The sequence below is a fragment of the Euphorbia lathyris genome, chromosome 2 (assembly GCF_963576675.1).
Source record: "Euphorbia lathyris chromosome 2, ddEupLath1.1, whole genome shotgun sequence".
NCBI classification, from domain to species: domain Eukaryota; kingdom Viridiplantae; phylum Streptophyta; class Magnoliopsida; order Malpighiales; family Euphorbiaceae; genus Euphorbia; species Euphorbia lathyris.
In genome coordinates this window covers 121520153-121592241 of record NC_088911.1, presented here as the reverse complement: position 1 = coordinate 121592241, position 72089 = coordinate 121520153, and the positions used below count along the sequence as shown (strand labels likewise).

Below are 72089 nucleotides of genomic sequence, written 5' to 3'. Positions count from 1 at the left end.
ATCGAAGAGACAAAACACAGGCAGGGGAATATAGCGCGATGCAAATTGGGCCTATCAAACGTCCGTTTCCGACTGTCAGCAAGTATAATGAAGGGAAGGACCCCATGGAGCACTTACATTTTTATCTGTCGGCTATGGGCCCTCTAGGTTTCAAAGAGGAGGAGATTACGAGCTTGTTCTGCAACTCATTGGCGGGAGAGTCACTGGTGTGGTACATGTCTCTTCCAATGTACGTCAAAGCAGATTGGGCAAAAATGACTAAGAGATTCATCAAGAAATACGCCGCACGGGAATGTCCAGAGGAAATGCCTGTATTACCCGAAGAGGAGACACCTGAAACAGTAACAGTCATGTCTAAGTATAAGGGAGATGAGAACCCCATTGATCACATAAATCATTTCCGTGCCTACATGTTTGACGCGGGACTCTACCGAAGTGAGTTAGTCCAGCATTTTCCAAAGACACTCATAGGAGAAGCTTTGATGTGGCACCGAATGCTCTCGGCAAAGACAAAAGGGGACTGGGGATCCCTCATGGAGGCCTTTGTGCAGAGGTATGAGATGTACATTCCGTGGACAGGGTCGTTGAAAGATTTAGAAAGGATCAAGCAATTTCCCGAGGAAGCATTCGTGGATTATGCTAGAAGATGGAGGTTCAAGTATGCCTCGTGTCGGGTCACCTTGAGTGATTAGGAGCAACTCATGTGCATCTGGAAGGGTGCTATTCCACTCGTGGCTAGAAGAATGAATGGAGTGTTCCTCAAGGACTATGAAGAACTGATAGGCTGGGCTCGGTATGGATCGTCAGACCCTTCCTACATAAATCCGAATGTCCCTCACATAATGGATCTGACGGTCGTGGACATTTGGGGAAGTTCCTCCGACGAGGAAGGTATCAATCAGAGGGTTCCGATCAACATCTGGGATGAGTCTGATGATGAGTCGGAAGTGGCTGTTAGCACCGAAGGAAAGATTCTGCCAGGTTTTGAGATCTTCAATGATGTTACCGACTGGGGCAAAGGAAAGGTGAGCTGCTTCATTGAGGAGATCATGATGTTAGATTTGAACTTCGAGGAGCATGTCATCACTATTGAGGCCACTGTGGGAGCGGTGAATGAACCTGGTACCTCCAAAGCTTATGAGAAACCCGAGAACCCTGATGATGAAAATTGTATTACTGCTTTATTTGAATCCGATGATGTACTCGCCAACATTATCAATGAAATGAATTCTGATTTTGCTTACTTGCTTGATGTTGATCGTGATCATTCCATGCATTCTCATTCATATAACATGCCTACATTTGAAATCAATACAATAGAAATGTCAACTTTCAATCTTGGCACGGATGAAAATCCTAAACTTATACAAATTGCTCAAGAATTAACTATTGAAGAGAGGAAAGAATTTGAGAGAATAATTAAAAAATACGAAATAGTGTTTGCTTGGACATACGAAGACATGCCAGGAATTGATCAATCAATCGTAACTCACCGTATTCCAACATACCCCGACGCGAAGCCCGTGAAGCAGAAACTCCGACGCATGAGACCGGAATGGGCAGATAAGATCAGAGAAGAAGTGAAGAAGCAGTTAGAAGCAGGGTTCATCGAAGTAATCGACTATCCCCCTTGGGTCGCGAATGTAGTGCCCATCGCAAAGAAGGAAGGCAAAGTAAGAATGTGCGTCGATTATAGAGATCTTAACAAAGCGTGCCCCAAAGATGAATTCGCATTGCCTCATATTGACGTGTTAATCGACAGTGCAGCATCGAGTGTCTTACACACGAATGTGGACGGTTTCATGGGCTACATGCAAGTTCAGATGGCTGAGAAACACAAAGCGAAAACCTCGTTCACAACTGAGTGGGGAACATAGTGCTATAGGGTGATGTCGTTTGGTTTGAAAAATACCGGGGCAACTTACCAGCGAATGGCTACGGCACTGTTCCATGATATGATACACAAAGAGGTAGAAGTTTATGTGGATGACATGATGGTCAAGTCGGAGACGAGAGAGGGGCATTTCGCTGCACTTGAGAAGTTTTTGGCCCGAATTGCAGAATTCAAACTAAGGTTAAACCCGATGAAGTGCTTCTTCGGCATTTCGTCGGGGAAAATCTTAGGTTATGTAATCGGAAACAAGGGAATTGAGGTAGATCCCGATAAAGTGAAGGCCATACGAGAAATGCCGGCACCAAAGAATGAGAAAGAAGTGAGAGGGTTTCTGGGGCAGGTTCAGTATATCAGTCGGTTCATAGCAAGACTCACTGCAATCTGCGAGCCGATCTTTAAGTTGCTACGGAAAGATCAACCCACGATTTGGAATGATAAGTGTTAGCAAGCCTTGGAGAACATCCGGAACTATTTGTCTAATCCACCTGTTCTGAGACCGCCTAAACTGGGAAAACCGCTTCTCCTCTATGTAGCGATCGAAGAGCGATCTATAGGGGCAATGCTGGCCCAAGAAGGGGACACCGGTGTGGAGCACACAGTGTATTATCTAAGTAAGAAGTTCTTGGAATACGAGCTTAAGTATAACATGATCGAAAAGACGTGCGTGGCAGTAGTATGGCTAACAAAGAAACTACGACACTATTTTCAATCTTATAAAGTGATCATTATTTCCCGGATGGATCCCGTGAAGTATCTGTACCGAACTCCGTCTCTAACAGGGAAGCTAGCCCGATGGTTGTTGCTTTTGTCCGAATTTGATATCGAATATGTAACGAAGAAGGTGGTCAAGGGTAGAGCTGTAGCCGAATTCCTGGCCAACCAACCTCTGAACGCAGAAGAGGAAGAGATAAACTATGATTTCCCCGATGAGCACTTGAACGCAATAGAAGTTATACCGTGGAAAATGTTCTTCGATGGAGCAGTTAATTCGAATGGAGCCGGAGTAGGAGTGCTACTCATCTCACCAGAAGGAGAAAGGATTCCAATGGCAAAGAAGCTATCCTTCCCTCTCACCAATAATATGGCCGAATATGAAGCGTGCATCTATGGGTTGGAGTCGTTAGCAACACTGGGAGCATCATATGTTGAAATCTGGGGCGACTCAAAGCTGATCATCGAGCAGGCACAAGGAAACTGGGAAGTGAGGGAAGAAAGGTTACGTCCATACCTAGACCAGCTAGAAGGGTTGGCACAAAGATTCAATGAATGTGTTTTTATCATATTCCTCGAGCACAGAACCAGGCAGCGGATGCTCTGGCCACTTTGGTGTCAGTTTGGGACAACCCTCGGAACCTTGCCTCGAAGCCTTTGGTATTGAAGAGATCTCACAAACCATGCTACGAAGATGTAATGCTGTTAGGGGCAGATGAAAAGCCGTGGTATTTCGATATCGTAAACTTCATGAAGAGTGGAACATACCCGGAAGAATCAGAACTTAGGGATCAAGCTGTGATTAGAAGGTTAGCTCAGCAGTTCGTCATCCACAACGACTTGCTTTACAAAAGGCACACCGATGGGTTACAACTGAGGTGCTTGGATGCGGGAGAAGCCCGCGAGGCAATGGAGTCGGTACACTCGGGAATTTATGGGGCCCATATGGGAGGGGCGGTATTGGCAAAGAAAATCATAAGGCAAGGCTTCTATTGGCTCACCATGGAAAGAGATTGTAACGAATATGCGAAGAAATGCCATGATTGTCAAATCCACGGAGATTATAATCATTTACCAGCTATGGAACTGCACATGTTAGCACCCATTTGGCCGTTTGCAGCTTGGGGCATTGACATCATCGGCGAGGTGAGACCTAACGCGTCAAATGGACACAAATTCATCGCAGTTGCCATTAATTACTTCACCAAGTGGGTAGAGGCGGAGTCGTTCGGCAAGTTGGGGTCCAAGCAGATGAGGAAGTTTATCGAAAAACACTTAATCACCAGATTCGGAGTGCCTCATCACATAATCACAGATAATGGGGTCCAGTTTCAAGGGAAAGTGAGAAGTCTCTTCCGAGAATATGGTATTGAACATCACAGGTCTTCTCCGTATCGTCCACAGGCTAATGGCGCAGTAGAAACGGCTAATAAGAACCTTAAAAGGATTCTCATAAAGACAGTAGAATCACACCGGAATTGGCACGAGCAGCTTCCACTCGCGTTATGGGCTTATCACACGACGGTTAGAACATCAACTGGGGCAACGCCGTTCTCCTTAGTGTATGGGGCAGAAGCAGTCCTGCCAATTGAGATTGAAAAACGATCGGTGAGAATCGCAGTAGAAGCAGAGATTCCCGAGATGGAATGGGTGAAGAAGCGATATGAGCAGTTAGAATTGGTGGACGAGAAAAGGATGGAGGCCCTTTACCATGTACAGTTATATCAGCGAAGGATGGCCCGAGCCTTCAACAAAAAGGTCAAGGCCAGCCCTATCAAAGAAGGGGATATGGTGCTAAAATAGATCCGTGTGATGCACACTGACCCGAGAGGCAAGTTTAGGCCAAACTGGGAAGGGCCGTTCTTCGTGAAGAGGATACTAAGCAAAGGAGCGGTGAAGTTAACTACTATGGACAGCATGGAGTTCTCCGAACCTACCAATCTGGATAGGCTTAAGAAATACTTTTCGTAAAAAAAAAAGAAAGAAAAATTCCCGATAGGTTGAAAACCCGCAAAGGGCGGCCTATGCAACAATAAGGGACATCCCAATGGGTGAAAACCCGAAAGGGCACTCATTTGAAAATTCCGAGATAGTAAAAGGAGAGATGAAAAATCGACGGGATCTGAAAACCGAAAAAAGGCAGGTCCTGGTAACGGTAGTTATATCTTGAGCAATTACAAAAATAATGTATACGCGGCTAAGTATTTCTGTTGTTTGTAAATAAATAAAGGCATGAATATATTTGAAGAGAATGATTGGAATCGTTATAATCTACTGAATGCACAGTGATACGAATCATGAGTTATACATTTCTTACCTTTCTTTTCATAATAAAAAGCCTACATACTATCCACCCCTCTCCCTATACACAAGCTATACATCGGGGTAATTCTAAAAAAAGCTACGAAGCTGTACATAATAAGCCTAATAAGGAGGGAAATTCCAGTGAGCCTCAAAGTCCCTCAGATGTGACGCCCGCTCCACAGATAGGGTCTCCTCGACAACTCGAAGTCTCTCCTCGGTGGTAAGGCGCTCCGCGGTCTCCTCTCGCACTCTCTCCTCGGTGGCAAGGCGTCCCGTGGTCTCCTCCCGTACCCTCTCCTCGATAGCAAGACGCCCCTCGGTCTCTGCCCGCATCACCATGGACCAATGATCGTTCCTCTCCCTATAGACCTGGCCGACCCTGGCATCGGCCTCCCGCAACGACTTACTCCATCTCTGCTCATGTGCATGAAGATCACTCTGTAAAAAAAAAAAAGACAGATATAAAAAAAGAAATACAGACGAGAATAGAAGTCATACATACATATGTGCATACATTCCACTACACTAAAATGAAATAAAGATACATACCAGGTGGCTGGCGCAACGCAAGCTGAGTCGATCTCTGAAGTAACCAGATAGCCCCACATAGTCGGTGCATGTCTCCCTCGAAGTCTGGAGGGCGTCTGAGGGATCAAACGGTATCCTCGACGTGAAAGCAAGAGGAGCCATCTCGACACCGGCATAGGCCACTCCGGACTCGTCATAGCAAACTGTCGAGAAATCCCTCCCAAAGTCGGGGATAGGTACGCCTAAAGAGGGCCACTCTGGTCGAGCAGCGCCAGAGGACTCACCGGCACAATATGTCGGCTCGCTCGTAGACGTCTGAGCCCAGGCCCCATCGAAAAAATCTGACATATGGGCACTCCTCTAGGAACCCTCCTACAAGCAAAGGCACAATAAATACCACTAACTATCTCGTAAATAAAAATAAATAGGTCGAACCACTCACTGGAACCTCCTCCCGACCAAAGACTGCAGCAACAGCCTCCGCCGAAAACACGTCCGCCACGGGGTCCACCTACATCGCAACCTCAGGGGCATCCCTCGCGGTCAATAGTGTTGATAAATAGAGAGCGCGGCCCCCGGTATGGTCCCAGACATCTCTAGGCGCAAAGCGACGGGTCAAATCACGACGAATGACCGATAAGGGCATGGTCCGCACAGCAAACATGGACACGGGAATCTCGCCAGGTGTCCAGTTCGAGGCACTAACCCCGGTGATACCCCGATCGCCCAAGTACCACGCCCGCACGCAGGGGCCGGTGAGAACGCACTGCTGCCTCTGGACGCGGGTGACGTATGCGTAATCAGGACCAAAGTCGAGGTCATCCCACCCGAATCGAATCTGAAAACACAAAGAAAAAGTCAAGGCTGATCAAACGAAAATCTAGCGTAGTTTGAAGATGTTCACCTCTCCCAAAGTCCGTGAATCGATCCAGGCTAGGAATTGCGCCACAGTCCGCCTCTCCTCAGCTCCTAGACCAAACTCGCTCCACCGAGCCATAAGTGGGGGCCTAACTACCCGCGGTCTACGCCGACGCTCGCATGGAAGAATCCGCCTCTCATAGGCCCAAACCTGCTTGTAGAAACAAGGGTTACGGATAGAAATCGCGAAAAGGATAAGAAAGCAAGTTAAGGACGAACCACGTACCAGGAGCGCAAAAGTGTAACCGCCAAAGTCCTTGCGCTTCCTACAAGTCAGATCCAAAAATTTGTACAAGTAAGCCAAGCCCGCTCCTGTCCAATCGTAAGACGACACGGCGTCCAAATCGTTGAAGGCCTGAATAAGACCCGCGTGTATCATCCCGCTCTTGGTGCGGAAGATCGTCTCGCCTAAATCATATAAAAGGAAGCTGCGGACCGCCAGATCAGTGTCGTCTGTGCCACAAAAGTCCCTACGACTCAAAAGCCCAGAAGTGGTGATGAACTTCGCCGGGGTGGACTTGACACCCGTGTAGACTCCTGGTCCGATCAGAGCAGCCAACCTGGCACGGTCAACCCGTGGACGCACCATATCAAAGGAGAAGGGAACCGGAGTACCACTCCCCCGCAATCCGGTCAGCAAGGAGAAGTCGCAGGGCGAGATCGTCATCTCCCCGAATGAGAGGTGGAAAGTGTGGGTCGAGTCAACCCATCTCTCGCATAGGGCGCGTAGGTCGAAGCGGTCACACACCCCGTTGGCGTGGGGCAACGCTAAAATGAAGGGCTCGAAGCCCAACTCTCGCACACGGGCCTTCGTCGATGCGCTAAGCATGGAATACCACACATGAATGTCCTCCGTGGTCGCAGAAATGCCGATAATCTAGAAAGGACGGAACAAGTAAGTTTAACTGTTATTCCTAGGCTTACGTCTAATAAAAGCTCGTTAATCTAGCTATTCTTTCGGTCAAATCCAACCTAGAGACACTTTGTCAATTAGGACCGTCATTTTGTGGAATCTCGTTCTTAGGGTTGTTTGTATACGATTTGATTAATTCATTATTCTTTGATATACTCTCGCCCGCATTGGCAAAAAGATCGATACAATTTTAACGTTTAATTCGTGCGTTATTCACATTTTTACTATTCACATGCATTATTCATGTTTTTACTATTCACGTGCACTATTCACGTTTTTACTAGTCACATGCACTATTCACATTTTTACTATTCACGTTTTTACTATTCACGTGCACTATTCATGTGCACTATTCACGTTTTACTATGCACGTTTTCACTATTCACGCGCTATTCGCGATTTTACTGTTGGCATGCATTGTTCGAATGTTTACTATTCACGTGCATGTAATTCACATTCTTTCAAAAGATAAATAAAGTGTTACTTGCGGACAAAGAAATTCATGTTTTCTAGTTAAAGTCTTCTAAAACAACCTAGAGTTTAGCATGCAAATCATGTTCAAAGTAGGGTTACTAAAGCCTAAAAATCTAGTCAAAAGACGAGGAAGTAAGAAAGTACTTACCTGGTTAGAGCGGGTTCGGCTCAGATGTGAGGTAGGATCCTGGAAAGGGGCCACTATAGTGAGGTTCACAAAACCCGCATCCATGCCCTTCGTGCCATCATGTTTATCCAAATCCATCCCGAGAATAATCCAAATCAGGAGTTAGAGAGAGAGAGAGAAGAGAGAGAAGGTGTGGGGTTGAAATGAAACCCCACCACCTTATATAAAGAAAGGGAATGACATTCCCGTAAATAGTAAGAAAGGTACGATGTGACATAAAGGTAAAAAGTAAATAATTATTTACCACGTGCACAGACCTCCAATTTGCAGTCCGTTTCAGTCTGCGTTTCTATCAGGCAGTGACCAGTAATATCAAGATAGAACTCCAGACGACAGCCAAATTTTACAGAACAGTGACGCCAGTCAAAATACAGACAACAGTCAACAGGAAAATAATTGTTAGTTTGAATCATTTCGGACGAAAAGGACGTTCCTATCAAACCGCTCAAAATACCCGAAACAGTAGCTCCAGTGAAAACACAGACAACAGTGTTTTAGAATTCAGAATTGTTAGAAAGAACCTTTCGCTATTAAGCCATTTTTCCCACGGTCGTAGACCGGTGTTGCTTTTGAGCCATTTTACCCGCGGTCGTGGACCAGGGTTGCTTTTGAGCCACTTTACCCGCGGTCGTGGACCAGGGTTGCTTTTGAGCCATTTTACACCCGGTCGTGAACCGGGGTCGCTTTTGAGCCATTTTACCCGCGGTCGTGGACCAGGGTTGCTTTTGAGCCATTTTACCCACGGTCGTGAACCGAGGTCGCTTTTGAGCCATTTTACCCGCGGTCGTGGACCAGGGTTGCTTTTGAGCCATTTTACCCACGGTCGTGGACCAGGGTTGCTTTTGAGCCATTTTACCCCCCCGGTCGTAGACCGTGGTTGCTTTTGAGCCATTCTACCCACGGTCGTAGACCAGGGTTGCTTTTGAGCCATTTGCTCCCCGGTCGTAGGCCGGGGTCGCTTTTGAGCCATTTTACTCGCGGTTGTGCACCAGGGTTGCTTTTGAGCCATTTTTACCCACAGTCAACTTAGGCTAGGGTCCGTAAGAAGAACATCCGCCGGCGGCCGATTCAAAGGCAAGGACGGAAAGAATCGAGAACGACGCCGGAACGCGCAACGCAAAGGTCGGGTATTCTTCCTCCTACTCTTTACGTGTCTTTTACTTTTATATGTTTTACATTGCATGTGTTGCGTTAACAAAAAAAAACGTTTTCAAAACACACACATCACTGTCAAAATAGGAAAGTAGGGGCAACTGTAGACACCAAGTCGGAGGACCTGTGACGAAAACCTGTAACAAGACGGTTGAAGCGGTTGGTTCCGAAAGTTTTTAAAAGCAAAAATATATAATAAAGAGGGAAGAAGTTAGTGGGAGTCGCGGTCGTCAAGTGGACGGCTCGCAAGTGCTCAGCGACGTGGTGCGAGCGCCTAGCGGCAGCCGATGCGTGTCCGACGACAGTTGGACACACGCCCGGCAGCGCGGGGCGCACGCTCGACGTCTGCTAGGCCCGAAAGCCCAGCAGCGCGGGGCGCACGCTCGACGTCCGCTGGGCGCACATGCCCGGCAGTGCGGAGCGTGCGCTCGACGACCGATGGGCGTGCGCGCCCGACAGCGCGGGACGCAAGCCCGGCGGCCGCTGGGCGAGTGCGCCCGGCAGCCGCTGGGCGAGCGCCCAGCGACGTTGGGCGGACGCCCAACGCTCGTTGGGCGAACGCCCAACGTCAGTTGGGCGCGCGCGCCCAAGGCTGGTTGGGCGTCGCCCATATTTTTCCGGGACCCGTGCCTATTTAAGGCACGGATCCCCATGCAATTGAGGGAGGATTTTTTGGAGACCTTCTCACTCTAAGACATTTTTTAGAGAGAGAAAGTTATTTTTTTGGGAAAAAACATTTTTTTTCCTAAAAATTCCGAATTTCCTAAAAGTTAAAATTTTACCAAAAATACAAAAAACACTGGAAAAGCACGATTCGTGGAATCAACCGACTTCGACTGTCAGATACCGATCTTGAGGTATTATCCGAGGACTAGACTCGTTTTATTTTATTTAATTTATTTCTTTTATTTATTTATTTTTATGTTATAATTTTATTTATTTAGTTATTTATTTATTTATCACGTTTTATTTAATTTTTCGTATGTATTTAATTTTCGTCTCGTATTAGATAAACGTTCGGTTTTGTTTTAAAATAAAAACCTCGTTTTAATATCCCAATACGAACCGTGATCCGATTCAAAGGTAGTTCGGGTATTAAAAACGTTGTAATTATAAGTTTTACAAACATTTCAAAATAACGTTTTAAAATAAAAACGTCGTTTTAGGAACTTCCGTTATAGACTATGATCCATTTTTGGTAGTTCGGAAGTCCAAAACGATAGAATAGATCTAATCTAAAGCTTTTGAATAAATCTGGAAAGTTGTGGACTGTTTCTATAATTCTACATTTTCTGTCACTAATAGCTGTTTACGACGGATTTTCCGTCGGTAAAGCTGCTGGAACCTTAAATACCCATTTTTGAGTCTTTTTCTTATCTTTTTGACATTTCTTTTTAAGTATATCTCTATTTAATTATGTAAAATACTTGATAAATATATTTTTGGTTTATATAATTATTATCAACATATTATATGTCTATTTATGTTATTTTAGAAATTTAACTTATATTGATTTGGTTTTGTAAATTATATAAGTATATATGTATAGTTTTTTGTGACTTTTGGGATGATTAATTGGTTTTTGGGTTATGATGTATATATCGTTTTTGAATCAAATGTTATTTTCTTATTTGTGAACTTGCCTCATCATTTTTACATGTTTTGATTATAATATATCATACTTAGTGTTATTTTCATTATTATACATATACTTAGCTATACTATAGGGTATTCTTTGCTTGGTTTTCAAAGTTATATGTATATCATTATTTTTATCTAAATATATATATATGTATATATGTACATATTCTTCCTTATTCTTTTGGCATTTGGGGACATGGTTTTAAATTGGTTTTCAATTGAGGAATTTTGGTTTAGTTGGTTTATTGTTGTAATTATGATAATGTTAAAGGTTAACTGAGTGAAAGGGGAAAAGTAAAATCACAAAAAGAGAGTTAATTTGCTTATTTAAATTTAAAGTTTTCTAGATATTCCTAAAGTGTAAATAACGTTTTCTTGACATTTCTAAACCATTTCTTAAAACATCACGTTTTAAAACCTTAATTCGTTCCAACGACGGATTAAGCGAACCTCGTAATTAAAATTGCTTTTAATTGTAAATAATAGAGCTTTTGAATTGTTTTCCTAACTAAATGGTTTTTGAACAAAATAAATTGACTTGTATGCTTAATCACGTTTTCTTATTAAGGCTTTTATCTCAACATTTTCAAAACGCTCGAGTCGTTCCAACGGCGATTCGAGTGAACGTCATTAAATGGGGTTTTGAAACGTACCTAAATCGTTCCAACGACGATTAAGGTACGAACCATGTAAATAAACTCATTTTTGGGGAGTGAGGTTAGTTTAGAGTTAGTGTGTAATACGAAGCATAAAATCACATTGTAAATAAATCAATTCTTTCTTCTCCCCCTCTCTCTCCTATGTATTTTGAACTGATGTAAATGGATGATTCTTTACCAAAATGGCTTTCAATAATATATGCTCAAAACGGTTTTCAAAACGAGAAAGAAAAGGTTTCAAATGAATTTTAAACTTAAAGAAATATGCGATTAGTCCGTTATCGCCTAACACGCTGAGTAGGAGGCCGGTGGTTCATAACCGGGCGATGTCGGGGTGCCTAGTAGCCTTTCTCCGGAAAGGAGCTAGCCTTCTCGGCTCGTACCTAAGTTTCCCGAACCCTCACCGGTCTCCCGCAAGGGATCGGTGTTCATTTTCCCATTCGTGGGTGGCGACTCTTCCATACTCCGAGCTCCGGTCCTGCCGAGCAGCTTGATTCCACGATTGGTTGCTTTCGGCGCCAATCATCGCTTACGTCGCCATGAGGTGTCCACCCCCCGGTCCGCCCGGGAGATTAGGCCACGACACCTTGTCTAACAACGCGCAGGCCCTATTTCAAAAATACCAAAAGACTAAAAGAGGGTCCAAATATGTCCATAACTCCAAACATGCAAAGACTCAATTAAATAAATTTAATTGGTTGATTACATAACCGTCTTATGTAATATTTAAGTTAATCACATTAACTCGTCAAATTAACTTTCATCCAATTTTACATCTTATCGTTTCGTATCTTTATATTAACCCTTAGATTAATATAACCATATAAAACGTCGATTATGCATGTCCCAATTATTTTGATTTCAATTCATTTAACGCTTTGATTTACAACTTGGTAAAAACAAACTTTTAAACGAATTTTTCATTCGATAATCAAAACAGAAAACTATTGATTTCCGAAACATATATATATATATATATATTATTTACAAGCCGATTTTAACAATTAAAATCAAGTGGGATTCGGGATAGGGCCTGAAACTGGGCTGCTGCCGTTTAGCAGCAGCCCCGCGGCTGCGCACGCGGCTGCTGCCGCGAGGCAGCAGCCGCGCGACAGCGGCTGGTCGCGCAGTGAGGCGCGACCCGAGCCGCTGTCGTATATTTTTTTTTATAAAATAATAATATATATATATCAGTTTTTAAAACGATTTCAAAAACGATTTTCAGAAATAGGAAAAACTACAATAGATTTCCGTTTTATCTTTTAGAATTAATAAAACTAATTTTATTAACCTAACTATAAAACAAATAGATTTTTTTATAATGATTATCAACCGAAATAATTAGGAACATACGCATAATCAATTTTAATTAACAATTAACTAAAATTCATTTATCTTTAGAATTAATTAATCAAACAATTTGTTAATTAATTCTAACCATAAATATTTATTCAATCCTATTGAAAAACTTCTAAATTTTCATATATGAAATAACGGATTTAACGATGGCTCTGATACCACTGAAGGAAATTAGGGCTAAGGTATAGCAGCGGAAATATAAAAATTTTAGCCTATTTCCTTTTAACCATAGGATCCGTTAATCGTTATTTCATATAAAGAGGGATAAGAAGGAATACCTTTCGATGAACAATCTACCGTTGTTAAAGAAGCGCCCACAATTCTTCTCCGAGATTCCAACCACAAAGTATAACACGGTGAGGTTAAGATGGAATCAACCCTTATGAGATGCAACCAAATTAGATTGCCTCTAATTAACCAACACAAGATCAAAGAGAAAAGGAGATGAATGAGATTAATCAATTGACGGAAGCCGTATGAATTCTTGTCCACGAACTAGGGGATGCGAATTCACTTTTTCTCTCTTAATGTAGGTTTCGAAAATCACAATAAGGGGAGGGGATTAGCTTAGTCGAAATTCACACATTAGGGGGGTATATATAATAACTTGTATCTAAACCCTAGTTAGATAGGAATAGGTTACTTAATAGGAATTCAATTCGGAATAGGATTCCTAATTATTATCTTATAATATATCTAATATATTTAGGATAATAATAAATAACCTAATTGGATAATAATAGGAGTATATTAATCTAATTAAAACTCCTAATTTAATTATCTCTCTTAATTAATTTAATTCACAAACCTAATCAAATTAGGATTAAGGGAATTAAAATAATTCCTTACTTACTATATACAAATTTCGGCCACCCCTAATTAAATGGGCCTTACTGGGCTCATTTGGGCTTTCATCTATTAATGACATCCATCTCTCTTTTGGTTCCAAGTCTTATGTGTGATCCATTAGGTTCTTACTACTTCTGGCCGTATGCAACTATTAAATTAATTTCTTCAAGAATTATATTTAATCCTTGCATAACGGAATGATGTACTGAGTATGTTATTGGCAAGTCTGTAATCATTCCCCTAGAGTCCGTTAAGAAGACAGGTTGATTCTGTCGTTAACCCTTCCGTATTAGTTACAGTATAATTCGATTCTTTATCAACTACATCCTTGAACTGAATCTTATGACTATGGGTGATGTCAAGTCACATATAGCGAGACGTTCATTTTACTTGTACAGGCCGAGTCAACTCAAATAGATAGGTTAAGTGAAATCTGTATTTCTACTCTTAAGCTATCACCTTGCAAGGATTTAGAGTCGAGTCTTCCACAAGCGATCCTTGGATATATCTCCCATTAATCGGGAGTGATAAATGCTCAATCCAATGTATAACTACCCTGACATTACCTCCTGTGACACCCAACCTTTGCAGTTCACACCCCAAAGTCATCTCTGTTAAGGATCGTGGGACCACAGGATCAAAGTCTCATATTCAGTAATTCAGGATGACCAATTAACATTCCTTTGAGTCTGAGGATTACTTATACCTATTAATACCAATGAGATGAACAGGTGACAAGGATAAATCTACCCATCCTGTTATCTCAAATCGGATCCCCAATCCTAATGAACGACGTTTCATCGGATATATGTAACTGTCCAGATATCTATATATATGAAGCTTGTGAGATCAGCTTTCTGTCGGACAGAAGACATTGTTACATACAAGTCTCAACAGTGATATATCAATCCTAAACATATCACTTGACTTGGGGTGGTTTTAAGTTTATTAGTTTATTATAAAGTTTTCTCTCACTTCATGCTTGTATGAACACTTTATAATCACTTTAAACAAACTTACGAATTTCCTTTTATTAGACTTTATTTAGTGCTTAAAAGGGATTGCCTTTATATAGTTATAAAACATATATCTCATTAAAACAAATGATATAAAGAACAATTCATTTACATCAAGTTTGTATCCTGCAACAATTGTCTATAGGACACTAAACCCCAACAAGTGATTGAGGCGCATCCTAGTCCGTATAGTGTGGGGTGGATGAAAGATGTGGGAGAGATGAAGGTCACCCAAAGGTGTAGGGTTCCTCTTGAGATATGGGAGTACCAGGATGAGGTTTATTGTGACATTGTGGAGATGGACGCTTGCCATCTATTGTTGGGACGCCCATGGCAATTTGATAGAGATGCTACCCATTCCGGAAGAAAGAACACCTATCGGTTTGTGAAGGATGGGGTTCGTTATGTGCTTACACCGCTTGTAGGAGAATCCAAAGGCAATGAAAAATCTACCTTGATCGTTTGCCCAACTCACAAGGCGTTTATTAACGAGTGTGAGGAAAGTCAAACGGTCTATGTAGTGATGGTCAAATCCAACACACCGTCAGAAAGAGTAGGGAGCGAAGAGGAAGAAGTCCCGGAAGAAGTGGGAAATTTGCTGAATGAGTTCCGTGATGTGTTCCCGGAGGAGTTACCATATGGACTACCACCCCTACGAGACATCCAACACCATATCGATCTTGTGCCGGGAGCTAGTTTGCCTAGGCTTCCTCACTACCGGATGAGTCCCAAGGAGAGTGAAGTGATGAAAGAGAAGGTGGAAGAGTTGCTATGGATGGGCTATGTTAGAGAAAGTATGAGTCCATGTGCGGTGCGGCGCTGTTGACCCCAAAGAAAGACGGATCTTGGCGGATGTGTGTAGATAGTCGAGCCATCAATAAGATCACCATTCGGTACAAATTTCTGATTCCCCGACTTGATGACATGCTTGATCAGTTGAGTGGGTTCAAGGTATTTTCCAAGATTGATTTGAGGAGTGGGTACCACCAAATCCGTATCAAGGCGGGAGATTAATGGAAGACGACGTTTAAGACGCGTGATGGATCGTATGAGTGGCTAGTGATGCCATTTAGGATGACCAATGCACCAAGCACTTTCATGAGATTGATGAACCAAGTGTTGCGTCTGGTGATTGGGAAGTTCGTGGTGGTCTACTTTGATGATATTCTCATCCATAGTAAGACGTTGGAAGAACATGTGGGGCATTTGAGGACCGTGCTAGCTTTGCTCTGAGAGAACCAACTTTTTGCCAACACTAAGAAGTGTGACTTTGTGATGGAGAGCTTGGTGTTTCTCGGGTATGTGGTCAGTGGTAGTGGTATCCGGGTGGATGAAGAGAAAGTTAGAGCTATTCGGGAGTGGCCGACTCCGAAGACCGTTGGGGATATTAGAAGTTTTCATGGGTTGGCTACCTTCTATAGGCGTTTCATCCGGAACTTCAGCGCTATTGTGGCTCCTATGATCGAGTGTTTGAAGAAGGGTAGAGGCTTCAAGTGGGAAGAAGCACAAGAGAGCAGTTTCTCCTTGATAAAAGAAAAGCTAAGCACTGCCCCGGTGTTAGCATTTCCAGATTTTGAGTGTGATGCGAGTGGAGTAGGAGTTGGGGGAGTGCTGATGCAAGAGAGGAGGCCCATTGCGTATTTTAGTGAGAAGTTGTGTGACTCAAGGCAAAAATGGGCCACCTATGACAAGGAGTTCTATACGGTAGTGCGGGCTCTCAAGACGTGGGAGCACTACCTTATTGGAAAACAATTTATGTTGTACACCGACCACTAAGCCCTCAAGTACTTGGGAAGTCAGAAACAAATCCTCAGTGCCATGCATGCTAGATGGTCCGCTTTTGTGGATAAGTTCCCTTATAAGCTTCTTCACAAAGTGGGTCAACAAAACAAGGTGGCAGATGCCTTAAGCCGAAGGGTAGCCCTGTTGAAAACTGTAACTTTGGAGTTAGGGGATTTTGAGCATGTCAAAGAGGAGTATGTTGAGGATCCGGACTTTAACAGTGAGTGGAAGAAATGTAAGAACAGCACCGACGGAGGCGAGTATCAGTCAGTGGACGGGTTTCTCATGAGGGGCAGCCAACTGTGTCTTCCAAGTACGTCCATAAGAGAGAGGGTGATCCGAGAGCTACACTGAGGGGTGTTAGGAGGACAATTTGGAAGGGACAAGACCTTCGAAGCGGTTAGCTCCCGTTATTTTTGGCCTAGGATGAGGAGAGATGTGGCATACAGTGTGGATCGATGTGAGATGTGTCAAACATCCAAGGGGCATGCCACTAATGCCGGACTACGCATGCATCTCCCGATACCCGAAACCATTTGGGAGGATCTCTCCATGGACTTTGTGTTGGGGCTACCAAGGACACAACGAGGGATGGACTCCATTTTTGTAGTGGTGGATCGATTCTCAAAAATGGCTCATTTTATTCCATGTAGAAAAACGAATGACGCCACCGCCATTGCCAAGCTGTTCTTCCGAGAGGTGGTGAAACTACATGGGGTTCCAAAGAGTATAGTGTCGGATAGGGACACCAAGTTCGTTAGCCATTTTTGGCAGACTCTTTGGACCATCCTCGGGACTACCTTGAAGTTTAGTACCACGGCTCATCCCCAAACAGATGGACAAACTGAGGCGGTGAACCGGACTTTGGGAAATCTATTAAGAAGTAAGTGCCGGGACAAGCCCAACATGTGGGATTATGTGCTCGCCCAAGCCGAATTTTCTTACAACTCCACCGTGAGTTCTACCACCGGGAAGTCGCCTTTTGAGATCGTGTACACCAAAGCACCCAACCACTTGCTTGATTTGGGAGAGATTCCAAAGGGGGAGATGAAGAGTATAGCTGCCCACAACTTGGCCAACGACTATCATAGAATGCACCAAGAAGTCCGACATAACATTGAGAAGAAAAATAGCAAAGTTAAGGCCAAGGTGGACGAGTGATAGGGGTCAAAACCCCCTATCTTTGGGTACGGTTTTAGGACGGTTTTTAGCATTATTTCATGAATAAGCGAGCAATTCTCGCATTTATATGCTTTTGTGTGAGTTAGGTGCTGTTTGATAAAACTAAAAATTAAGTGCTGAAAAAATAAGTACTGAATTTTAAGTGCTGAATATTATAAGTGCTGGAAATATTGAATGATTTAATTTTTAAAAAAGTATGAGTTGATAATGTTTAACTTAAAATGATAAGTTAAATATTTTGACTTATCAAAATAAGTGGTTTTTAACTTAATTAACTAATTTAAGTGGTGAAAAAACAACTGTTATCAAACGCACTTAAATTAAATAAGTGCTTAATATTTTAATTTAAGCAATTAAGTGCTTTATCAAACAAGGCCTTAGTTAGAAATTGAAAATGTTTTATTTACTTTTCGTTGTTTAGGCTCGTTTTTTGGTTATTTTAGGCAAATATGGCCAAAATAGCATGTATGTTAAAATTCCATTATCTTTTATAGCTAATTGATTCGCCAAAAGTCGCACCAAACGGAGTGTCTACTCAAAATGAGCGATTGGCGGGTCAATTTAGCCTCAAAAATAATGTATTTAGAGTTTTCGTGCATGTGCAGGCTAAAGCAGGAACGATTTCGGGTGAAAATCGCGTCTCGGGGACTCCCGGCAGTCGCTCGGCGAATTGAGCATCGGTGAGCGCGCCCTGCTCGGTGAGCTGACCTGCGGGAATTGGTCAAAAATGTCAGTTTTGACCCCACGACTCCACGACCGGTCTCACGGCTTCCCACCTGCATAAGGACACGAAATAGGTCAAAAAGAGGGCCCGAGCTACAACTATAAATAGAACTTTTCCATTGTAAATTAGATATCTTTTATCTTTGTAATTTTCTTAGCTTTCACCTTGAGAAATCCTCTCCACCTCCTCCATATCCTTCAAACCTCCATTGAAGACAACTCCGAAGCTCCGTTCACCGAGGATTGCTCAAGCTCCATCCTTAAGTCCTAGGAAGACGCCTGCATTGGTAGACATGTTCCCTGAAAGGGATTTTTCTTCTTTTATATTTTGTCTAGCCTCTGATCCATGTTATGAATCCTAGGCTCATTGTATCTTCGTGACAATACTTTCATCTTTGATATATATTATAGTTTTGTTTATTCAACTGTTTTATTGCTTTAATCTTTGTCTTACGCTTTGTCTGATTGGTTTAACTCATTCGATAATCCCAAAATTAAGTTGGTACATATTGCGAGCTGAATCTGACCTAGTCAGTGCCTATAGGATTGACGACCCTATAGAAGATTAAGCCCAAATTGCTGAGCCTTAGAGCTAGTTTCGTCCTTACAAGGGAATCACGAACTAGGGACCTCAGGAGGATAGGTAGGGTTAATCGCCTCGGACACAAGTGACTTAGATTAGGTTTTAATTTCGTTGTCTAAACAATCTATTTTCATTATCATCGTATCCCTTCATGTTCCTTCGGATAATTACATTGGTAAAAGATCACCTAGGAGTAGTTTAACTTAATTAGGGGTAGAGTAACTTAATTAGGCGTAGAATAACTTAGTTAGAATTAGATAACTTAGCTAGGAGTAGTATAATTCAACCTAGGAGTAGATTAACTTAAGCAAAACCAAACTCAAAACCCCCAAAGCCTAGATAACACCTGAGACCAAGTAGCTTGATACTTGTAGAAATAAATCCTGTGGACGATACCTGGACTTTTCCAGAATTTTATTACTTGATAACGACGGGGTACACTTATCCCTTAGTGAGTCTTCTCTACTGAAGGCGCATCAACGAGCGCCGGAGAGATACACAGTTTGAGGTTGGAGATGAGGTGATGGTGTACCTAGGCAAGGAGCGGCTCATGCATGCCCCAAGTAGCAAGTTGAGACCGAGGAAGTATGGCCCCTACCGGATCATGAAGAAAATGAGTGTCAATGCTTACCAACTAACCCTCCCTAATTGGCTTGGGAAGATGTCTCCTTCTTTTAATGTGCAGGATTTGAGCTTGTGGAAGCCGGACGGGTCGCTACCAACCCGGAGATCCAAGACGGAGTCCGACTCTTTCAAAAAAGGGGAGAATGATGAGGGCATCTTGTCCTCAAACATGAACCCGGGTATTAAACATGAGGCATGAGAGGAACCAATGGAGGCAAATAAGGGCAACATCGCTAAAACAGATACGCGGGGCGTGCCTAAAAGCACGCGGGGCGCGGGTAGCAGTTTCGAGCGAGAGTCACCTCAGGAAGTCAAGTACGCGGGGCGTACGCCTCGGACGCCACGCGTAGAGCCCACTCCACACGACCATCAAGTTCAGGAGCCTAACTACGCGGAGCGTGACCCCGAAGGCGCCACACATATATCTCACCCTACGGAACCTCAAGGCCAGGAGTCGAACTACGCGGGGCGTAGTCCGGAAGACGCCACGCGTAAGGAGCATCAACGAGTGTCCCCAAGCTCAGGGACTCACACATGCGGGGCGTAAGTCCAGGTACGCAGGACGTACCACGCTGGAGATTGCTTCCCCTCCAAGTTCTCAACATGAAAGGGAGACCATTTCACTTTTCTTAATTACTACTTTGCCATTACCCTTTAATTACTGAACTACCATTATTCTCTAGCTTCCCCATTTTACCCTTATTGTTATGCTTTACTAGGAAACCCTACTCAAGGGCTTTTAGTACTTTTTCATATGTTTGGAGGAGGTATTTAAGCCTCTCATTTTGTAAGGTTTGGTAATTTTGATAATATTGACATTGAAAGCCTCTATTGGAGCACCAAGGTTCATCCTTGTGGGTTTACTCAACCTTCTAGTTAAGTTAGAGAAGATTGTAATCTTTGTTGGTTTACAATTAAAACCTTTACCGACTTCAATCTACATCGCAATGTCAATTATGAGTTTTATGCATACCTAAAATTTTATGGGTACCTTAAATTTCAAGATCACACAGACTAGTGGCTGCTAAAATCTTTTTCTTCTAAAAAAATATAATTGAGAGTAACAATTTAATATTAGTATCTATTTCTTTTTATAACAAAGAAATTTCATAAGAAAAAAGAGGGTCCACCCAATTCCTCTTACGGTGACAGTAACAGTGTCAGTAAGTCCAAAATGGCACAAACCAAACCAAACCCCTCGAGACATCGTTATTCATACTAGGCCTGACCCTTCACAGTCCCTTAAACTTGTAACTTTTTTTCATTTAGCCACTTGAACTTTAGGTCTTTCTATTTAGTCACTTAAACTCAAGGCTTAACCCCTTCCCAACCCCTTAAACTTGTAACTTTTTTTCATTTAGCCACTTTTACTTTAGGTCTTCCCATTTAGCCACTTAAACTCAAATATTGTAACTCTTTTGACCTCTTTTTCCAAATCAAAATTTTAAAAAAATAGCAATTCGTTAAATACAGTTATTAATTTATCATAACCAATTAAGTTATTAAACAACTAACCCCATAATTTGGACATCCATAAAACAATCTTTCCGGATTTGAGGGTTTTTTGTGATACTTTAAGTGGTGAAATTTTACCGTTATAGTAGCTAAATGAAAAAAAGTTACAAGTTTAAGGGGCTGGGAAGGCAACAAGTGACACGTAAGTGCCATGTAGGCTTATAAGGGCTAAAGGTGTCTCATTTATTGAGTTTAAGTGGCTAAATAGGAACACTCTAAGTTTAGGTGGCTAAATGAAAAAAGTTACAAGTTTAAGGGGCTGGAAAGAGATTAGGCCTTCATACTATCATCAATTATTCACCACTTACCATTTACCATCTCAACAAATCATTTTTCATATTTCATGGCGCCGCTCCCCCGGGTCCCACCAACCACCCCTCCACAATGTGGGTCCCTTTCTTTTTTTTTTTAGATTTCGGTGGTGGGTCCACCACCACCTTCCCCTCCCAATTATATTTTCCTGTTCTCATCTCTTTTTGAACCAAATCAGGAAATCTGAAATTCCTCAACTTCTATTCTCTATTCTCTGCCGCCCTTTTAATTAAGCTTTTTCTTCTTCCTATCTCGCCGATCAATCTGCAGATTCCACCTAATTGAAGATAAGTAGAAGCTTCAGATTCCAAATATCGGCATATTCACGAGAAAGGTACTTTCGCATTTGCAAGTCGCAACTATTTTTTATCTTTCCTTCTCCGATCGATCATATTTCGTAAATCTGAATTTCATCGTTAAAGATTCCGATTTCAACCGCAATCGATTTTCTCAATTCTGCACATGTTAGGTTTTCTTCTGTTTCTTCTCTTTTTACTGATCTGATCTCTCTCTTGCCTAAGCTTATACGTCATCGTATCGTATGCATTAGAAAAATGCATGTCACCAGTGTTTGTCCTTTTAATACTACTTTTGAAACTCAGTGATGATTAGGTAAGGCTCACCACGTGCTTTAAGCATGAGCCAGACTCTATTGTACCCTACACTACATATGATTAAATATATTATATAGGTGTATATCATTTTTTTAATTCGGTCATAGATTATTATGAGATTAGTTCAGTTGACTTTTCTTGGTCTAATGTTTGATTATTGTGCGGTTCTGATTTTTTTTATAGTTTATTTAATCAATGCCAGCTTGTGCCACATTGGATTGCACTAACATGAGGTTTTTTGTTGAAGCTAATTTAGCAGTATCCAACTTCAAAATGAATTGAGCAAATTACATGTATAATCAGTTTTGGAATTTTTATTATGTTTTTGTCAAATAAATAAACAGTTATTCGTTTTTTGAGTTTGAAAAAAATAAAAAAACTGCCAATTTTCACGGTTTAAAACATAGTAAGCCACTATGTTTTTTCAAAATATATATACTAAAACCATTTTTTCTTAACATTTTAAGAAATTTTTTATAAAAATAAGATAGTTGTAAATAATTGCTCAATAATGACTAATATGTAACTTACTCAAATGAATTTCTATCAGTACCGCTAGCAAAGATCTAAACAAAGTAAATTTATGGACTGATGAGGTATTTGGGCTTAGGGCCCGAGCAGCGTCTAAGTGAAGATTCTTTCCGTGGGTCAGTTTTTGTGAGGTCCATCTCTAATCGCACATGCTAAGTCCATTCCACAGTCACGAAGTCGGTTAATTTTAACGGCCCCGATCCACACAGCAAGCTGAGGTTCAAAGGTAACATAGATTTAAGATCGGATCAGTTTGGTTTAACTATTGTATTTATTATTTACTGTTAAGACGGTTGGAAAAAACTATTTTTTTTATGTAGAAAAGTCAAACATCAATTCCCCAACCAATCATTTAAAATTCTATTTATGGAAAGTTAAATAGTCCAAGAAAATGAAATAAACAAACCCTAAGAAAAATATGTTGTTTCCTTATACTTTTTTACTAACTTCGATGTCAGAATGTTTTTAAAACCATTCTTCGTACAAATCAATCAAATTCAACGGGTTTACAAATAATAAAAAAAAAGGGCGGCCCGGTCGCATTACGCGTCCCCGCTGAGCGAGGGTCCGGGGAGGGGTCCCACCACAAGGGTGTATTGGGGGCAAGCCTTCCCTTGCCAATTTAATTGGCAAGAGGCCGCTCCTAAGACTCGAACCCGTGACCTCAGGTCACACGGCAACAACGTTTTACCGTTGCGCCAAAATTATAGGTTTACACTTTTTTTAAATGTCTTTTGTTTAAAAGAGAGAATAAAGAGTTTTGAAAATGGGATTTAAAATATTTAAAATGAAATTTTATGTAAAATGTTAATTAATGAAAAATTTATTTTGAAATCATCATGGTTATTGTGAGTAAGTTTATTTTTATAAGTGTAATCCAAAATTCATGTTCCACCGTTTTGCAAGTTGGATATTGTCTCATCCATTATGAAAACATGATTCCGAGTTTGTTTTTGTTCGTCATTTATGTATTACTAACAAATAAAATACATCATTATGTTTTTGTTTGTTTTAGCAAAAATAAAATAAAATTACATCATTACTAATTTATTGAAATAGTTGCATAGTCCGATATAAATTGGAAGACAAGTGTATATTTAATAAATATATGATGGCTCTTCATTCACGTTATGATTACATTACAGGTGTAGTTTACAATTCATGGATTTTTCTTCTTCTTTGGTTTGGTGCCAGCTCTCACTCAAATTTCACATTGAGATTTTTAGACTAAATTATTGCTGATTCGATACTATAGTTTTGATTTCTTGCAAACATATTCTCAATATTTCGAACAACTTGGAGTGAGTTTTTACTGTTTGTTATCCAAGTTGTGACAACTCATCATCAAGCCACGTTAAAGAAATCGAATTAATTCGGAAAACTATAACTATAAATAAAATACACGTGGATAATCGATTTCATTTTTTTTTAAAAGAATTGGATTAATGAATCACAATCGGGTAAAAAATGTCAATGACTGACACTCATAAAATAACTAGGTAAACGATAGAAAATAATGAGACTAATAATAAACCGAAGCTCTCTAACTAACGCGTGAGCTATTCTATTTGTCTGTCTCCGTATAAAGATGACTGAGTTACAGTCGTTAAAATGAAGAATAAACCGATACTGCTGCACAAGATCCCTGAACTCTGTCTCATCTTCCAATCCGGAATTCAATGAATCAACCACACTTTTAGCACCAGATTTAAATATCACATTGGAGAAGTTTCTCTCATCCGTCCATAACATAGCTTCCAACAAGGCCAACGATTCACTTTTCCGAACTGTTGGAGAACCTTCCAACCTGCGTATACGAGCAGCAATAAATCTGCCATCCGCGCCTCGCAGAACAACGCTTATTCCTCCATGACTTGCTGATGTAAACGATGTCGCGTCAACATTGCATTTGTCGGAGGAACATGCTAGAGCAAACACGGAGCTCCAGCTGCTGTTTGCTGTGGAGAAATGGGATCAGACCGTCGCACCTAATGAAGGCAGTGAAATGACTAACAAGAGCATTGGGTAGTATTTAGCTTGGAAGACACGACTAACAAGAGCATTGGGTTCCGTTGTGAAACGCCGCCCGTGCTTCCCCAATAGTGCCAAGTTAAAGGCAGTGAAATCCTGGAAACTCATCTCACCTAGAAATTTTGACACACACAATCTATCTCATTTCATCCAATTAATCGATCTCCCCCCTCCCGGTTTATTACCCCACTTGAATGAGTTTAGCATTCGCTGCAATTCCTCAACAATAGAATTGGGTAACAAGAAGACTTCGATAAGACTTTTCTTCGCCAAGACTGCAATTTACTCCAAAGCCTATCCTTCAGATGAGCAAAAATAGCCCACTTCGATCACCCCACCAAAGATGGGATCCCCATGTAGTGCCCTATAGATAGTGGATTCGAGACCCCTAAAATTCAAGAGATACCCTCTCCTTACATAGGATCCATATTATTACTACACATTATGCCTGATTTAGCCAGGTTCACTGCATGGCCCGAGGTTGCTTCATACCTTTCCAATATAGACTTCATCACTCGACTCTCAACAATAGTAGCATTGAAGAAAAAGAAGGCATCACCAGCAAATAAAAGATGAGTAATGCTCAGAGTAAGTATACTTACTTGGATCTGCCATCAGTGGTTGGTCAGAGTTGCATATCTACTTTTTTATATGTGATGCACCGTTTGCGTAAGAAATGGCAAGGTGGCAAGGGAAGCAAATTTCGCAAGGAAAAGAGGTGTTGATTAAAGTGGTTGACCAATCACTGCCATCCTATATTATGCAAGTACTTTCTCTTCCTAAATATATATGTGCCAGGATTGACATTATGTTTAATGGGTATTGGTGGGGCCAATGGGTACAATGGAAAGTGTGGAAATATCTGTGTTCCCGTAAGGAATGGGTTGGAATGAATTTCAGGCATTTTTATGAGTTTAACTTTGCGTTATTGGGCAAACATGCTTGGAAATTTTCGATGTTTCTAGAGGCATTACTGTCCCATATATTTCCTGAGTTTGGACTTCAGGAAGGCACAGTTGGGTTTTAAACTGAGGTGCGATCTGGTCCAGTATATATAAAAGTCGCGAGTTGGTGAATGCAGGGGTTCGAACTCATATTGGAGATGGCTGAAGTACTCGAATATGGCGAGATAAGAGGTTTGATATGGATATTGGTGGTCCATATAGTATTGACATTCTGGATGGAGAGTGGAAAGACGATATGTTAATTACAAACGGTCGTTGGGATACTAATATATAGGGATGGCAACGGGTAGTGTACCCGCGGGTACCCGGCACTATCCGACCCTAATGGGACTACCCGTACCCTGTATGGGACGAGTATGACATCAAAACCATTACCCGTTAGGGTAATGGGACGGGTATGGGAATACCCCCTAGGGTACCCGGTACCCGCCATAAATTTTTTTTATATTAATAAATATTAATGTTTTTTTAGATGTAAGACGTGAGATTTGAACCCTAACTTTTTATTTTTCAACAATTGAGTGATACCACTAAGCTACTTTATTCTTATTAATTAACGTTCAATTTGTTCAATTTTTAGATTGATGATTTATTAAATTTATAGCTTGTTAAATTTGTAATATTTTTTGTTTTATTTATTGATTCTTAACGGGCAAGGGTAATTAAAAAATAAAAGGGTAAGGGTTTGGGAATGATATTACCCGCGGGTACCCTACCCGTTGCCATCCCTACTAATATACTCAGTGAATTGTTTTCACCGGAAGATCTGCAATGTATTTCACAGATTACGATCTCCGTGCGTGAGACTGAAGATAGATTGTGTTGGCAGTGGGAAACAAAGGAAGCTTGTAGTGTGAACTCGGCTTATTATGCTTTGGCATCGTCGTACTCGAAACCGTCAGAGGAGACTAATAGAGCTCCCTAGAATAGGTTATGACAATTATCTTGTCTCCCGAAGGCTAAAAACTTCCTTTGGCGTGCAACATGGAATATTCTTCCAACCAATGTCAATCTTCGAGTTCGCCGAGTTAATGTCAATGTCCTGTGTCCCTTCTATCAACAGGTTGAGGAGTCCGAGATCTCATATGTTTCTTACATGTCCGATTACAATTAGTGTGTGGTGTAGGAAAATAGACAAGCCTAGGCATAGCGGAATAATAAAATTTTATCTATTTATCTATTTCCCTTTTCCAAGATCTGTTAATTGTTATTTCATATAAAGAGGGATAGATAGTAATACTTTTACTGATGAACTATCTACCGTTGCAAACGAAGTGCCCACAACTTGTTATTATCAACTCGTGAACCACGAACGTTTGATTCAACACAAAACAAAAGATAATCAGTGATCAACCTTCAATGAATAGCAATCGCAATGATTGCCTCTAACAGAAATCGATACGAGATCAAAGAGGGAGTAAGAAATAAAGTAAATTGGCCGAGACGAAAGACGGAACGATTCCTCCGCTCCCTTTTTGTGTGGGTCGAATTTTAGGGGTTAGGGAGTCTATTTATAGACTTTTCTTAACCATAATCCCAGTTGTGTTAGGTAATTAAATAATTGGAATCTTATTCGGAATAGGATTCCTAATTAGATAATTAAATAAACACTTTACTATTATCTAAATAATAACTAATTATATCTAAATAATTATTATTAATCAAATTAATAATTAATTAATGTTAGGGATAATTAATTAGAGTTTCAATCACATAAAAACTTCTAATTAATATTATCAGATAATCTTTTAATTTAATTGATAACCATAATCAAATTATAATTATTAATCAAATTAATTTATCCCTAAATTAATACAAATTTCGGCCCATATGTGTATGTCCCACTAATTACATTTTCGTCCTCCGATTCCAAGTCTCATATGCGACCCATTAGGTTCTTTATTGCCACTAGCCGTATATATCATTTGAAATTATTCATTACGATTAATTCCAACATATATATAATGGAATACCGTCGAGAGCTGTTACTAGCAGAACCTATGATATTCCCCCAGAGCAATTAAGAAGTCAGGTTGATAACTGACATTAACATTTCTTTATTAGGTACAATATAATACGATCCTTCATCAACTATATCATGTCGGTCAATTCCTTATAACCATGGAATGTGTCAAGGTTACATATAACGAAGAGTCCGGTTTTACTTGTACAGGTTGAATTCACTCTGAAAGATAAGTTAAGTGAAATGTTTATTTCTACTCTTAACTGTATCACCTTGCAAGGATTTCAGTCAATTCACCACAAGCGGCCCTTTGGATATATCTCCCATTTATCGGGAGTGACGAATGCTCAATCTGACATTAACCATTCTGTAATTACTTCGCGTGATACCCAACCCTGCTCTCACACACCCTAGGCTCTCACCTATTGGATCGTGCTCGCACAGAATCAAAGTATCAGACTCCGCAATCCAGAATTACTAATTAATGAATGTTTGAGTCTGAGGATTAGTTACACCTACTAATACCGATGAGATGAACAGTTGACACATTAGATAAATCACTCCATTCTGTTATCTCAAGTCGGGTCCCAATCCTAATGAACTCCTTCATCAGATCCATGTAACTGTCTAGATATCAGAATATCTAAAGCTTGTGAGATCAGCTTTCTGTCTCGACAGAAAACACTGTTATATGCAAGTCTCAACAGCAATATGCCAATCCCTATAACATATTACTTGACTTGGGTTTACTTTAAGTCTATCAGTCTATTATAAAGTATAGTCTCACTTCATGCTTGTATGAACACTTTATAACTACTTGAATAAATTTAGGATTACTTCCTTTGCGAAAGATTTGTGCCTTTATATATAGTTACATATTAATGCTATATATCTGATTAAACAAATGACCAAATAAAAAATTTATTCATTAATATTAATATCCAAAACAATTGTATTTAGGACACTAAATTCCAACATTCTCCCATTTGGAGTAAAGCCAATTGTTTCTGAAACTAATACCAGAAGAACTAATATGTTTATCATGAGCTCTTTGTGGTAATGGCTTGGTCAACGGATCTGCAACATTGTCCTCTGTGGGCACCTTTTCTATTCTCACATCTCCTCTAGCTATGATCTCCCTAATGAGATGATATCGCTTGAGATAATGTTTGGATGCATTATGAGACCGTGGTTCCTTTGCTTGTTCAATGGCTCCATTGTTATCACAGTACAGAGTAATGGGATTTACAATGTCAGGCACCACTCCTAGTTCTGTTATGAACTTTCTAATCCAAACAGCCTCCTTTGCCGCTTCTACAGCTGCGATGTACTCTGATTCAGTCGACGAGAAAGCAACACTTCCTTGTTTGGAACTCTTCCAACTAACTGAACCTTCATTCAGGATAAACTGGTATCCTGATTGGGATCTGTAATCATTTTCATCAGTCAGATGACTAGCATCTGAATATCCTTCAATTTTCAATTCTCCTTGTCCATATACGAGGAACATGTCTTTAGTTCTTCTAAGATACTTAAGAATGTTATTGACAGCAATCCAGTGATCAAATCCTGGATTCCTTTGATATCGACTCGTTATACTTAATGCGAATGCCACATTAGGTCTAGTGTAATGCATAGCATACATGATCGAACCAACCGTGCTGGAGTAAGGAATTACAGCCATGCGATTCTTGTCACTGTCCGTTTTAGGACACTGACCATTTGATAACTTGACACCATGGACCATTGGTAAGTTACCTCTTTTTGATTCATGCATGTCAAAATGTTTTAGCACTTTGTCAATATATGTAGATTGGGATAGTCCGAGCAGTCTCATTGATCTATCGCGATAGATCTTGATCCCTAAGATGTAGGCTGCTTCTCCCAAGTCTTTCATGGAGAAATTACCCGATAACCAAACTTTTACTGTTTGCAACATTGCCACATCGTTTCCCATAAGTAGTATATCATCAACATATAGTACTAAGAAAACGACTGAGCTCCCACTTGTCTTTTTGTAAACACAAGCCTTTTCTGAGTTTTGTTCGAAACCAAATTGTTTTATGGTTTCATCAAAACGCTTGTTCCAGCTCCTAGATGCTTGCTTGAGTCCATAAATGGACCTTTGAAGTTTGCAAACCTTGGTTGCATCCTTCGATGTGAAACCTTCAGGTTGCATCATGTATACATCCTCAAATAGGTTTTCATTTAGGAAAGCTGTTTTCACATCCATTTGCCAAATCTCATAATCAAAATGAGTGGCAATTTCAAGCAATATTCTGATGGATTTGAACATGGCTACTGGAGAGAAAGTCTCGTCATAGTCAATACCTTGTTTTTAACGATATCCTTTCACTACTAACCTAGCTTTGTAGGTACTAACCTTTCCATCCATGTCAGTCTTCTTCTTAAAGATCCACCTGCACCCAATGGGTTTTATCCTTTCGGGTGGATCAACCAAAGTCCACACTTGGTTAGTATACATGGAGTCCATTTCAGAATTCATGGCTTCAAGCCATGCTTTAGATTCTGGACTAGCAAGAGCTTCTTCGTAGGTTTCAGGTTCATCGTCTAACACGGGAACCAATTCGTTATCTCCCACTAAAAAACCATATCTAACTGGGAGTTCACGAATTCTATGAGACCTACATGTAGGATATGACACTTGTGTTTCATCTAGTGAAACGAGTTCGGGTTCAACTTCTTCCGTGTTTTCAACATGTGATTCCTCTTGAACTTCTTCAAGTTCAATCGCGCTTCCATTCTGTGTTTCTTCCAGAAACTCTTTCTCTAGAAACACTGCGTGTTTGGATACTATTACCTTTTGGTCATCTAGATGATAAAAGTAATATCCCATAGTTTCCTTTGGGTATCCTTTGAAGAAACACTTGTCAAATTTGGGATCTAATTTATCTGACACAATACGTTTGACGTATGCTGAACATCCCCATATTCTTATGAAAGAGAAGATGGGTTTTCTACCAACGAACAGTTCGAATGGTGTGGAACTGGCGGATTTGGTTGGAACTCGGTTTAAGGTAAATAGGACAGTTTCTAAGGCATAGCCCCAGAATGATTTTGGAAGAGCAGTGGTGCTCATCATGGATCGTACCATATCTAGTAAGGTGCGATTTCTCCTTTCTGATACACCATTGTGTTGTGGTGTATAAGGAGGTGACCATTGTGAGCATATTCCACATTCATTTAGATAACTCATAAATTCTTCAGAAAGATATTCTCCACCTCGATCAGATCGAAGTATTTTGATAGTCTTTTCTGTTTGATTCTCAACTTCATTCTTAAAGCATTTGAATTTCTCAAAAGCTTCTGACTTGTGTTTCATCAAATAGATATAACCATATCTAGTATGATCATCTATGAAACTAATGAAGTATCTGAATCCTCCTCTTGCTTGTACTGACATAGGACCACATACATCTGAATGTATTAATCCTAGAGTGTCTGATACACGCTGACCTTTATTGCTAAAGGGTGTCTTTGTCATTTTTCCTTTTAAACATGACTCACACGTTCCCATCGATTCACAATCAATTGAGTCTATAAGCCCATCTTGATGTAGCTTAAGCATGCGTCTCTGGTTTATATGGCCTAAACGACAATGCCACAAGTAAGTTGAGTTATCTAATCTAAGTCTTTTGGTATCAATTGTGAAAGCAGAAACTTTATCATTCAAAACATAAATCCCATTCAATGATATTCCTGAAAAATAGAAAACTTTATTTCAATAAAATTCACAACCATTATTCTTAATTGAAACATGAAAGCCATCATCAATTAGACATCTAATAGAAATAATATTGCGAGACATCTCTGGAACATACAAACAGTTCCTTAATTCTATTACAAGCCTAGAGGGCAAACTCAAAACATAATCCCCAATTACGAGGGCGGCAACTCTTGCTCCATTTCCTACTCGCAAGTTTATGTCTCCTTTCTTCAATTCTCTAGTCTGTTTTAGTTCTTGCATATTCATACAGATATGAGATCCACATCCGGTATCTAATACCCAAGATTCAGACTGTGAAATTGAGTTAATTTCAATATAGAACATACCAGAAGTTGAAGCACCGTCCTTTCCCTTCTTAAGAGAAGCTAGGTACTCCTTACAATTTCTCCTCCAATGCGCATCTTTACCACAGAAGTGGCATTCCCCTTTAGGCTTCTTGACTTGCTTTCCTTTGGCTTGGGCCGGCTTGCCTCCCTTGTTCTTCTTGGGATATTTTGGATTGGGAAAATTCCCCTTCCTCTTCTTTGATCCCTCAATCACAAGAGCGGGTACCACTTTATCTTTCTTCATATTTGTCTCAACTGTCTTGAGCATATTAGCGAGCTGTTCAAGAGAGGTCTTTAAGTCATTCATTTGGTAGTTCATGGTGAACTGTGAATAACTTTCTGGGAGGGATGTAAGAAGTAAGTCGACACTTAGCTCATGATCCATCGCGAAGCCAATACTAGAAAGTTTGGTGATATAGCCAATCATCTTAACAAAATGTGTCATAACAGATGTGCCCTCTTGCATCTTGCAGCGAAACGGCAGTTTTGATATCTCAAAACATTCACAACGAGTCTGTTTCCCGAACAGCTCTTTAAGTGCATGACAATAGAATAGGCATCCATTTCCTCATGTTGCCTTTGCAGATCTGGTGTCATCGATGCAAGTATGATGCACCCAGCGTGTTCATCATCGGAGTTATGCTTCTGATAGGCATCAATCTCTTCAATGGGTGCATCATCAGCCGGAAGAGCGGGTATCAATGTATCGAGTACATACCCTATCTTTTCGAACTTCAAAACAATTTTGAGGTTACGAAACCAATCGGCGAAGTTTGAACCATTCAACTTATTATCGATAAGGATATTTCTTAGATCGGTTTTCGACATGATTGGTTTTAGAGTACGAAAAATTAATAACTTGAGAGTGAGAAAAGGTGACAGATGTTATTCATTTGTTTAATTCACTTACAAATTTAATACGTTGGACTTTTATGTTTTTAAATTGCTCCCACTATTTTACGAAATTAATAACCCTCTATATTAATTCGAAGGATATTCACAATTCCTTAAGTGAGCTAGAATCCTAACTCCTGAAATTTCACCTTGAGTTTAGTCAACAAGCTAGTTACATTCATTAGGTAGATTCATGTAATCAATCACATCAAAACATGTGATTTCTAGGTTATTGGGTGACTAACCACATTAGTAACTGATATGTGTCGTTTATCAATCCCAACCATATTGCTATTAGGTTAGAACAACATGAGTTTACTCATCCAATTATTCTATCCTAATTTAAGCATTACCCCATATTCGTGAAAAATAATTTTTTGATAATTCAGGTGTTACCATAAGACCCCGAGCTTGAGTTTACTCAACAAGCCAAAGGCCCCAGTACTGCCAGCTGAATTATAATATTAGAGAGGGGCAACCGATTTTAATAACTTGCTTATTTACTTAACTTTTGATTAGTGAGGGATTTATTTAAGTCTCATAATCTAACCTAATCTTGATTTGCTTTAGCATACATCAGACATTCATACATTCAACATTGACAATTATGGACATATCTCTAAGTTTATTTCCGTTGAGCCAGAAACGGAATAAAGGGTCACCCTAGGGAAATACTAACTATTACATATTTCTCTTTGGGTCCTCCGTCTTCTCCTTGGCGCCTTGAATTACAACAATATTCAATTTCAAGGAAAACTTCAATTTACTTGAAGGGATTTGGATGAGAAGAGAAATACAATAGAGAGTAAGAGAAGGCAGGATACACATGTACTATTTAAATACCAAAAGACTAAATAACTATTAAAGAGGGTCTAATATGTCCATAATGCCAAACATGCATAGACTCAATTAAATTAAATTTAATTGGTTGATTACACAAACTATTTATGTAATATTTAAGTTAATCAAATTAACAACTTAAATTAATTTTCATCCAATTTCAATTATGCATATCCTAATTAATTCGAATAATTCATTTAATGCTTTGAATTACTTATATCAAATATTTAGGTAAAACAAACTTTTAAATAAATTGATTTTGATAATCAAAACAAATTATTATATTCTGAAACATATATATATATATATATATATATTTAAAACGTGTTATTTTAAAACAATTTTAAAACCCGGTACCAACAATCGGTCCGAGCCGATTTAATCGGCCCGACCCTTTGGCATAGCTGCTGTCGTAGGGCAGCAGCTAGCGGACAGACGCTGTTGCCGTAAAGGCAGCGGCGTCCGCCGCTACTGGTTGCTGCCGCAAGGCAGCAACCAGCCGCAAATAGCGGTTCGGGGTTGCCGCCTCGCGGCAGCGACCCCGAACTGCTATCAATATATATATATATATATATATTTTAAATATAAATATATATAATTGTTCTAAAACAGTTTCAAAACAATTTTCAGAATATTAAAACAGTTTTATCTTTTAGATTTAATAAAACAAAACGTTTTAATTATCTAACTATAAAACTTTTAGATTTTGTTTAAAACCGATTATCAACCGAAATAATCAGGAACTATGCATAATCAGTTTTAATTAACAAGTAATCAAAACTTATTTATCGTTAGGTTAATTGAACTAATCGATTAATTAACTTAACCTAACAATAAATCAAATCAATCTGATTGAAAAACTATTTTATTTACATATATGAAATAACAGATTAACATAGGCTCTGATACCAATGTAGGAAAATAGACAAGCCTAGGCATAACGGTAGAATAAAATTTTATCTATTTTATCTATTTCCCTTTTCCAAGATCTGTTAATTGTTATTTCATATAAAGAGGGATAGATAGTAATACCTTTACTGATGAACTATCTACCGTTGCAAACGAAATGCCCACAACTTGTTATTATCAACTCGTGAACCACGAACATTTGATTCAACACAAAACAAAAGATAATCAGTGATCAACCTTCAATGAATAGCAATCGCAATGATTGCCTCTATCAGAAATCGATACGAGATCAAAGAGGGAGTAAGAAATAAAGTAAATTAACCGAGACGGAACAATTCCTCCTCTCACTTTTTGTGTTGGTCGAATTTTAGGGGTTAGGGAGTCTATTTATAGACTTTTCTTAACCCTAATATCCCAGTTGTGTTAGGTAATTAAATAATTGGAATCTTATTCTGAATAGGATTCCTAATTAGATAATTAAATAAACACTTTACTATTATCTAAATAATAACTAATTATATCTAGATAATTATTATTAATCAAATTAATAATTAATTAATGTTAGGAATAATTAATTAGAGTTTCAATCACATAAAAACTTCTAATTAATATTATCAGATAATCTTTTAATTTAATTGATAACCACAATCAAATTATAATTATTAATCAAATTAATTTATCCCTAAATTAATACAAATTTCGGCCCATATGTGTATGTCCCACTAATTACATTTTCATCCTCCGATTCCAAGTCCCATATGCGACCCATTAGGTTCTTTATTGCCACTAGCCGTATATATCATTTGAAATTATTCATTACGATTAATTCCAACATATATAAAACGGAATACCGTCGAGACCTGTTACTAGCAGAACCTATGATATTCCCCCAGAGCAATTAATAAGTCAGGTTGATAACTGACATTAACCTTTCTGTATTAGGTACAGTATAATACGATCCTTCATCAACTATATCATGTCGGTCAATTCCTTATAACCATGGAATGTGTCAAGGTTACATATAACGAAGAGTCCGGTTTTACTTGTACAGGTTGAATTCACTCTGAAAGATAAGTTAAGTGAAATGTTTATTTCTACTCTTAACTGTATCACCTTGCAAGGATTTCAGTCAATTCACCACAAGCGGCCCTTTGGATATATCTCCCATTTATCGGGAGTGACGAATGCTCAATCTGACATTAACCATTCTGCAATTACTTCGCGTGATACCCAACCCTGCTCTCACACACCCTAGGCTCTCACCTATTGGATCGTGCTCGCACAGAATCAAAGTATCAGACTCCGCAATCCAGAATTACTAATTAATGAATGTTTGAGTCTGAGGATTAGTTACACCTACTAATACCGATGAGATGAACAGTTGACACATTAGATAAATCACTCCATTTTGTTATCTCAAGTCGGGTCCCAATCCTAATGAACTCCTTCATCAGATCCATGTAACTGTCTAGATATCAGAATATCTAAAGCTTGTGAGATCAGCTTTCTGTCTCGACAGAAAATACTGTTACATACAAGTCTCAACAATAATATGCCAATCCCTATAACATATTACTTGACTTGGGTTTACTTTAAGTCTATCAGTCTATTATAAAGTATAGTCTCACTTCATGCTTGTATGAACACTTTATAACTACTCGAATAAACTTAGGATTACTTCCTTTGCGAAAGATTTGTGCCTTTATATATAGTTACATATTAATGCTATATATCTGATTAAACAAATGACCAAATAAACAATTTATTCATTAATATTAATATCCAAAATAATTGTATTTAGGACACTAAATTCCAACATGTGGAACCATTCGATGATGCGAGAAGTCCGGGAGAGGGCAGATGTGATTGTGTTCGATCCTTAGTGGCGGGAGATGGTAGGCGGTAGTTCTTCAGAATCTGCAAGAGCTTGGGCTACATGGTTATGGTTAGTTTGGCATGGGCGTAATCGTTGGGTCTGGGAGCGTAGGCAATTGGTTACATCTGAAGTGGTATCAAGTGTTGCAGTTTTTCTAGACACCTGTAGACGTGCTCAGATTCGATGTCCAGGAGTTGACGCTGATGGTCCTGTTGTCCATAGGACGGTGTGGACTCCGTCGGTTACGGGATTGATATCCAACTTTAACGCTACGGTACTGCCTGGTGAAGATAGAGTCGGGTTCGGGCAATTTTGCGTGATCCCCATGGGTCGTTTATGGCAGCCAAATACGGATCGGTTATAGGCTTGTTCCCTTTGACTCTGGTGGAAGACATATCCTATCGTGAAGCTTTTAGCTGGATCAAGGACATAGGAGATCGCATAGTATGTGTCGATGGTGATTCGTAAACGGTTAGCAACGTGTTACATCAAGGTGAGGAGGATGAGTTCTCGAGCTTAGGTCTAGTCCTAGCTGATTGACGTGATTTGACTAAGTCGGTACCTAGCTACAGTTTTCATTTTGTTCATAGAGACGCTAATCGTGCGACCGATGAGGCGGCACGATCGAGTCTTATAGTCTCTTTTTTAATTGGAACAAACATTATTCCTCTCTTTCTTGTAAGCGTGATAGCTATTATTCTGTGTTTAAGTAATATTCAATCATTTTTCATTTCAAAAAATCACTCTAGATTCAAGCACGTTACATCACCAAAATCACTTGAAGTGTAAGGCTCTATTCTTTATTACTTAATTTCAGTAACAATCAGTTCAGTTCAGTAGCAATCAGTTCATTTCAGTTTAGCATTCAGTTTCAGCATTGAGTAATTTATCATTATATATTATAATTATAATTATTTATATATAATTTATTATTATTGTTTATAATGTATATATAATTTATTAAATGTCCCAACTATATTTTAATTGTTTTTAATCATCATCATCATCATCATCGTCATCTTCATTTTCCGCTCTCACTTCATTCTCCGATCGGCGTGATTGAATGGAAATTTTTATTTGTATTTGAATAGAAATTTGTATTCATATGGAATTTGTATTTGTTTTTAATTTCATAGACTTTAAATTGTATGTAAATTTGTGTTTGTATGTAATTTTTATTTTTAGTTAAAACTAGACTCATTTTTATTTAATTTCATAGGCTTTTATCGAGCCGAGCTTTTATTTGATATTCAATTTACTTTTATCTTGGTATAAGGTACCAAAATAGGTCTGTTGGTTGATTGCTTACCTATGACCCTAGAGATCATGGGTTTGAATCACATGGGGTGATAGTTTTCCTTTGTCTTTAATGTAATTTTCTTTTGTTTAATATAAGTGCATTGCACACAACTTTACAAAAAAAAAGCACCAATATAGGCTTAACGTTTAAAAAATGGTATCAATTTAGGCCTCGAGAACAGATTGGACACGTCTTTCCTATTACTTCGTTAAGTTTTGATTTCTCCCTCCACGTACAATTGACAGAACTTAACGGAGTAATATCAATGTTGTGTCTCGTTCCGTTATCGATGTCTAAATTGGTACATTTCTTTAAACGCTAAGCCTATATTAGTGTTATTTTGTACATAGAGCCTAAATTGATACTTACCTAAAAACTATAGGCATATTTTGGTACCTTATCCCTTTTATATTTAATAATATATTTATTTATTATTGTTATTATTATTATTGTTATTTTTATTATTATTATTAGAACCATTATTATTATAAGCTTGTTAATATCTATTATTATTATTAAAATTATTTTAAAGTCTAATATCATCATTATTGTAGCATTAAGTTAAGTTCAGTAGTATTCAGTTCAGTATTCAGTAGCAGTTTAATTCAGTAACATTCAGTTCAATTCAATTCAATTCAGTAACATTTAGTTCAGTTCAGTTTTTTTCAGTGATAAAAACAACGCGTAATATATATATATATATATATATATATATATATATATATATATATATATATATATATATATATATAAATTCTCTTGGTACCATGATCTAAAACATCATTAATTATCATCTAACTCGAATCATGATGTATAAAATTGACAACATCATAATCACAAGAAATCCCATGAAATATTCAGGAATAGCATTAATCAGAACATAAGTCATTACTACTGTCATCTTCTTACGATGATTGTTTGATTTCTTCAACTTTCTGAGAACTTAACATAAAAATAAAAGGAGTGGATTACTATACCTATACCTAGTCTTTAATTCCCACACTTAGCCTTGGGAATAGATCGAAATATCCTATGGACAAATTTAAAAATTCTCAAAAACTCTCTAACACCCTAAACTCTCTTGGACCAAATCCGGACTAATTTAGTAACAAAAACATGGATCGGAGGAGGGGCGGCAAAGGAAAATAACTAATGGTACGAAATTCTATTTGATTTTGTTGATTTTTGGACGTTTTTTGATTCGATTTTGGATATTTGGGGAATTCAGAATCGGGGGTTGGGACGTGTGGCCATCACGCCGTCACCTCTGGTGCGGCGTATGAACATCACGCCGCACCACAGGTGACGGCGTGATGGCCTCACATCTCACCACAGGCGATGACGTGATGTTCATACGCCGTCACCTGTGGTGAGGCGTGATGGCCACACGCCCTCACGCCCGTGTGGCGAATTATGATTTTTTTAAGTTAATTTAATTTGGTTATAATTTTTATTATTGTTAATTTTTATTATTTTTATTTTATTAATTTGATTATAATTTTTATTTTTGTTAGTTTTTATGCTGTAAATTTTATTTTGTTAATTATAGTTAAATTTAGCTGTTGTAAATTTTATTTTGTTTAATTTAGTTTTGTTAATTTTTATGTTGTAAATTTTATTTTGTTAATTATAGGTAAATTTAGTTGTTGTAAATTTTATTTAATTTAATTTAGTTTAGTTAAATTTTTATGTTGTAAATTTTATTTTGTTATTTTTAGTTAAATTTAGTTGTTGTAAATTTTATTTTGTTTAATTTAGTTTTGTTAATTTTATTTAATTTAATTTAGTTTAACTAAATTTTTATATTGTTAATTTATTTTGTTAATTTAATGTTGTTTAATTTAGTTTATTTAAATTTTTATTTTGTTAATTTTAGTTAAATTTAGTTAAATAATGTGGTGGATATGTGTAGATGGAGCGGAAGAGTGTAGCGGGAAAATCTATCCTGTCAGCAGCTAGACAGCTAGATATGGATGAGGAGGATACACCACGTCATACGAGAAGGCGCGGTATTGATATATCAGGCCATAGAAGGAGAGGGGCTGGGACGCAGCAGGTGCGGGCGGCTGAGATAGAGCAGCCTGTGTTGGATCAACCCGAGTTTAGGGGAGAGGAGATGGATGATTTGGGAGACTGAGATCCTAGTATTGACGTTGTCGACGAGTATTTTCAGGCGTTAGCCGAGGCACAATGATGGTCGGGATCTGATGATGATGATGATGTGTAGCCGACCCAGGGCTCGAGCAGACAGCGTATGGCTGGTCGCTTTGCTAGTACATATATTATTTATAGTTTTAGTATTATTTTATAGTTGAGTATTATTTAAAATTTTAGTATTATTTATAGTATAATATTATTTATAATTTTAGTATTATTTATTGTATAGTATTAAGTATTATTTATAATTTTAGTATTATTTATAGTATTAGTATTATTTATATTTTTAGTATTATTTATAGGGTGCCCGCTATGGTGTTCGCTATGGTTACTTTGTTTTTTACAAAGTACCGTTACTTGGTGTGGTTTTCACCATTGGATGATAGAGCATAAAATTAATCCAATGGTGAAAACCACACCAAGCAACGGTACTTTGTAAAAAATAAAGTAACCATAGCGAACACTAACCATAGCGAACACCTTATTTATAGTATAGTATTATTTAAAATTTAGTATTATTTTTAGTATAGTTTAGTATTATTTATAGGTATAGTATTATTTATAATTTTAGTATTATTTTAGTATAGTTTCGTATTATTTAAATTTAATATTATTTGAAAATCTTGATTTCGATCGGGACCCAGATCTGGATCTGGACTGCTCCTCCTCCAAGGCTGCCAGCGATAATTCCGCCTCTGTTGCCGTCCGCATTCATTCCTTCGTCGTCCGCGTTCGTTCCTTCACCGTCCGCGTTCATTCCTTCGCCTTCATCGTTTATCGTCGTTTGTCCGCCTTCATCGTTCATTCCTTCGTCGTCTGTCCGCCTTCATGGATTAGATTCATTCTGAGAAAACCCAAAGGCGATTATTTAGTCGACCGAGATCTGGACTGCTCCTCCACCAAAGGCTTCCAGCGACGATTTCCGTTCCGCCTAAATCGTTTATTCACATTGTTTCCGTTCGTGCCATCGATCCATTCCTTCGCCGTCTGTCTGCGTGGCTGCCGCCATCTTCTGGTGACATGAAGATTGAAGAAGGCGATCAAGATCCAGTGAGGGACTATGATTGATGGCTTGAATCTCCAATGGGATTTGTATTTTGTATACTCTGAGATAAGATATAACATGGCTTGACTAAAAATTATTTAATTAATTAATTTGAATGATAGGGTTCAATTAGCTCCACTTTTGAGGAATTTGATTGGTGGATTCATAATTGGAGTTCTCACATCCGCCGTTTAAAATTCCATGGATTACTTAGATAATTTTCTCAGTATTGGGGTTCTATTCAATCCTAAGGCTCCTGTTCCGCAATTGCACAGAGTTCCACCGTTGCAATCAGGATTGAACTCTCCACCGCTGCAACCGGGATTGAACATGGATAAATCAAATTCTGGGGTTTTGGGAAGATCATTTGCAAAGGTTCTTACCGGGAATTTGGATTCGGCACCCATCTCGACTGTTGTGATCTCGGATATTGGAAGTCTTAGATCGGTAAGAATTAATCAGTCTGCTTATGATAGACGGGCTACTGTGTGTTCGTCTTCTCTTATTGGTAGGTTAATTCTCAACAAGGGGGACGCCCCATGGAAGGTCCCTGCTTTGAAGTAGCCATTAACAAAGCTTTGGGGTTTGAAGAATCTTTGGCGTCTAATTTCCATTGGGAGAGGATTTTTCCATGTTGTTTTGGATTCTCAGGAGATTAAAAATCAGCTGCTCGCGCGGGCAATTATTAATATTAAGCCGGGAACCTTTCGCTTACAACCATGGATTCCGGACTTTGACCCTTATGCTGTGAAATCAATGAATGCCCAGGTTTGGGTTAATATTGCTAAGGGCATTGGTGGGCTTATCAGATTTGATAATACCACTCTTGAAGGTGAATTTGGGCATTATGCTAGGATGTTAGTTGATGTTGATTTGATTAATGATTTACCTGTTAAGTTGGGTATTGAACAAGAGGGTAAGAAAATATGGATTGATGTTGTGTATGAACGGCTCCCGAGCTTTTGTAAAGTATGTTCAAATATTGGTCACATGACATATGATTGTAGGAAAAATATAAAACCAATTGGGGTTCGGAAGGAGCAAGAAAAAGCTTCAGAGGTTGTGATCAGTGAAAGGAAGCGTGTCATGGTTTCACATGATAGGACACTGGGGAAAAGCCAAATCATGTGCAGAATGTGGTTTCGGTTCAGCAGGTCACTTCCTGGATTATTTCAAAGCCTGGGCCTTCTGCTGTTGCTCGAACCCTGGTTGAGGAGGTTGATTCGGCTTTGCCTGGTAGTCCGCAGATCAGAATGGAAGATGAGATTATTTGCGATGATGCTGATCGGCCAGCATCTCCTGGGATGGATAATATTCTTCCTGTTTCTAAGGGTGTCAATTCAACGTCTGAATCATCGCACACTAAATCATGGGCTGATATGGCAGAGGAGGAGGAAAATAGTTGGAACACTGTCATCGCTAAGAAAGGAAGGTGCAAGGAAAGAATAATGACAACAACGGAGAATTTTCCATCTCACAATAAGCGAGCCAGTAATCCTCCGGTTCGTTTTAAATGATTGTTGTTTTTTGGAATTGTAGGGGTTATCCATAATAGGGATACCCAGCGTTACTTATATTATTTGTGTTTGCTTCATAAACCGGATTTTTTCTATTTGGCAGAGCCTATGGTGGAGTTCAACTCAGTTAGTGATGCCTTTTGGCGAAAACTTGGTTTTTCTTTAGTGGCCATGAATAATAGGGAACTTCCTACTCTTTGGATTTTTGCTAGGAGTAATTCCTCTCTTGCTTGTAGTATCCATGTTAGGCATGATCAATATGTTATTCTGAGCTTACCGACTTTGAATACTTTTGTTTGTTTTGTTTATGGAAGTGTCTGGGCAAATCGTCGTGTTAATATGTTTGAGGATATTTTGGTTCATCAAAGTAGATTAAAAGGGAATTGGATTCTCATTGGTGATTTTAACGCGGTCCATGGCTCTCATGAGAAATCTGGTCGGTCTCCTGCTTCGCGACCGTGTATAGAGTTTCGTGAGTTTGTTGACTCAGGAATTTTTGTTGATCTTTCTGCGCAGGGGGCGTTTTTTACATGGTCTAATGGCAGAGCTGGTTCTGCGAGAGTTGAAAGTCATCTGGACCGTGTTTTGCTATCTGCTTTGTTCACGGATTTTTGGGATTCAGTTAGCTGCAATGCTCTGCCGCATCATCATTCTGATCATTGTCCTTTGTTGTTTAGCTGTTCAAAGGGTAATCAGATTGCTTCTCGTTTTAGATTTCAATCTATGCGGAGTATGCATCCGAGTATTAGGGAGGTTATTGCTAATTTTTGGAATGGGACTCATCCTAGATTGCCTCCAATGCAAGCTTTGTGTGATAAACTAAGGAGGCTTCGCCTTGTCCTTCGCTGCTGGAACAAAGAAGTTTTTGGGGATATTGATGTCAATATTACTGCTGCTGAATCTCAGTTGGCTCTGATTCAGGCAGATATTTCTAAAAATGGACACTCTTCTGATCTTCATCATGCTGAGGTTAATGCACATGCCCATCTTGATAATGTTCTGTGCCAAAAAGAGGCTTTTATGCGTGACAAAAGCATGGTTAAATGGCTAAAAGAGGGCGATCAGAACACTAGCTTCTTTCATCGTATGGCTTCCGCTCGCGCTGCGGCCTCTGGGATATCGGTCCTGCAAATTGGGGATGAAATGGTCTCTAATCCATAAATAATTGGTACGCATATTGCTGATTTTACTCAAATTTGTTTAAAAATGAGGACACCATGCCACATAATTATGATTTAGTTTATGATATTGTTTCGCGTATGGTCTTTGACTCAGATAATGAATCACTAGTTAAATGTCCGGATATGAATGAGGTTCGCTTGGCTGTTTTTTCGATGGATAAAGGCAGTTCGCCTGGTGTTGTCTCCTGAATGGACTTTAGTAAGTGCACTAGATACAAGTGATAAGTCAAGTATCGTATCCACAGGGATTGATGACCAAAGTTTATGAGAAATACTTTGTGAACAGGGTGCTTGTAGTGCGTGATTCTTTTATATTGACAGATGTTGGTAGTCGTGAAAACTGGAGATTAGACAGATTACTTTACGTGTTAAAAATGAGTTGTTGAAGATGATAACAAGGTGAACAGGCTGTGCACAGCGGAACAGGTTGCAGTAAGCTCTACCCTAATGAATCATGAACAATTCAACTGAAGCCAAGGTTTCTGCTTTAACTCTCACTTAAATCAACTCTCGTGTGTTCTTAAGATTCTAAGACTTACTAAAACCAATAGCGTCCTAAAGGCTTGTTCTTTCTTGCATTAAGACTGAAGCAACATTTCAAAAGAGAAAACCCTTGATAAAACCACCTAACATTTCTGCTTCGGGGTTGGATGCTCGATAGAGAGTTCAGTGAAGATGAAAGCAGTGTCCTATCATTCATCTAACATAAGCATACACATGCATACGCAATCAAATATATAACCTCTACAAACACTTCATGCATAAACATCGTTCATTCATTACTAGGATAGAGAACTTACATTACCGGCCCCTACTGGCCAAGCCCATTCAAAAGGATTGCTCACTCATACAGGCGAGTGAGCAATCAGATAGTTCAAAGCTCTCAAACTCCATCTATCCAAAAAGTATATCTTCTTCTTTCTTCCAAAAGATCTCTGATACCTTTCCTTCCTTACTACCTCTATTTAAAGGAAAGGTCCGAGTCTAAAAAAACCGTACTAGAAAAGTATCCGCACGAAATATATTACAAAACAAAGTCAAAAGTTCAGAAATCTAAAAATTGCTAAAAGTGGTTGAAGATCATTTTGACCCTTGAACACTCAAGGGTCGAGCTTTCTTGTCATCTTGTTACTTTCCGCCTGGACTTCTCCGCCTTTCTGCCAGTAGCTATTATCGTACCTGCCTCGTCTAGTCGCTGTCCATCATCAGGGGTTCCAGCGTTTGACCGCTGGATCAAAGAATGGCATAATCTCCTTTTGGTAGTGTGAACAGGCTGCTTCCAGTCTATTCGGCTAAGTCTTTCTTTATCAGCATAAAAACACCTATAAGGCCTTCTTTCATGTAATAAAACACTACAAACACCCTTAATTCATTATAATTAACACCTTTAAATGTAGTCAATTTCATGCCTAACACCTGGACCTGACGGGTTTACTGGGGTTTTCTTTCAGTCTTTTTGGGATATTGTTGGATCATATGTCTTTGCTATGGTCAGAAGTTTTTTTACGAGTGGTTTGCTTCATCCTGGCTTGAGTTCAAGCATTATGGTCCTTATTCCGAAAATTGAGGGGGCGCTTTCTTTGGATCATTTTAGGCCCATTGCTATGAGCAACTTCAGCTATAAAATTATTGCAAAAATTTTGGCAGACAGACTGGCTTTGGTTGCTTCTCGCATTGTATCACAAAATCAGTTTGGTTTCATTCTTGGAAGGATTATTCATCAATACATATCCCTGGCTTCGGAGGGCACTAATATGCTTCGGAAAAGATGTTTTGGCGGAAATTTGGCTTTAAAGGTGGATATCAAGAAAGCATTTGATACGATAAACTGGAATTTTTTGTTGGCTGTATTGGATGCGTTTCGTTTTTCTTTACAATTCAGGGATTGGATTTTAAACATTTTATCGGATGCTCGGATATCAATTCTCAATAATGGTGTCATCAGTGGCTATTTCAAATGCTCTAAAGGGGTTAGACAGGGTGATCCATCATCTCCTATTCTATTTGGAATTGCTGAGGACTTTCTTAGTCGATGGCTTCTACTTCTGAGTAGCACTAGACGTCTGAATCTGATGTGTTATACCTCATCAGGGGTCTTTCCCACTCACTTATTATATGCGGATGATATTCTTTTATTTTTCAGGGCTTCTATGAATAATCTTATTGTTATCAAGGAAGTCTTTGAGATGTATGGCTCTATTTCAGGTCAATGTGTTAACTGGAATAAGTCGGAGCTTTTTCTGGGTTCTTTTGTCACTGTTGGAGGTGGGAATCATCTGGCCGGTATAATTGGAATTCGTCGAGGGAAGATTCCTTTCCGCTATCTTGGTGTCCCGTTATTTTTTGGCCGGCCAAAAACTTCACATTTAAATTGTTTGATGGACAGGGTCCTTGCCCCATTTTACTAAATGGAATGTCAATTGTTTATCAATGGTTGGTAGAGTTGCCCTGGTAAATTCTGTTATCACTGGGAGCTTTATTCATTCTTTTATTATTTACAAGTGGCCTGCTGCGTTGCTCTGCTATATGACTAAAAGTATGTGAAATTTTGTATGGTCCGGTTCAATTCACTGTAGGAAGCTGGTAACGGTTCCTTGGAAAGTATGTTGTCAAAATCTCAAAGATGGAGGGCTTGGCATCAAGGATTTGTTTCTTTTAAACAAGGCTCTGACTGGGAAGATGGCTTGGGGCTTAATTCAGGACAGCTCGCTATGTTTTAACTTGCTGAGAAACCGATTCTTAAATAAAGTCGGACAGCCGTGTCATTTGGTTTTGAACTTGTTTGTTTGGGCTTCGGTTAAGGGCATTTATTTGGAAATTTCGCAAAAATTGTCTCTGGTGGATTGGTCAGAACTCGGTCTTAAACTTTTGGAACGGGGGATGGATGTGTCCCTCACTGGCTGCTCAGGTTGGGTTAACAGCTCGATAGCAACGTTCTTGTTCGGATTCAGTTGAAAATTATATGGATGGAGATAGTTGGAATAACCTGCATGTGCTTCCTTCAGACGTTGAGGGTAGGGTTCGACGCATTAAGCGTGGAAAGGACGCGGATGATAAATGCGTGTGGAAGCCTGCTATGAGTGGGGTTCTTACTGTTAAATTATTGTATGTTTGGCTTAGGGATCCAGTTGATCAGCAACAATGGTGTCATTTCCTTCGACATCCGTGCGTTCCTCCTGCACATTCGTTGGTCGCATGGTGTGCCTATCTCGACTATTTGCCTACTCATGACAAGCTGAGATTACGTTAAAGTTTTATTATCTCGCGCTGCAGCTTATGTTTGTCTAATGTGGAATCAATTGATCATCTTTTCGTCTCATGTCTGTTTGCTAGAATTATCTGGCAAGGTATTAGCTCGTTGTTTGGACGCCGGATCAACACAAGCTCGACACTTAAATCTCTCATAAGTGATGCCATTGTTCACCGCTTTAGCTCTCAAATTTCTGAATTATGGGCAGCTGCAATTGGAAATTCTATTTGGGCGTTGTGGATTACTCGGAATAGATGCATTTTTTAGGATGAAAAACCGGAAACAATAATGATTTTAAGACGTATTTGGAATTCGTTAGTGTTGGTCCCGTGTAACTTAATATGATTAGTTCCAAGGGGGGGTTAGGAACTAATGTAACTTTTTCGCTTAACAATGCTGACTTAATTAAATGTTTGATAATTTAACTCAGCTTTAGGTCAGCAAGGCTGAGTAAAGTGTGAGACAGCTTTAATCAGACGCTGACTAGAGCTGTTTCAATTGTGAGTTGGGAGATAACACTTTAGGTCAGCTTCCAACTCAGCACTCTAATTACTCCGCGTCGACTTATACAAATTATATACTGAGTGATTTAAGCAAGCAACACATACATATATATATCAAAGGAAAGGGTTAGAGATTACTCAGCAGTCTTATCCTGGTTCAGCCTCACCGCCTACGTCCAGTCCCCAGAATCCCTCCGGGCTTTTTCAATCCACTACTGAGCTCTTTAAAGGTAGAGCACAAACCGTTTACAAAGCAATTGAGTATGCAAGAGTACCATCCTCTATTCTTCTACTCAATCCTAATGAGCGCTATAGCTGAACACTCAGATTTTCTCTACCGCTGAGTACTAAAACCGAGTACTCAGCTTCACTCTACTAACCTTTACGATTGATACAAAACTGTTCTTTCTAAATGAAGAACACTTTAGATGAATACAAATTCACTCTAGACTTTTACACAATGATTGGAAATTGGGTGTAAGAATTTGCTTTGTTTTCAGACAGCTTCTATTTTGGATTTTCACTCTTGTGAAGATTTTCTTTTCTGTCTTTATTGGCTTGTATGTGTCGTAAGGATCCAAGTGATGAACTTGTCCTTTTATAGTGAATTCTGAAGCTCCAAATCATTTGAATTCCGATATATCCGTTGGGAGTAATGGACTTCAATCGTCATTTATTGGTCAGCTTCCAGAATCGCAGGCCAATCCTGTCGTCTGATTTTAGCAAGCGTCAGGCTTACCAGTTTCGTCTTCTTCCGCCAGGTTCGTCTTCTAGCGCCAGTTTTTTCTTCTTGCCAAATGCCAGTTGATCCATGCGTCTCGAAAAGGTCTCTAGGCGTATTTCCGAGGCTTCTGAATTGTTGCAGACCTGTGTCGGACTTTGTCTTTTAGTCAATGGATCATTGGCGCTGTCTTGACGAATACTCAGCTTGATTGTTCGGCTATACCTTCAATCTTTTTCTTTATCTATGCTGAGTTACCTTTTACTCAGCTTCTTCGGTCGGCTTCGCCTTCAAGTGTTATTCTGAATAAGACTTTTCTTTTAACAATGCTGAGTTACATTCTACTCAGCTTCTGCTGTGTGTCTTTGCTCATGCTAACTTCGTTCTGTCTTTCTTTTTATTGAACGCTTAGTTCCTGTTCTCATTAGTAAATCAACATTGAACAAATTCATTAGTACAATTAAATCAAAGCACTTAAATTTAATTGTCTTAATCATGGGATTAACTTAAATAATTTTGTCAAATCAAAATCATGTGGAAAGGTGTTTCAACAAACTCCCCCATTTTGATGTTGGCAAAAGTATTTAATTATGGAAGTCAGTGTTGAGCATCCCACATGATTGTTTACCTTTCTTATTCTTTTGAAAGTACTCCCCCGTAAGGGTTGCATCTATTGACTTAATTCAACTCTAAACCTTCTAAGATTTAATCGAGTGAAACTAAGGCATGCCTTTATTGACTTAGTTCAATTCTAGACCTTCCAATATCTAATTTAGATGAGCCTAAGGTAAGTTTTCAGAAGTGGGTCAATGCTTGGAATATTTAGTCATTACTCAATTTCAAATATAGGTATCACAGTTGGAAGTGTGCTGAGTATATTAACTTATTTAATTTTTGAGTTCACAAGCTTTGTTTGTTTGTTATTCAATGGATAATTATGTAATTATATCAGACAGTTCAGCATATGAACACAGCAAGTAAGCATCGCATAAATATAGACAGTTTGGATAAAAGATGCTTATATATAAGATTACTCAGCTTAACATGAACATGCCATAAAATATAAGTTACAAGTAAAGACTATAGACTATTGCTAGTTCTACTTCTTGATATTGGCTTGAACTTGATTTGACTTGGGTTTGGTTTGGGTAGTTCGTTGTTGCTGAGTGTGGGTGCTCAGGACAGCAGGAGTTGAACCAGGCTTTTGTTAAGTTCCGGCAACTGGCATTTTGGCTTTACCTTTCTCCCTCATTTTCTGCTGAGTTCCAGCAGGTTGCTTCGTTTGATCTTTCTCCCCCGTTTTGCCAGCATCATGAGATGGAGGAGGAGGAGCATAGAAAGTCCCTTGATGAACAGCACGAGTCAGTATCGAGGAATACTGTTGCATTTGACTCGTACTCTCCCTTAGACCTTTAAAGACCTGCACGCCATCGGCCATACTTGAGGCGGGGATTTTTATGTTGGCACTGAGCATACTGAGTAAATACTCTAAAGATTTCCCGATCCAAGTTATTGATTCAGTCATTCGTGCATAGGATTGATAATACATCTTGAGCAGCACAGTATCATATGACTGACGTTGAACATTTGTGTGCCGGACATGCGCAAGTGTGGATTGAGTGCATTACAGAATCTCATTGGTCTTGACTTGGTCAGTGTCCATTTCCTCTTTACTCAGATTGAGTAGGCGAATGGCTTCACCAATCTGTTCGATGGAGCATTGAGAAGAGGAGGAGATAAGGTCACGAGCTCCGGTCAGCTCAGAGGACAGCTGAAAGAAAAAGTGATTGACCTCAACAGAGGTTGCAGATATTGAATTCGTAGCTGATAAGGCATTAAGTTGACCTTGGATGGAGTTCATATGATTCACCATCATCAACTGGAGTTCAACCAGCTTCACTATGGACTCTTGTTTGGGCTGTTAAGAGACGAAAGATGTCATGACACTCACCAGCAGCATCGGCGTGAGACTGATGAATATCTTGAAGTAGGGCTTGAGCGGAGTCAATGATTTTCCTTCCACACTCAGACGCATTCAGATAGGCGTAGGATTCATCAGTGTTATGCTCAAGGGCAGTGATGTTGTCAGCACCGGAAGGAGGAGGTGTTTGGTGCTACCTGGAAGTGGAGGTGCCAGCTTGGTCAGCAGTTGCACGTTTATTTAGGTCAGCAGCTGGTGCTGACTGGTTTTCTTTTTGCTTGGTAGGAGTAGGAAGAGGTTGATCAGCAGAGTTATTAACCTGCTCAGTGTCAGTCTGAGGCTGAGTAGGATTAGGCAACTCAGAGCTAGCTTGAGCAGGAGGAGTTTCCTTTGCTAACTCATTGGGTTGAGCAGCATGGACTTCGAGTACTTGCTCAGTGGAAGGATGAGCAGAAGTGTCAGCAGAGAGTGGACCCTTAGTGGCTTTTGGGTCAGCTTGTTCCTCAGCTCGAGAAACAGAGGCTTGTTTTTCCTTCACTTGGTCGGGAGAAGGTTCAACGATGTCTGTGAAGAACTAGAATTGAAGCCCAGTAAGATCAGTGATTGGGTCCCTCAAAGGAGATTCATCCAGTAAGTCTATGACTTTGGGTTTCAGAGCCTTGCGTTTGAACCGCTTTTCTGTGCTGTCCTTTTGAGTGTTGGTTTGAGGAGAAGGATCAGCAGCAATGGAGTCAAGGGACTCAGAGGAAGAGTTGAGTCCAAGGTCAGCATCAAGGCCTTCCACAACATTGTCCTTCACTGGTGACTCATCTTGGTTCTCAGCAGGTTGCTCAGCAGCACCTGTGTTACTTGGCTCAACAGAACCCATCTTGTCAGCTTGAGGCTGACCCTCAGTATCGCCCTGTTCTTCCTCTTGATCATAGGGAGTCTTCTCCAGATCCATTTCTTAACTCCGCACGAAGTGTGATTCCTTTGTAATCACAAAGTCAAGTGGGTTAGCATTGATCGGCTTCAACCCAGAAGTTTTCTTCCTCTTCAAAGGCTGATCAGGTGTTTCCTCACTTTCTTCCTCAGGCTCAATTTGCCTTTTCTGTTTCTCAGCTGACTTAGGTTCCCCTTGAGCTTGCTCAGAAAGAGCAGCTTTCTTTGCACTGGATACTATCCTAAGCTTCTTCAGAGCCGTGTTGATGTCTTTGGTTGAGGATTGGTCAGCTTTCCTCTTTCTGTCCTGCCTAGTGCGCTCAGCGGGTGCTTCTTCAACCCTAACTTTCTTTCCTTTCTTAGTCAGCCCATCATGTGCTTCTTCAACCATATTATCCCCTTCAACCATATTATCCCCTTCCATATCTCCCTCAGTGGGTTCAATAGCCCCTTTTCCTTTCTTGGGTTTGATGGGTTGGTTGTGAGCTAATCCGAACAGTACTGCTAAGGTGATCTCAGTGCCCTCGATCTCAATCTCCTCTACTAGACTGACCTGGTGATCCTGAAGTATTCTAGTGATGAGAGAGCCCATCCTAAGGATCCCGGTGCTTCTTTAAATTGCTCAAATGAGAAATACGGGCATGTTGAGCGACTTGTAGTTCAGCATGTGCCAAATGAAGCACTGCTCAAAGTTGGAAGCTGAGGAGGAGGAGTTATCCTTGGGGAACAAAAAGTTGGTCAGGATATACTGGGCTTGTTTTTTATGCTGACCCATGCAATCCCGGTGCTTCTTTGAAATGCTCCAATGAGAAATACAGGCATGTTGAGCGACTTGTAGTTCAACATGTGCCATGAAGCACTGCTCAAAGTTGGAAGCTGAGGAGGAGGAGTTGACCTTGGGGAACAAAAAGTTGGTCAGGATATATTGGGCTTGTTTTTTATGCTGGCCCATGCAAGTGCTGGCAATTTCTCCTTTGTAGTTCTTTGGTTTAGAGAACTCAACAACATAATCAATGCGCAAATAATCGTTCGTGGATCTGAGTTCTGATCCTTTTTCCTTCAGCTTTAGCAGTTTAGCGAGATAAGACGGATTGATGATGATATCCTTGTTTTTGACCTTTGTAATCATATAGTCGTTGTCATCATCGGCTACTCTGAGATTAGTGTAGAACTCCCTCACTAACTGCGGGTAAGTGGTTCCAGGAAGAGAGAAGAGCTCGGTCCAGCCATTCTTTGAAATCCACTCACAAAAGGATTTCTCAGCTTCTACGAATCCTTTGGAGAACCAGCGGGAACGGAAAACCTTAAGATTTTTGACGTTTTTGAAGACAGGGGAGAACGTCCTCTCCTTAGGTTTTTCATTCTTTTTCTCCTTCTTCTTTCTTGACGGAGTTGCTTGGTCAGCTTGAGGGTTTTTACGAGGCATGCTGACCTCGGGAACAAATTGATCATGCAGACCGTGGGTTTGTTCTTGAGACTCTGTGGAAGTCTCTGGATATTCCTGCTCAGCAGGTGTTGAGCGATTTCCGCAAGTGCACGGTATACGCTTGTAGTAATAAAAGATATCGAACCCACAGGGAACGCTTTTTAACTAAAACCTTATTTAATTCAGTTTTATTCACGTGTTTAGGTTTAACAAAAGAAAATCGTTTAATTGATTGAATTGGTTCGGATAAATTAGGATTAGATAAGAATATTATATTGAGTTTAGAGAACAATTCCGTCTTGAGATTTTGATTACAAGACAGATACTTCCGTAATTGGAATAAATAGAAGGTATAAAACTTATTTTCATAAAGCAAAGAAAACAACTTAAACTTTGGTAAGATTATGGACATGTAAAAATATAGGAATTTATTCAATTAAATGGCTTTGAAATGTAGAAATCTCTCTGGTTTGGAGCAGATTTCTACCTTAATCAGATTAGTATTTTATATCCGATAAGTCGCGATCACGATCATATCATCTGTAAAAACTAATTCTGTCAAGTGTTCAACAAAGTTCTTATATGAATAAGATGGAATAGAACGTTTAATAAAAACACCAATTTATCATTTTAAAAATCATTTTGTCAGAACAATATCAAAATAACAACAGAAAGAATGTATTGAATAGAATAAATATATCATTAATGAAATGTGAATCTTCACAAGTTAACAGAGAAGTAGAAACATGGAAAGCATTGCGACGAAAACTTTGAGATCCGGGTTGTCAATCTTTCCCTCAAACTCCGTAGGTTTGTCAGACCTCATGCGCTTCAGCCGTTAATTCTTCTCGCTGAATCTTCAAAATAGAGACTGGTTAGTCTACTACCAGAATGAAAACTTGTCTCTGATCAACCTTTGAAACTAAACTAATACTGTGTTTATAACTAATCTAATAACAACTTGTGTACATCAAGTTTGTTTACACAGAAATGAAATCTAACTTTCTGAATCAGAAACTCAACATAATAACTCTCTTCTCTAACTTTTCTAACTTAACCAACAACATTAATTTCTGAAATGGATCACTTATTTATAGTTGTTGAAGGGTTGTAAATGATGGGTCGTGTCCGTTGGTGAAGGGTCGCTTTTATCCAAACGAACAGACGCGTTTCTCGGATTAAAACATGTGAAATATGTGCAGAATGCTTCGCTGTCGCGACTGAGATTCTGAAAATCTTAGTCGCGACAAGGGGTGCAGGGGCGAGTTGAAGATTCCATTCTTTTTCGTGACGGCTTTCGTAAGTCGCGACTGAGATTATGAAAATCTCAGTCGCGACAGGGACTTGTCTCCCCGTCTCTCGACTGCTTCTTGTCCTCCTTGAGCGTTCTTCTGACTGATACGTATTCTCGGTACGTTTTTTAGGTTTTTCCTCCATTTTAGCTCCGTTTTAGCTCCTATTTGGATTTAACCAAATAATTAAGTACCTTGCATCAAAGAAGTAAATAAAGACGTAAAAGTATTCCAAATGAATATAATTAGCACGTTTTCAATGTAAATCTAACGTATTTATATATGATATTTTAGGTATATTTTGGGCTTAACAGCAGGAGAAGGAGGATTAATGTCGGAGTGATTATCATCGTATTGCTCCTCGGACATATTCTGAGAATCGTTTGACATGATGTTCTTGAGAACTTGAGAAATGCAGAAGATTTGGGAATTTAGAGAGAGAGATATCGAATGCCAAAGATTTCAAGTGTAAAAAGAAGTTAGTGGGAAATCGTCCACTATTTATAGTCGTTCCACGTTAATCTGATAGGTTAGAATGGCGGTTTGTCCTCGAGTTGATCAATCGACCGTTATCTCTGGAATTAATGACACATTTGGCGCAATGTTTTCTAATTATTATGCTTAAGTCATCCTAGGTGGCTACTTAAATGCGCGTGCTAGCATTAATTATACAAGTGGCTTTACTCAGTATCTAGAATGTTTGAAGTTCTGAGTGCTCAGTTTTGCGTAGAAGGGATTTTAGCATGCTTAGTAACTCAGAACATAGTAATCACTCAATATGTATGTCTACTCAGCATAAGGTGATTTTATGTCATTCATATTAGCTCAGCATACAATAGTTACTCATTAAGCAATAATCACTCGGCATATTATAATCACTTAACATTCATTTAGCGCAGAAAACTTATTGAAGAGGATTAGACATACCGATAGCTTCCCTTAGTATGTAAACCTCTCACGAGCCAAAGGCTTCGTAAAGATATCCGTAAGCTGTTCATCTGTTGGAACATAGGTCAGCTTGATCTCACCCTTGAGTACATGGTCTCTAATGAAGTGATGCCTAATGCTGACATGCTTCATCCTGCTGTGTTGGATTGGATTTTTGGATAAGTCAATGGCACTCTTGTTGTCGCATTTGACTTCGATTGTTTTTGTTTGTACTCCATAATCCTCCAGGTGTTGCTTAATCCATAGGACTTGTGTCACACAGCTTCCAGTAGCAATGTACTCAGATTCAGTGGTTGACAGGGCAACTGACGACTGCTTCTTGCTGAACCAAGACACTAGACAGCTTCTAAGGAAGTGACATCCTCCTGAAGTGCTTTTACGCTCCAGCTTGTCTCGTCCATAGTCAGCGTCAGTGTATCCAATGAGTGTGAAGTCATTTGTGTTTGGATACCATAAACCTGCATTTACTGAGCTCTGCAAATATCTAAAAATTCTTTTCACAACTATATAGTGAGATTCCCTGGTGCCAGCTTGATATCTCGCACAATAACATACTGAGTACTGAATGTCTGGCCTACTAGCAGTTAGATAAAGTAGAGAGCCAATTATAACTTGATATAACTTGCTGTCTACTGACTTACCTTTCTCATCAGCATAAAGCACAGTGTCAGTACCCATTGGGGTAGATATGGGCTTACATCCTTCCATATCAAATTTCTTCAATATCTCCTTAGCATACTTGGTCTGACTAATGAAGATGCCATTTTTACCTTGTTTTGAAGTCCAAGGAAGAAGTTGAGTTCTCCCATCATTGACATCTCAAACTCAGTTTGCATCTGTTTGCTAAACTCCTTGCACATGGTTTCGTTAGTAGCACCAAAGATAATATCATCTACATATATTTGTGCCAACAGAGTATCTTTACCATTTTTCTTAATGAATAAGGTTGTGTCAGCTTTTCCTCTGACATAGTTCCTGGTCAGCAGGAAGCTAGTCAGCCTTTCGTACCAAGCACGTGGTGCTTGCTTTAGGCCATACAGAGCCTTTTTGAGTTTATAAACATGGTTTGGGAATTTTGAATCCTCAAACCCTAGAGGCTGACTAACATAAACCTCTTCATTTATGACTCCATTAAGAAATGCACTTTTAACATCCATTTGGAACAATTTAAAGTTCATAAAGCTAGCATATGCACACAATATTCTAATTGCTTCTAATCTAGCTACGGGTGCAAAGGTTTCACCATAGTCAATACCTTCCTGCTGACTGTAACCTTGAGCTACAAGTCTGCTTTGTTTCTGACTACGTTACCTTGTTCGTCTAGCTTGTTGCGAAATACCTACTTCGTTCCAATAATCTTTTGATTCTTTGGTCTAGGCACTAAATTCCATACTTCGTTTCTCTTGAACTGGTCAAGTTCCTCTTACATAGCGTTTATCCAGAATTCATCGTGCTCAGCTTCTGAGAAGTTCTTTGGCTCATGAACTGAGACAAATGCAACATTACTAAGATATCTCCTGAGTTGATTTCTTGTCATCAGGTTGTTCTCAGCAGCATCAAGAATGGACTTCTCTGAGTGTCCTCTTGGAATTTTGATCTCTTTTGGTAGTGTTGAGTTTTCAAGAGTTGGTGTTTCAACAATCTCTGCAGAATTATATTGGTCAGCATAGACAATTTCAGGCTCATTTTTACCTTTGGTCAGCTCTTGAGGTGATGACTCAGTGTTCTCCATTTTGGTCAGCGGAAGCTGAGCATGGGTCATCTTCGGTAGGCTGACTTGTCTTTCCTGCAGGGCCAATTTCATCGAACTCGATATGGACAGACTCTTCTACGACCTGAGTTCGTTTATTAAACACCCTATATGCTTTGCTGTTTGTTTAGTACCCTAAGAAGATAGTTCATCAGCTTTAGAATCAAATTTAGCAAGGTTGTCTTTAGTATTTAAAATAAAACATTTACAACCAAAGGCACGAAAATATCCAATGTTGGGTTTTCGTCCTTTCCAAAGTTCATAGGGGGTTTTCTTAAGTATAGGTCTAACTAAAGCCCTATTGAGTATATAACAAGCTATGTTGACAGCCTCACCCTAGAAATACTTTGGAAGCCTATTCTCACTCAGCATTGTCCTAGCTATTTCCACTAATGTTCTGTTCTTCCTTTCAACTACCCTATTATGAAAATCTCAGTCGCGACAGGGACTTGTCTCCCCGTCTCTCGACTGCTTCTTGTCCTCATTGAGCGTTCTTCTGACTGATACGTATTCTCGGTACGTTTTTTAGGTTTTTCCTCCATTTTAGCTCCGTTTTAGCTCCTATTTGGATTTAACCAAATAATTAAGTACCTTGCATCAAAGAAGTAAATAAAGACGTAAAAGTATTGCAAATGAATATAATTAGCACGTTTTCAATGTAAATTTAACGTATTTATATATGATATTTTAGGTATATTTTGGGCTTAACAAACTCCCACACTTAAGATTTTGCTAGTCCCGAGCAAAATTTCACTGAATTTATTCTTTAATCAACCTCTTTATAAATAGAACATATATCCATATATTCCTCTTTAAATTAGTTAAACCGAAAGATGAACTTCCATGGTAAATTTATACGCAAAGTATCAAACTAGCTAGTGTAAAAGAGATATATTACTCGTCTTGTATTTCAATTTTTATATTGAAGTATTCAGGACGGTGTAAGCACGAATGTTTTCGAATCTTTCGTCTCAAGGCAATTAAAAGCACAAAATTTCCTTTCCCAAACCTAAACTATTACAAATGTAGATTTATTAAGGACTTAGGTTTAATGTATTCACTTAGTCACGCCCGTGATAAGGGTGGTCTCGTCCGTGACTTTATATGGAATAATTTGCATTTGTGTTCGTTTAAGAGGTACCGACCATTCCATGGGTGGACGCAATCGTTACTTAAAACTTTAAACACGTTTAATTTTGCTTTAATTTCGAACGTTCCTTTCATACCTCGACCGTGATAAGGGTGGTCGCAATCGTGGCCAAAAGTAAACAGTACTTAATGTTCTTCCCTTTCATACCTCGATTGTGATAAGGTTGGTCTCAATCGTGGCCAAAAGTTTAAGAATGCGACTACTTGATTAAATTAATACAAAAATAAAATTGGAAAAGAAAAATAGCACATTCATCCTATATTGACTTGAAATTCAACATGTATTATGGCTAAAGTTTCCTTAAAAACTTCAATTGGTTTTTAATGTAAGACGAAAAATCATACCGAGCTAAAAAAAGCTAAAGTTGTTAGTTTGATTTATGCCAATAAACCTAATTGAAAATTGAAAATAAGATTTATATTTATCATGAATTCATGATATAAAGTAGAGATTTGAAACTAAAGAAATTTTACTTATATATATTTACTCGAGACGTTTTTGATAAAATCGTATCGGAGATTTGTAAAAATATTTGTAAGAATATTGCCCGTATAGAAATATTATTTCTACCAATAATGATAACCTTAAAATATGCTTAACATTGTTTTGAAAGTTAAATTGTTTGAAACATATGAAATATACTTAACAAAAAAAAAATTACGTTTATGAAAAATTGCCATTATTTTTGAAAAATGTTGCACATATAAAAAATGTTGCAATTGATTTTAATAACTCTCATTCGTTGCATTCGTACTTAAAATTAAAACGAATATGAAATATCTCCTCTCACACTTAATTTGGACCATGTCCTCATTGGTGCAAAAAGCGATAAAACATGAAAAATAGCACGAAATAAACCATACGAATTAGAAATGAAAAATATAGTACGATAACATTCAAACTTAATAATAAAGGAAATTGTACCAAACATAAATAAAAATATTGAACCAAAGATGACAAAACATAATAACGAAAATGAGTTAAAGTCGGAAAGGATAAAACCTATCAAGGTGAACGCGGTGGAGAAGGCGTAGTCTCAACTCCTTGGCGTCGGAAGAAAGATAGCAACCGGCGATGAGTAGATTTGTGCTCACGTCTCAAAGTGGTGATATTGGCATCCACCGTGTTTATCCTCGAACTCATTTCGGTATTGGTGGCAACAACTTCATCTAACCGCAAATTCATGTGACGGTTATGCTCGTTCATTTGTGTCAAAACACGTTGCCATCCAACTTGTTCATCAACATTTGGTTCTTCATTTGCTTGCTCTTGTGCATTGGCATCAACATTCTCCTCCTCGTCTTCTTCATCAAATTCCTCATCATCTTCCTCATCATCAACTTGGGCACCCAAACCTTGAGAACTTGAAGCTTCACTACCCATGGTAGCAAAAACACGTCTTGTACGAGCTTCATAAGAGATAAAGGCGGGCGGTCCCATTTTCTTTAATAAATTGGCCCTTTGAAGTGCCGTGATATCCAAGGAAGGTAAACCAACATGAGGCATATTTTGATAATCCACTAATTCACCCCGAGCACCCAAAACAATGTCGGTAATTAAATTACCCATAGGCACTTGCTTATTGCGGGATTTGGAAGCTCGAACTAAATTAGTAAATATCATCTCAATACTATCAATGGTCAAACCCTTAAAAATACTATCCAACACAAAAAAATCATGGACTTGCACCTTTGAACTTTCAACCCGACCAAATAAAGAAAAGGATAAAAACTTGTGAAAGAAGAAGATACAATCATCCTTAAGTAGCTTACTAGATGTATTCTTTGGATTAAAAACATCTAAACCGGTTAAAGATTGCCAAACCGTGTGTGAATTAAAAGGCTTTGGTTTGGAATAAAAACTCCGAGTAGGAAGTCCAAACCAACGGTTCATGGCCGCATACCCAACGTCAAAACGAACTCCATTATTCCGAAAAGAGATAACTCCTTTCTTCTTGTCATAGGTTAGAGTAACCAAAAATTCAATAATATGCGATTTAATACTAGGAAAACGCATACTAGAAAATCTTTTCCAACCAAGAACAGATAGATATTCATCAATACGTTCGGTAAAAGAAAGTGTGTTTATCGTGTCGGTGTCAAGAAAAAGCATGTCGACGAACTCTATTTGGCTATTAGAAAATCGGCGATATTTGCGTCCTTCGGCTTCCGTCGCAATATCGAACGGTGCTCCATATTGAACCCGTAATCGATTGACTTCGGTGGCTTGGTTTTGTTAGCAACGGTCTTTTGTCTAGGCATTTTGTTTGTGAAATTTGGTGAAAGAGATGAAGAAAATATGGAAGGATGAAAGGAAGAGTAAAAGATAATGGTGGTGATTTAGGGAAGAAGAAGATGAATAGGGGAAAGATTTATGGGGAAGATGAGTGAATCTTGGTATTGGGAAGAGAAAAGATGATTGATTGGTGTAAAAAGAGGTGATTTAAATAGGTGTAAGTAATAGGCATTGATTAGGATAGATGAATAGGTAAGTAAATATAGTAGGAATAGGAAAAGATGCAAAATTCGCCCCTAATCCCGTCCCTGGAAGTCGCATGTCGCGACTGAGATTTTCAAAATCTCAGTCGCGACAACAAGTAGGTAAGGGGGTCGAATTTGGCTTGAAATTTTCCCTGTTGCTGTCTCAACTGAGATTCTGAAATTTCTGGGTAAAAATGGGACTGTTTTTGATGATTTTAACACTTCTAAACCAATTCCTCTTATAATTTAAGTGACATTAATGTGTATATTAATCCCTGAAACTAAGATAAAAAAAACTGAAACATTAAATTGAAGGAAAACCAAGGGTTGTTCCTTAAATAAAAGAAAGAAAATAAAGAATTAATGCACTTTTATTCATTATAAAGAAAATATAAACATTACCTTAATATATGTATATGTACATAAAACCATCTAACTCATAAAAACTAAAACTATAAACAAACACTAATATATATAATAAAACAACAGAAACACAAATTATATCCCTAAGAAGTTGACAAACGATGTGCATTGGCCCTGGTAATCTTCCTTTGAATGAAGACTTGCCTCTCTGGTGCAGAAAGGAATGTTGGACCAGAACGAAAAACTCGTTTGACAAGCCCTTCGTTCTCCAAGAACTCGTAGTCAAGAATAGGGAATGGTTCCGTATCAGTCCAATGGACAGAAATGGTACCATTGGCTCCCAAAATAATTCCACAAATGATATTGGCGAACCCAATCTTCCGGTTCTTCGAACGGGAAGCAACAACTAACCCCTCCATTAGAATCTTCGAGGAGTCACTGAGTTGCCTTGGAAAACGTCGCCTAACACATAAAGATCAGTATCTTTCACAACATTGCTACTGACTCGACCAAAAAGACTATGACAGAGGAATTTGTGCAAATACAGCATGGAGTTAGAATTTATGGATTTGTTGAAGGCAAGACGTGGATTGAATCGCCAAAATCCTGTTAACATCCTCCATATGTCTGCAGAAGTCATATCCCGTCCAGGATGGTGCTGAGTTGTGTCTCTGGGTGGAAATCCAAACCAATTATGAAGTTCTGGATATCCAAAAGTGAATACCTGCCCCTCACAACGAAAACTGAGACGAACACGTCTCTTATTGACGAATCAAACGGTGGATAAAAACTCTAAAACCCAATTCCATATTATAGGAAATTTCATACCAGCAAATTTGGTCCATCCCAAATTAGTCAGATAACGATCTATGTGTTCGCTTATCCCGAGTTCCTCGTTCAGAAACTCGTCCATATACATCATGTCAAAGAATTGAGCATATCTGAACTGCAGAAAACGTTTCCCTTCGTCATGATTATAGATTGGAAACCATGCGCCATAACGATCAGAGATATCAATTTTTCCGTTTTGAGCAGAAGTGTATTTTCGAACATTTTTCAAAGACTTAGTCATGTCTGTGAGAGAGAAGAAAATGAAGTCTGTAGGATTTAGAATTGGAGAAGGAAATTCAGAAAGATGAAATGAAAATGGAATAAGTTTGATCCTACAGGAATATATAAGACATGTAAGTGAAAGGTTGTGTCTGTTAAAAAAAAGAAAAGATGCAAAAGTGATACCTCTTCGAATCAACTGACAGAAATTTTAAAATCAGACGGCTGTAATCCCTTACAGTTATTTCAAATTGGAAAAGACAGAAAATCTCAACTGAGATTTTCGGAATCTCAACTGAGATTTCCAAATCCTGAAACATGGAAAATCTCAACTGAGATTTTTGCATTTTTAATTTCTCAATAATACTTAACACTTAATGAAATCATTTTCAAAACATGACTAGATTAAAATTTTTTAATGTTGACAAAACTTATTTGTAAATAAAATAAAAATAAAAATAAAAATTAAAGTAAATAAAATTAAAAAATAAAAATAAATAAATTAATAAGAAAAAAAAATAAAAATTATGAACATAAAATAAGAAAAACTATAAATTAAAAACATGAAAACTAAATAAATTATTTTTCTTAGAAGTAGTCCACGGATCCAATTGCTTGAATTGGAGCTCCGTCGAAATAAATCTTGCAACGATTTCCATTGACCTTAAATCGATCGCCTTTGGAATTTTCTAGCTCCAAAGTTCCGTAATCAAATGTTTTAACAACAAAAAATAGTCCAGTCCATCTAGATTTTAGCTTACCTGGAAATAACTTTAATCTCGAATTAAAAAGTAAGACTTTATCCCCAATATTAAAGTTTTTAATTTTGATTTTGGCATCATGCCACTTTTTAACTTTTTCCTTATAAATTCTTGCATTTTCGTAGGACAAATGGCGTAATTCATCCAACTCGTTTAAGTCAAACAAACGCTTTTTTGCTGCACGTTGCAAATCATAATTAAGGGTTTTTATAGCCCAATATGCTTTATGTTCTAACTCTACCGGCAAATGACAAGCTTTACCATAGACTAATCTATAAGGTGTCATTCTGATAGGTGTTTTAAATGCAGTACGGTATGCCCATAATGCATCGTTAAGTTTATGTGCCCAGTCTCTTCTAGAAGACGAAACTGTTTTCTCAAGTATCCATTTGAGTTCTCTATTTGAAATTTTCGTTTGGCCATTCGTTTGAGGATGGTACGACGTAGAGATACGATGGTGTACTCCGTATTTTTTCATAAGTAACTCAAAACTTCTATTTACAAAATGAGTACCACCGTCGCTTACCATAACTCTAGGAACTCCAAATCGACGGAATATTGCATTTATAAACTTAACAACTACTTTAGAATCATTTGTCGGGGTTGCAAATGCTTCAACCCACTTTGAAACATAATCTACGGCTACTAATATGTAATTTTTGCCAAAAGAAGTAGGAAAAGGACCCATGAAATCGATCCCCCATACGTCGAAGATTTCCACTTCCAACATGTTCGTGAGAGGCATCTCATCTCTTCTTCCTAAATTCCCGGTTCTCTGACATCTATCACAGCGGAAAATAAATGAACGGACATCTTTAAACAGAGTAGGCCAAAAGAATCCGCATTCAAGTATTCTAGCTGCTGTTTTGCTTACACTATTATGACCTCCGTAAGCGCTAGCATGACATTCCAACATTATAGAGTCATATTCAAACTCACTAACACATCTCCTAAGTATTCCATCATCGCATGTTTTGAACAGAAATGGATGTTCCCAAAAATATCTCTTAACCTCTGAAAAGAATTTCTTCTTTTGCTGAGGATTCAATCCATCTGGCACAACATGTGCAGCTAAGTAATTGGCTATATCCGCATACCATGGAGCTATGACACTTTGTACTTGCATGAGATATTCATCGGGGAAATAATCTCGAATGCCCAATGTTTCACCGATGGGACCGTTTTCATCCTCAAGTCTTGATAGATGATCGGCGACAAGGTTTTCAACTCCCTTTTTATCTTTAATCTCTATGTCAAATTCTTGCAATAATAAAACCCATCTAATAAGACGCGGTTTTGCATCTTTCTTACCAAATAAATATCATAAAGCTGCATGATCTGTATAAATGATGACTTTAGATCCTAACAAGTAAGATCGAAACTTGTCACAAGCAAAAACTACTGCTAACATTTCTTTTTCAGTGGTGGTGTAATTTAACTATGCACCGGACAATGTGTGACTCGCATAATATATAACATGAAGTTTCTTATCCTTCCTTTGACCTAATACACAACCGACAGCTAAGTCACTTGCATCGCACATAATTTCGAAAGGTAAATTCCAATCGGGTTTCGATATTATAGGTGTACTGACTAAAGCCGTTTTCAAAGTATTGAAAGCTTGTAAACAATCCTCATTAAAATCAAAAGTTGAATCTTTCATAAGAAAATTAGTAAGTGGTTTGGAGATTACAGAAAAGTTCTTTATAAACCTTCTGTAAAAACCTACATGACCTAAAAATGATCTTACTCCCTTAACAGTGGTTGGTGGGGGTAATTTTTCTATAACTTAAGTCTTTGCTCTGTCCACTTCTAAACCTTTTTCAGATATCTTATGACCTAAAACAATTCCTTCGTCTACCATGAAATGACATTTTTCCCAATTTAATACTAAATTCGTTTCCTCACATCTAGACAATATTTTATCTAAGTTCTGTAAACATGCATCGAAAGAATCTCCATAAACTGAAAAATCATCCATGAAAACTTCCATTATATCTTCAATGAAGTCATTAAATATTGCTGTCATACATCGTTGAAATGTTGCTGGTGCATTACATAGACCAAAAGGCATTCTCCTATATGCAAATGTTCCGTAAGGACAAGTGAAGGTTGTTTTATCTTGGTCATCCGGGTAAATGTAAATTTGAAAGAATCCGGAATAACCGTCTAAGAAACAATAAAATGCATGACCGGCTATCCTTTCGATCATTTGATCAATGAAAGGTAGAGGAAAATGATCTTTCCTAGTTGCTTTGTTTAGGTTCCTATAGTCTATACAAACCCTCCAACCGGTGGTGGTTCGTGTAGGTATCAGTTCACCTTCATCATTTCTTACAACAGTTATGCCTCCTTTTTTGGGTACACAATGGATTGGACTAACCCATTCACTATCCGAAATCGGATAAATGATTCCATTGTCGAGAAGTTTAGTAATCTCATTTTTGACTACTTCTTTCATGTTCGGATTTAAGCGTCTTTGCCTATCCGCTAGGTGGCTTATCTTCTTCTAAGTGAATTCTATGGATTACGATACTAGGATTAATTCCTTTTAAGTCTGAAATTTGCCATCCCATACTTCCTATCCCATTTCTAACAACTTCTTTCAATTTTTCTTCTTGATCATTTGTTAATTTGTTAGAAATAATTATAGGTAGAGAATCGCCTTCGCCTAAGAAAGCGTACCTCAAATGACTGGGTAACTCTTTAAGTTCTAATTTAGGGGGTTGTTAGACGAGGTGCCGCGGCCTAATCTCCCGGGCGGACCGGGGGGTGGACACCTCATGGCGACGTAAGCGGTGATTGGCGCCGAAAGCAACCAATCGTGGAATCAAGCTGCTCGGCAGGACCGGAGCTCGGAGATATGGAAGAGTCGCCACCCACGAATGGGAAAATGAACACCGATCTCTTGTGGGAGACCGGTGTGGGTTCGGAAAACTTAGGTACGAGCCGAGAAGGCTAGCTCCTTTCCGGAGAAAGGCTACTAGGTACCCCAACATCGCCCGGTTATGAACCACCGGCCTCCTACTCAGCATGTTAGGCGATAACGGACTAATCGTATACTTCTTTAAGTTTAAAATTCATTTGGAACCTTTTCTTTCTTTTTTCAGAAACCGTTTTGAGCATATATTATTGGAAAGCCATATTAGTAAAGAATCACCCATTTATATTATACATACACAGAGAAGGGGGAAGAAAGAAGTGATTTATTTACAACTTTATTTAAATGTCATGCCGTGTGTTTATTCTACACTAACTTATTTCCCCAAAACGAGTTTATTTACATGGTTCGCACCTTAATCGCCATTGGAACGATTTAGGTGCGTTTTAAAACCCCAATTGATGAAGTTTACCCGAACCGCCGTTGGAACGACTCGAGTGTTTGAAAACGTTAAGATAAAACCTTTTAACGAGAAAACGTGGTTGAACATACAAGTCAATTTTATTTTGTACAAATCCTTTAAGAAAATGATTCAAAACTTCTATGATTCACAAAGAAAACGATTTTAATTACAATGTTCGCTTAATCCGTTGTTGGAACGGATTAAGGTTTTAAAACGTGGTGTTTTGAAAACGATTTGAAATATTACAAAAAAACCACTCTATCTACTTACATTAGAAATCTCTAAAAATTCATTAGTTTAAATAATTAAATTGAAAACTCTCTTTTTGTGATTTATTTTCCCCTTTTATTTAATGGACTCTTTACCTATTATAATTATAATAATAAACCTATTTAAACCAAGATTCACACTTAAATAAAGCCCATTTAAAACATGGACCCATGAATAGTCCAAAAGAATAAAGAAAATAACTTAAGCATATATATATACCTTTAAATCAAAAAGAGAATATGAAAATAAAAGTTGATAAAAAGAAACTATATAATAACAAAGAAACTATACATATATGAAAATACTAGGTACAATATATTTATACTTTTAAAGATGTGAAAATAATAAATAAACATCATAAATAAGAAAATAACATTTATCCAAAATAATTTCATTCAATAATCAATAAAATAACCCAAATATCTCAAAACTACATATATACATAACTATTATAGTTTTAAATATCAAAAAATAAGATATACTAATATCTATTGATTATTTCCCAAAATGTCCAAGTAAATACCCTTCAAAATAGAATCTAATGTAACTCAAATGAAAAGAAAACATATATATACATATACTTATGTTTAAAAATTGAATAAAGAATGATATACAAACATCCTAAATAATTATATACACTAAATATCTAAAATAGTTTGAAAAACATAAATTACATAACTATACATATATATATTAAGGATTAAAAGCTTAAAAGTTGAGAAAAAGGGACTGAAATGAAATTTTTTACGTTTTGGCAGATTTACCGACGGAAAATCCGTCGGTAAACAGCAATTAATGACAGAAATGGCAAATTACAGCAGCACCCTAATTGTTTCCAGATTTATTCAAAAGCTTTAAATTAAATCTAATTCAATCGTTTTGGATTTCCGAACTACCAAAGATGGATCATAGTCAACAACGGAAGTTCCTAAAACGACGTTTTTATTTTCAAACGTTATTTGGAAATTCTTTAAATTAAAACTTATAATTACAACGTTTTCAATACCCGAACTACCTTTTTATCGGATCACGGTTCGTATTGGGATATCAAAACGAGGTTTTTTATTTTAAAACAAAACCAAATTTTGTTCAACACGAGACAAAAATTAAATAAATACGCTAATTAAATAAAACGTGATAAAATAACTAAATAAATAAAAACTATAACATAAAAATAAATAGAAGAAGAAAATAAATTAAATAAAAGAGTCTAGTCCTCGGATAATACCTTAAATTCGGTATCTGACAGTCGAAGCCGATTGATTCCACGAGTCGTGATTTTCCGTTTTTTTTGTATTTTTTTAGTAAAAATTTAACTTTGGGAAATTCGGAATTTTTGAGAAAAAAAATATTTTTCTAAAAAAAAATCACTTTCTCTCTCTAAAAATGTCTAGAGTGAGAAAGGCTCCAAAAATCCCCCTCCCCAAATGCATGGGGATCCGTGCCTTTTATAGGCAAACGGGTCCCCGGACCAATGGGCGACGCCCGAGTAAGATCGGGCGTCGCCCAAAGCATGTTGGGCGGTCGCCCAACCTTGCGTTGGGCTACCGCCTAACATTGTTGGGCGGCCGCCCAACCTCGCGTTGGGCTACCGCCCAACGATTGTTGGGCGGTCGCCCAACAGCGTTGGGCGTCCGCCCGACGCGGTTGGGCGCTCGCCCGACGCGGTTGGGCGCTCGCCCAACGGCCGCTGGGGCGCGTCTCGCACCGCCGGGCGTGCATGCCCAGCGGCCGTCGAGCTCATGTTCCGCGCCGTCGGGCGTCCACGTGTCGTGACCGCCGGGCTTGCGTTCCGCGCCCACGCGTTGTGACCGCCGAACGTGTGTTTCACGCTGCCGGGCGCACACACCCCGTGGTCGACGAGCGCGCGCCCCGCGTTGCCAAGCTCGTGCATTGCTCGGACGTCAAGCGCGTGCTATTCGTGATTGGACGTGTGCATCCGACGAGCATCGAGCGCGTGCTTTGCGTCGTCGAGCGGGTGTCCGACTGTCGTCGAACGCGCGTCGGCTGCTGCTAAGCACTCACACTACGCACATCACAATAGCGACCCACTGTAACTTATTTATTTTATTTTTTTCGAAACTTTCGGAATCAATCGCTTCAACCGTCTTGTTTTCAGGTTTTCGTCACAGGTCCTCTGACTCAGTGTCTACAGTGATGTGTGTGTTTTAAAAACGTTTTTTGCTAACATAACACATGCAAGGTAAAATGTATAAAAGTAAAAGACACGTAAAGATTAGGAGGGAACTTACCTGACCTTCACGTTGCGCGTTCCGGTGTCGTTCTCTAATTCTTTCCATCCTCGCCTCTGAAGCGGCTGTCGGCGAATGTTCCTTTCTCGGAATCTAGCGTATGTTGGCTACAGGTAAGAAAGGCTCAAAAGCAACTTAGGTATGCGACCGTGAGTAAGATGGCTCAAAAGCAACTCAGGTTCACGACCTCGGGTAAGATGGCTCAAAAGCAACTCAGGTCTGCGACCGTTAGTAAGATGGCTCAAAAGCAACTCAGGTCTGCGACCGCGAGTAAGATGGCTCAAAAGCAACTCAGGTTTGCGACCGCGAGTAAGATGGCTCAAAAGGAACTCAGGTCTGCGACCGTGAGTAAGATGGCTCTAAAGCAACTCAGGTCTGCGACCGTGAGTAAGATGGCTCAAAAGCGACCCTGGTCCACGACCGCGGGTAATATGGCTCAAAAGCGACCCTGGTCTCTAAATCGACCGCATGCAAAATGGCTCAAAAGCAACCCTGGTCTCTAAATCGACCGCAGGCAAAATGGCTCAAAAGCAACCCTGGTCCATGACCGCGGGTAAAATGGCTCAAAAGCAACCCTGGTCCACGACCGCGGGTAAAATGGCTCAAAAGCAACCCTGGTCCACGACCGCGGGTAAAATGGCTCAAAAGCAACCCTGGTCTCTAAATCGACCGCAGGCAAAATGGCTCAAAAGCAACCCTGGTCCATGACCGCGGGTAAAATGGCTCAAAAGCAACCCTGGTCTCTAAATCGACCGCAGGCAAAATGGCTCAAAAGCAACCCTGGTCCATGACCGCGGGTAAAATGGCTCAAAAGCGACCCTGGTTCGCGACCGAGGTAAAATGGCTCAAAAGCAACCCTGGTCCACGACCGCGGGAAAAATGGCTCAAAAGCAACCCTGGTCTCTAAATCGACCGCAGGCAAAATGGCTCAAAAGCAACCCTGGTCTCTAAATCGACCGCAGGCAAAATGGCTCAAAAGCAACCCTGGTCCACGACCGCGGGTAAAATGGCTCAAAAGCAACCCTGGTCTCTAAATCGACCGCAGGCGAAATGGCTCAAAAGCAACCCTGGTCCATGACCGCGGGTAAAATGGCTCAAAAGCGACCCTCGTTCGCGACCGGGGTAAAATGGCTCAAAAGCAACCCTGGTCCACGACCGTGAAAAAAAAAATGGCTCAAAAGCAACCCTGGTCTCTAAATCGATCGCAGGCAAAGTGGCTCAAAAGCAACCTTGGTCTCTAAATCGACCGCAGGTAAAATGGCTCAATAGCAACCCTGCCTCTAAACCGACCGCAGGTGTGTAGTGATGCATATAGATGGGTGAATGTAGCCTAGTTTATGGATGCGTGTAACCACCTATGTGTGTGTGCAGGTGACTGTGCGTGTGTTTGAATGTGCATAAGTGTGGCTTATGCGTTTTGCTTTATGCGGATGTATGGACATGCGTGAATGCAAACTATATACATATGGATGAGATGCTCGGATGGATTCCCTTTTCATAGGCTTGGAGGATTTTTGTAGCTTCAGATCGAGAAATGATGTTTCGGGCCGTCCCCAAGGAGTGCAAGGATGAGGGCGAGGTTAAGTTCGAAACCAAGGGTCGTAAGGATGAGGATTTGGTCTTGATGAGCTTGTGTCAAAGGGGCTCTCGCTCTTAACCAGAGTTTGACGTATTCATTTTTCCCCTAATTTTGCCTGAGCTGCCCTTTTCGGGTTTTCACCTCAACGGGATCTCTCCGATATTCTCTATCTCTCCTTTTGCATGAACTGCCCCTAGGGGTTTTCAATTCATCTTTTCTACATCTCACTGATTCTCTCTATCTCTCCTTTTGCTTGGATCGCCTCTTTTGAGGTTTTCAATCCAACTCTTTTTGTTCAATTTTTCTTCTTTTTTTTTATTGTGAATGTGGATGATACCGGATAGGACAGGGGGTTTATATCCATGGGCCATTTCTATGCTAATCATTTGATGATGAGTTCATGCCCGATGCCTTCGTTAATGGAGAAGCTTCCGGAGTGAGATGGACGTTGATCTGATTGTAGGGCCGTGCCCTCGATTAAAGTTACCGTCTTGGTGTAGGTTAGAAGTCGATGCGGGCGTATGCCCCTGCCAACTCGGGGTGAGATTTCATGTGCGCCAAACTAGGGATACTGTCGTTGGGAGTAGCTATGGAAGAGAGACGCTTTGGTCGAAATTTGACCCTTGAGAGGACAACATAGGAGCAGGGGAACCAGACTTCATGGAGCATGAGCGAGAGGAATAGTCCTTTTTTCTTTTTTTTTATTTTCTTTTTTTTATATAGATTTTGGATCGGTTTATGGGTGTTGGGGTGATTTCAGTTGAGATGGGGTGTCTATTGATGCGGGTGTTGTCATTACAAATGCGACCGTCTAGCTTAAATAAAGCACCTGGCAAAGATACATTGAATTGTTTACTGCTCAGTTTATTAACCACTGTCACCAAAGCATGCCCTTTCGGGTTTTCACACTTCAGTTATTTTAACACTCTCCTTTTACCCTGGAATTTTCAAACAAGCGCCCCGTGGGGTTTTCACTTATTGGGGTGTCCCTTATTGTTGCATAGGCTGCCCTTTGTGGATTTTCAACCTATCGGGATTTTCTTTCTTTCTTTTTTTTTTTAATTTTCATGAGAAGGATTCCTCGGTTCCCTCGAGATTGATTAAAGTTCTGAACTTTGTCGCCGCCTTCGGCTTTCACTTGACTACGCATTTGATCTTTCTTCGTTAAAGTGAGATTCTCTCGTACATTGGATTACACATTTGTTGGACAATGCCAATCGCTCTTGCCACCTAGACGCCTTTTGGCTGATCACGTCAGCTTTTGATTTATTTTTTTTACTTCCGATTGACTTGCCTTTGCCCCTTGGCCGTTTTAGCATCATTTTTTCTCTTTTTTTTTCTTCCCTTGTTTAACTTTGAGTCATCATAGGTCTAAACCCTTTCGTTGATCCTGGAACAAAATACTTTATCGCCGATAGGTTAGTTGCCCCGGCCTCGTTCTGAATGGCGCACTCCCGTACTTGTGTCCCCCTTTGGGGGGAGAAATCTTTGTCGGTGCCTCAGTGTAAGTATGGCTCTGAGGGCTCGTTGCTTGCCCCTTCTTTCCTCTTCTTTTTCTCTCCTTTCGGACTTTGTTGATTGTCGCTGAGTCTTCTTTTTGGCAAAAGTCGGTGAGAACCCTTCGTTTAATGGGTCTACGCCCGACTTATCATCGTAGAGTCAGGGAATCGTTTCTCATGATTTATTTTGTTTTTTTTCTTTTCTCTTAATTTTCTCTCTTCAGTGGTTAAGTACTGAGCAATAAGTATATTCTAGAGCTTTCGTCCGTGCCGTGATAGAAGCGGGAATATCTCAATTGAGTAGATATCAAATGTAAGTACGTATGTTTAGGATAAATTTGCGGAAACGAAATTTCATTGAATTCAAAAGGAGGTTAATACATCTTAAAAGATAAAATAAAAGACAAGGATAAAGACTACAAGTGTACTCATCTCTCTCATGCTACTTCAAGAAGCTTCAGATTCTCCCACTTCATAAGTGTCCTCAATTTTGGGAACTTCTTCTTTAGATTATCCTGATCCGTTGTAGACTTCGCCATTCAAGGAACAAGTCGAAGGCTTCATCTGTTGAGAAAGATCTGGATCACTTATCTTTCCGGCTTCGATGAGATCTTGGATTTCATGTTTCAACCTCATGCAAGTGCTTGTTTCGTGACCATATTTCTGGTGGAAGTGGCAGTAGCCCCCGCGTTTGACTAATTCAGTGGTTTGACCTCCCGTGGCTGGTAGAGGGTGAAGTATGTCATGCATTCGTAGACCCTCCAACACTTCAAACAAGGGTTGAGTGAAAGTGGAGAATTCTCTTCCCTCCCTTCTATACTGAGTGGGCGACGGAGGGCGAACAACCCTGGTAATTCCATGTCCCCGATGATGTGGATCTTGTTGTGTTCGTGAAATATGGTGTGAGACTCCTCTTGGTGGAGTGAATGTTTGTGGATTAACTTATGACGCGAGCTGGGACATAGGTTTCTCCACCACAGCTTTCGGGATCTCCCTGACCAACCTTTTCAGCTCTATCTTGAATTCATCTGAAGCAAGGATATCGGGAATAACTCGCTCGATTTCTGCTCTGAGATTGAAACCTCCTATCATCTCTTGGGAATTTTCAACCCCCTCATGCTTAGTATTCTCCGGATCATTAAGAGCACGTTTGAACTCATCAGAAAAAATGTATTTGGCTAAAGCCCCTTGCACACGGCTCTCAAGATTGTGGTTTGAATTGCTGGATTGGGCCATGAGTTGGGTTTCTAACAAGGAAAGAGAAAGGATCGGTGAGTGGAGCTTTTTAGGCATTATGAATTTTGATGATGCAATGCACGTGCGATGCGAATGCTAAAGCTATCTACTTGTGCCTCCTATAGATGGATGTATGATTTATGCATGATT

The 72089-nt window shown here is 39.3% G+C and overlaps 1 long non-coding RNA gene across 2 annotated transcripts; it reads left to right on the top strand.

The window, feature by feature from the left end:
• The first annotated feature begins 21509 nt into the window (after positions 1 to 21509).
• LOC136219754 (uncharacterized) lies at positions 21510 to 36411 on the top strand. Of its 2 annotated transcripts, none has more exons than XR_010684267.1 (3): positions 21510 to 21660; positions 22491 to 22697; positions 35949 to 36411. It is a non-coding gene; the product is annotated as an uncharacterized lncRNA (long non-coding RNA). The 2 variants fall into 2 exon arrangements; XR_010684268.1 differs by lacking the exon at positions 35949 to 36411 and adding an exon at positions 28391 to 28406.
• The last annotated feature ends 35678 nt before the right edge of the window (positions 36412 to 72089 follow it).